General features: G+C 41.3%; 1 long non-coding RNA gene across 1 annotated transcript; it reads left to right on the forward strand.

Moving 5' to 3' along the window:
- Positions 1-9,615: 9,615 nt before the first annotated feature.
- LOC109248034 (uncharacterized) lies at positions 9,616-23,711 on the forward strand. Its single transcript, XR_002071918.2, has 3 exons — positions 9,616-9,682; positions 10,443-10,480; positions 23,258-23,711. It is a non-coding gene; the product is annotated as an uncharacterized LOC109248034 (long non-coding RNA).
- The last annotated feature ends 48,378 nt before the right edge of the window (positions 23,712-72,089 follow it).

Here is a 72,089-nt window from a genome sequence, read left to right on the forward strand (position 1 = left end):
AATGTTGGACACATGCTCCACTGTTCACTTTCCCCTTGAGGGAGAGGCCGCCAGGCTGTCTTAGCCTGTGTCTGTTGTACCGCAGGTTCTCAGAAGCAGCAGCAGGCGGCCTGGCTCTCTTTTGTTCTCAGCGGGCCCCCAGCTATTTAAAGTATGCTGGGTCTTGTCAGCGCTCAGAGGCAGGCAAGACAGAAGCCAGTCCCTCAGGTAGTCCCCTTGAAAAGTCAGAATGTTGAATGTATAGTCCAGCCTTCTCTTTCCCTACCCAGGGAGATATACCAGGAGTCGGGACTAGGGTAAGAGGGTCACAAAATTTCCTAGCACTTTTGATGTAGCTGATTTCATGCTTGCCTGGGGTACAGAAGCCTTTTAACTGGTTTCTGGATTTCTCATAAAGAGAATTCATTCCTGTACTGCCGTTGGTGTCTCTGTGGGAGGAAGGATGGTCTGGGCATCCTATTCTGCCATTTTGCTTACATCACTCTGCATCAGCTTTTGGGACAAGGCCACTCCCTTTCTCAGTAGCTCCCAGACGATAACTGAGTATGGTGGCGGTATCAGGCTCTTACCACGACTGTGCAATGTGGAACTCCTATAATGGGTAACCTTTGCTTTGGAGCTCCCCCTTGTATTGGCTAAGACTGCCAGATCTGCACTGTAGTCTGAAGCTAGCTAGCCCTTTCTAACCTGCATTCTCCCCCTTTCATCTTTTTTTTTTTTTGGTAAAGTTTATTCATTTATTTTGAGAGAGAGAGAGAGGGAGGGAGGGAGAGGCAGACAGTGAAGGAGAGGGAGAGAATCTCCAGCAGGCTCCACACTGTCAGTACAGAGCCCGATTTGGGGTTTGAACTCATGAACCCGTGAGATCATGACCTGAGCTGAAATCAAGAGCGGAGGCTCAGCTGACTGAGCCACCCAGGTGTCCCTCTCAATGAAGCTTTAAATGGCTTAATTAGTAATGCTGTTCCAGAGGCATTGATATTGTAGACTATTTGTAGCTTGTCTAATCATCTTCCATCTGCCCCCAGATCCATGACATTTACCATGTAACCACTGCAGCATCTCCTTGTGCTGGCATAAGCAATATTTTACAGTATAAACTCTATAATAATGGCTGACAACATGCCAGAGTTTAACAAACAATCTAAACTTTACATGGAATGGCACCAGCATTCTTGTCTTTGTTTTGCCATCATTACTGTTGTTAGCTCAATTTAAAATTTCATTTTCTTTCAGGAGCCACGTTAAAAGAAGCTACACACTGGCAAACGTTTGGCCACTTTGAATTTTTTAAATTATTTTCCTTTTTATGTTGTCATACAAGTAAAATAAACTTTTTTCTTTGGTATATACGCCTATGAATTTTAAAGCATATATAGATTTGTGTAACTACCACAACAATCAGGATATTGAATAGTTCCATCAATCCCCAAACTCCCTCATGCTGCTGTTGATTTGTTTTCTGTCTCTATAATTTTGTATTTTTGAGAATGCCATATAGGTGAAATCATACATACAGTATGTAACTTTTTGGGACTGACTTCTTTCACTCAGCATAATGCCTTTGAGAGTCATCCAAATTGTTCTATGTAACCATAGTTTCTTCCTTGTTATTGCTAAGTAGAATTTCATTATTATGGATGATGTGTCACATGGAGTTAATCTATTCACCAACGGAAGGATATTTGGATTGCTTCCAGTTTGGGGCAAAAGGAATAGAGGGGATTATAAAAGTTAATGTACAAAAGTTTTCGTGTGAGCATAAGTTTTCATTTCTCTAGGGCAGAGGTTGGCAAACATTTTCTGTAAAGTGCCAGATACTAAATACCTTAGGTTTTGTGGGCCACTTATAGTCTCTGTAACATATTCTTAAAACAAACAAACAAACAACAAACAACTCTTTAAAATTATAAAAAGCATTCTCGGGGCGCCTGGGTAGCTCAGTTGGTTAAGCGTCTGACTCTTGGTTTTGGCTCAGGTCACGGTCTCACGGTTTTGCGGGTTCGAGCTCCACATCGGGCTCTGCGTTGGCAGCGTGGAGCCTGCTTGGGATTCTGTCTCCCCCTCTCTCTACCGCTCCCCTGCTTGTGCTGTCTCTGTCTCTCTCAAAATAAATAAATCAACTTAAAAAAGAAAAAAGAATTTAAAATTATAAGAAGCATTCTTAGCCTGCAGACAGGCAAAAGCAGATCACTGGCCTGATTTGACCTGCTTGCCTCAGTTTGGTGACCCCTGCTCTAGGGCAAATATTTAGAACTCGGATTGTTGGGATTTGTAGTAAGTATATGTTTAAATTTATAAGAAACTGTTTTCCAGAGTGACCATACTATTTTGCATTCCTACTCTGTGCATGAACGTTCCAAGTGCTCTACTTCCTTGGCAGCACCTGGTATTGTCAGTATTTGTTTTGTTTTGTGTTTTATTATTCTAATAGATGTATGGTAGTATCTCACTGGGATTTTGTTCTGCATTTCTTTAATAGTTAATGATGTGGAGTATCTTTTCATGGTGAAAGTTTATGTCTTTTCTCCTTTTGCCAACTTATTGTTTTGTTACCGTTAACCTTTGAGAGTTCTTTATGTATTCTAGATACAAATCCTTTGTCAGGTTCGTGGTTTGCAAATACTTCCCCCCCAGGCTATAGGTTTATTCTCTCAATAGGGTCTTTCACAGAGAAAAAGTTTTAATTTTGATGAGGCTCAATTTATCAATTTTTTTCTTTTATGGATCATGCTTACGTGTCAAGACTAAGAATTCTCTGCCTAGCCCTAGGTCCCAAAGGTTTTCTCCTACTTTTTTCTTAATGTTTTATAGTTATGATTTGCATTGAAGTCCTGTTTCATCTTGAGTTAGTTTTTGTGTAAGACGTGAGATGTAGATTGAGATTCTCCTTTTTCTCCCTGAGGATGTGCAATTGCTTCAGCTTCATGTTGAAAAGGTAACTTTCACTCTAGTGGATTGCTTTTGCATCTTTGTTGAAAATCAGTTGTACATATTTCTGTGAATATATTTCTGGATTCTCTATTCTGTTCCACTGATCTATGTGTTTATTTGTTTATTAAAAAATTTTTTAATGTTTATTTTTGAGAGAGACAGAGAGAGCACGAGCAGGTGAGGGGTATAGAGAGAGGGGCACAGAGAATCTGAAGCAGGCTCTGTGCTGACAGCAATGAGCCTGATGTGGGGCTCAAACTCACGACCATGAGATCATGACCTGAACTGAAGTCAGACACTCATCTGACTGAGCCACCCAGGTACCCCTGCTCTCATCTTTATAATTTCTTTCCTTCTGCTTGCTTTGTGTTTCTTTTGCTTTTTTTTCTAGGTTGTTTTGTTTTGTTTTTAGGGTGAAAAATTAGATTATTGATTTCAGTTCTTTCTTTTCTAATATCAACATTTGATACCACTAATATCCTTCTAGGTACTTCTTCAGTTGTATCCCACTAATTTTGAAGTGTTATAGTTCCATTTTTGTTCAGTTCAAAATATTGTCTAATTTTTTTGAGATCCATGAATTATTTAGGGATATATGTTTAATTTCCAATTGGAGACACAGAACATACTTTCTGATTTCAATTCTTTCCAATGTACTGAGGTTTTTTTATGACCCTGGATATGGTCTATCTGGATAAATGTTCCATGTGCACTTGAACATATTCTGCTCTTGTTTGGGGGGGTGTTATATAAATATTAGATGTAGTTGATTGATGGTGTTGTTCACTTTTATATCTTTGCTGATTTCTTCTAGTTCTATTGATTTCTGAGAGCAGAGTATTGAAATCTCCAAATATAATTGTGAGATTTTCCCTTTTTTGTTCTCTAAGTGTTTGCTTAATGTATTTTCAGACTTCGTTTTTTTTTTTTATTGGTGTGTGTAGACCATTTACATTTAGTGCTGTTATTGATATGCTTGCATTTATGTTTACTATTTTATTATCAGATGTTCGTTCTGTTTTTTTTTTGTTATTCTGTTTCTATTTCTTGCCTTCTTTTGCATTCTCTGAACATCTTTTTCACTTCATTTTAATTTATCCATTAGGTTTTTCAGCTATCTCTTTACATAGCTTGTGTTGGTTTGGTGGTTGCTCTTAGGATTACAATATACATACTTACCTTTTCACACTCTACTTTGAATTAATATTATACCGCTTCAAGTAGAATGTAGAAACCTTACCACCACATAGGTCCCTTTACCCTCATCCCCTTATGTTATACTTGTCTTATATCTACATACACTGAAAACCCGATCAAACAATTATACAGTTCTTGCTTTGAATCGTTAAACACATTTTAAATTATTTGAGAGAAGATTGGCCTATTTTGCTTACCCAGATATTTACTATTTCTATTGCTCTTCCTTCAGACCTGATGGTCCAAATTTCCTTCTCTTACTATTCCTCTTCTATCTGAAAAACTCTAATTCTTTTAGAGCAGGCATGCTGGCAACGATTTCTTTTAGTTTGTCTGAGAATGTCAGTTTCACCTTGATTCCTGAGGGATATTTTCACTGGATACAAAATTCTTCTTTTTAAAGTTTTATTTATTTAACTAATCTCTACACCCACGTGGGGCTCAAACTCATGACCCTGAGATCAAGAATCGTACCCTCTGACTCAGTCAGCCAGGTGCCCCTGGATATAAAAATCTGTGTTGACTTTTTTCAACACAAAATCTTTGTGCCACTTCCTTCTTCTCTCCATGGTTTCTGATAAGAAATCTGCAGTCATTCAAAGAGTTGTTCCCCTATAGCTAATACACTGTTTTACTCTGCTTTCAAGATCCTTTCTTCGTCTTTAGTTTTTAACAGTTTGGTTATGATGTATCTAGGTATGGATTTCTTTTTGTTTATCTTTCTTCAGATTCATCAATTAGTCTCCAGTCACTATTTCTTCAATTACTTTTTTTCAGTACCACACTTTTTCTCCTTTCCTTTTAGAACTCAGATGACATGAATGTTTGCCCTTTTATTACTGTCCCACATTTCTTGAGGCTCTGTTCATTTTTTTCAATTTTTGTTTTCTTGGCTGTTCAGTTTGAGCACATTTGATATACATTTAAATTAAATACTGATATACATTTAAGTTTAATAATACTTTCCTCTGTCATCATTGTTCTACTACTGAACTCATCTCGTGAGTTTTTTTTTTTTAATGTTTATTTATTTATCTTGAGAGAGAGAGAACATAAGCGAGGGCAGGGAAGAGAGAGAGGGAGAGAGAGAAAACCTAGATTATCTTATACCTTGAAGGGCTTTACACTGAACCAAGAAAATATTCTGCTGCTCAACATTGTCCTTTCTGCCTTCCACAAAGTGGTGGTCTAGGGAAATAAATCATCATTGAAATTTTATTAATAATAAAAAGGAAGCAATATAGGAACTGTACAAAAATATCCTCAAGAATATAGGAGCAAGACCAAGAGAAGACCAAAAGGCACACATCGGAGATAATTTGCCAGGGAAAAAAATGAAAATCATGACCAAAGATTTATATAGGAATACAAAAAACTACATAAAAGCACAATATGTGAATAAGGAACTTAAACACAGATAAACAGCTCAAGGAAAAAAAATAAGATAAAAGAAATAAGAAATAAGCTAGCAGGGCTCAGGAAAGAAATGGAGAAGATATATAAAGGAGAAATGAAGGTCATCTTATAAACATCAAAAAAAGAAAGAGATTATTGGGGGTAAAAGCCATGGGCATGAAAGGTAGACTTGAGAAAAGTGAACAAAATGAATGAGAATATAACAAGTAGTTTTAGAAGTTTAAAAGGATTAAAGAGAAGGGGCACCTGGGTGGCTCAGTTCGTTAAGCATCTAACTCTTGATTTCGACTCAGGTCATGATGTCATGGTTTATGGGACTGAGCTCCACATTGGGCTCTGCATTGAATGGGGAGCCTGCTTGGGATTCTCTCTCTCCCTCTCTCTCTGCCCCTTCCCCACTCTCTCCTTCTCTCTCAAAATAAATAAACTTAAAAAATTTTTAAATAAAAGGATTAAAGAGAAAATGACATATATAAAGAACAAAGACCTACCTCATGTATGATTGGTGTTTCTGAATAAGAGAATAGATTAAATGGAACAGTAATACCAACAAAAATGTTCAAATATAAAATTCAAGAGTGCTTCCAGAAATAAGACTTGAATTTTAGCTTGAAAGAATAAACCTATCCCAGGTAAAATTGAAATAAAATAGCTACCTTCAACACATATCCTGACAAAGTTAACGGATTTCAGAAATAAAGAGAGAATCCCACGAGAACCCTTGCAAATAAACCAAGTCACTCGTGAATGGGAAAAAATTCATCTGGCTTCCAGCCCCTCTATAATAGCATCCAACATTAGAGGATGGAGGAGTAATGCCTACCAAGTCTTCGGAGAAAGAGAATGTGTGGTGAGCAGACCGCCATCCAACTATAATGGCACAGATGGCTTTATATTTCTCAAGAGTCTTTCTTGAAGACAGAACTGTCTGATAAATTTCTACCAACAGATATAACAATAAAAATGACTAGGAGTGATCAATGGGTCCATTAAAGGCTAAAATGACTACAGAAAGAGAACAGCATATACATCTTATATACACTGAGATGATATAAATAGAAGTCATAATATAGCCAACCAAATTCTGGATATCCTAGAGGTGAGGAAACATGGAGGTAGTATAAGTATGCCAATTTCTTCATCTTTCAAGAATTATTTAAAGCCAATAATAGAGATATAAGTATTTTTCTCTGAAGGTGTAAATTCACTTTAAGAAACTCATGGATAGAGATTAATACATTTATTTATTTATAACATTTGTCTATTATTATTATTTTTTAATGTTTATTTACTTTTGAAGGAGAGAGAGACAGAGCGTGAGTGGGGGAGGGGCAGAGAGAGAGGGAGACACAGAATCTGAAGCGGGCTCCAGGCTCTGAGCTGTCAGCGCAGAGCCTGACACAGGGCTTGAACTCACAAGCCATGAGATCATGCCCAGAGTGGAAGTCAGATGCTCAACCAACTGAGCCATCTAGGCGCCCTTAACATTTAGTTTTTAAATAATTTTAGATTTCCAGAAGAGTAGCAGAGATAGTACAGAATATTCCTGTATACTCTTCACTCAGTTTCTCTAATGTTAATATCTTATATAACCATTGCTATGGTACCAATGTTTGTGTCCCCTCAAAATTTATATGTTGAAATCCTAATCCCCAAAGGTGATGGTATTTGGAGGTGGAGACTTTGGGAGGTGTTTAAGTCATGACAGTGGAGCTCTCATGAATGGGATTAGTGCCATATAAAAGAGGTTCCAGAGAGATCCCTATCCCCCTCCAGCATGTGAGGACATAATGAGAAGACACCAACTATGACCTTGGAAGAGGGCCTTCATTTGACCATGCTGGCACCTTGATCTTGGATTTCCAGCCTCCAGAACTGCGGGACATAAATTTCTGTTGCTTGTAAGCCACCTAGTCTGGTATTTTGTTATAGGAGCCCAAATGGGCTAAGACGACATTGGTACATTTATCAAAAGTAAGAAATGAACACTGGTACAATACTTTCAACTACACTCCAGACATTATTTGGATTTCCCTTTTTCTCTTTCAAGATCTGATTCAGGTGATACCATCTTGCATTTAGTCATTATGTCTCTTTAGTCTACACTCTGTGACTTTTTCTTGGTTTTTCCTTGTCTTTTAAGGAGATCAAGAGTCGCAGGCTCTACCTACTGAGCCATCCAGGTTCCCCTAAAAACCTTTTATTATCGAAAATTTTAAACATACACAAAAGTAGAAATGATCATATAATGAACACCCTTGTACTCATCACTAAGCTTCAACAGTTTTCAATATTTTGCCAATCTTTTTCTATTTAACCACCTTCAAAGTCCCTCAATTCTCCCAAAGATATCAGATATCATTTTCAGTTAGTTTGTTCACACTGGGATCCAAGCAAGCTTTATATATTCTTTTGGTTATTGTAGATCGTAAGTTTCTTTTATTCTCTAACAGCTCCACTCCCTTTTCTCCCACACCATTGATTTATTGGACAAACTGGATCATTTATCCTGTAGGATATATTATATTCTGGATTTGGTTCATTGCTTCTGCAGGGTGTCATTGAACTCAATCTCTGTTCCCTGTGTTTTCTGTTCGGTATTTATATAGAGCAATTTGATTAGATTAGTGGGGGTTTTTTGTAGGCAGAATATGTAACAGGTGAGACTACATACCTCCCCTCACAACATATCAAGGGGCAGATAATATGTGTTGTCTCTTAATTAGTAAGATCAGGTGACGTCAGCCTGATTCATCCATTTTAAAGTTTCCTATCAATCTTTCCCCTAATGGTTTTTAGCAGCCATTGATGATCATCACTAAGATCCATCATTTTATTAAGACCTGAAAAATGGTAATATCTTGTTTTATCATTATTCTGCATATTATCTGGGATTCTCCTAAAAAGAAGAAGATTCTTCATCAACTATCTGGTTATGGAAAAATTCAATTAATGTACAGGAAAGGCAGATACGTGTTTGATTCTTTCTCTTATTTTAAAAACCACTTTTTCAAAACAATGAATTGGTGCTCTAGCTCCAATGATGACAAATAAGCTTTCTGGGTTTTTGTTTCATTTTTTCCTACCATTGTGAACTCATAAATTTAAGAAATTGATGCTTATCAATCAATGCAATGTTTATTCATTTTGATACCCAAATTATCTCATCTTAAACCAGAGGGAGTGCCTTCAAGTTGGTTCCTGTGTCCTTTTGACAAACCCCAGTAGTCACTGATAGTTCCTTTGCTTACTTCATACGCTTCTAACTCTAAGTGGAATCTGCCATCTCTCTAAGGAGCCCTATTTCTTTTAGGTGAAAATGGTATTTAGAGGCCACCATTTTGGTACTAGTGTGCTCATGCTCCTGAGTCATCATTGTATCTAAGTCTCTGTCAGTGTACAAAGCTAAGAGATACAATTAAAAAAAAAAAAATCCTAGGGGCGCCTGGGTGGCTCAGTCCATTAAGCATCCAACTTCGGCTCAGGTCATGATCTCACAGTATGTGGGTTCAAGCCCCACGTCGGGCTCTGTGCTGACAGCTCAGAGCCTGGAGCCTGCTTCGGATTCTGGGTCTCCCTCTCTCTCTTTCCCTCCCCTGCTCGCACTCTGTCTCTCTCTTTCAAAAATAAGTAAAACAATACAAAAAGAATAAAAAATAAAATAACCTAAGTCATGAGTTTATATTGATATTTCCAATATGAATTTATGATTAAACTGTATAATTTATTTGATTTTATACTAGCATCTCTCTTTTATCTTCGGTGGAAAAATCCTTATTTTTAACAACATTATCATAATTATTAGGCTTCTCCTGTGTGTGTGAGAGAAAATAGTAATACTAATATCACTAAGACTACTAAAAGCAGTTTAAGATTTTTTTAAGAGCACTTTGCCCTAAGGGTATATTCCACTGGGTTTGTGTCATTAAAACACTGTATTTTAAAGCAATTTGAATAAATTATTTCTCACTGTGAGAGAATGCCACCATCTGATGCATGAGTGCTTCTAATTGGTATAACCCAAATTACATCCAAAACCCCGGCAGCAAAGGAGCCTTTTATCTTTCCAGACGGTGCACACTGAAATGGGTGTTGAACAAGTCAGTCTGACACATCTGCCTTTATAAGGCTATAGGTAAGTGCTTCAAAGTTATGTGCTAAAAGGTTAGTGGGGTAGAGGTTAGTTGGGTAGAGGATCAGGAAGTGTAGTGATCATTTAGAATACCTGCTTGGGGGAGGTGAGGGGAAATGCACTCAAAGAAGCATAGATTTCCAATCAGTGTTCAGGACCCGTCTGAGACAAGAGTCTGCATTCCTAATGGCCTTGTGTGCGTGATGGCATCTGGCAGCCCAGGTAAGAGCTTGAGAGGAGAGTGGGCTTTGCAGTGGTGGGAGGATAAAAGAACAGGGGGCTCAGGATGCTAAGGTGCTGGCAACAGAGAAACTGATGTGATACACCATGAAGCTCTAGAAAAGAGAGGATGTTAAAAGAGACAGAAAAATAATGATAAGCGCTTGCAATAAGCCAGGCACTGTCCTAAGCACTTTACATATGCTAATTCACTGAAACCTTACAACATGTTAAGGCAAGTATTGTTATTATCATCCCCATTTTACAGGTAAGGAAACTGAGACCCTGAGAAGTTAATTTGAACAAGGTACACATATAGTAAATGGCAGAATTAGAATTTAAACCTAGAAGACTGGCTCCACAGAAGGGAGCAGTAAGACGTGCTTAACCTGGCAAAAATTATAAAAGCTGTAATACCTATAACTGGTGGGGATATAGATTAAAAAGTGCTCTTGCACATTGCTGGTGGACATTGGAGTATTACAGTCATTTTAGAAACGAATCTGGTAACAACTGTTAATATTAATATATTTCATTTCCCCAGCAACTCTGCTCCCGGGAATCTATTCCATAGGAATGAAGGTACTAGTAAGTAAGGACATGTGTAAAAGGATGTTTTATCGCAGCATTGCTCATAGTTGCAAAACAAAACAAAACAAAACAAAACTGGACGCCAAGTGAAAGCCTGCCAATAGGAGAATGGCTGAATGAATGATAATATGTCCATACCACAAAAGTTATGCAGCCATTAAGAAGGTTCCATTGGGGCTATACCAGGTGACATGGGTGAGTTCCATGAAGTATTGTGAATTGAAAAAAAAAAAAAAATCAAAAGCCAAAATTGCTAACACAAGAACTGGAATAAATTTGAATATGATCATTTTGCAATCTCTAATAAGTTAATCTAAGCATCAATCATCATGGCTACTAACATCACAAAAATTGTCAATGAGGTTTTTGTGCTTCCTGAGGGAAGAATATATCATTATCTGTCTATGAAGTAGTAATAAAAGTTGGACTTGAATTTGACTAAGCCTCTGGAGCCAACTATAAGCTTATAGCAAATAGAAGAGGGCACATTAAATTAGACTATGGGAATACAATCACTGAAATCATGACTGTGGGATATGCTACAGGACAAATGTCCCGTTTTCTTCAAGAAATAAAGAAAAAGTGATGGAATGGGAAGCTATAGATCTAAAAGGGAATCAAAAGACATCAAACAAATTGTTTTTTAAAAAGTCATGTATGATGTTTACTGGACAATTGGAAGTCTGACACTGATTGGATATTAGGATTTTATTTATTACTTTTGTTAATGGTTTTGTGGCTTAAAAGAATTCTTATCTTGGGGTGCCTGGGTGGCTCAGTTGGTTCACTTAGCTGACTCTTGATTTTGGCTTATGTCATGATCTTGCAAAGCCTGCTTGGGATTCTCTCTCTCCCTCTCTTTATACCCCTCCCCTGTTCACACTCTTTGTCTCTCAAAATAAATAAATAAACTTAATAATAATAATAATAAAAGAACCCTTATATTTTAGAGATGCATTTGAATTATTGACATGAAATGATATGATGTCTGGAATTTGCTTAAAAAGAATAAGAGGGCAGGGGTGCCTGGGTGGCTCAGTTGGTTAAGCGTCTGACTTCGACTCAGGTCATGATCCCGTGGTTGGGGAGTTTGAGCCCCACGTCCGTCTGGCTCTGTGATGACAGCTCGCAGCCTGGAGACTGCTTCGGATTCTGTGTCTTCCTCTCTCTCTGCCCCTCCCCACTCAGGCTCTCTTTCTCTCTGTCTCAAAAATAAATAAACATAAAAAAATAAAAGGAATAAGAGGGCAGAGTGAGTGGGGATATCGATAAAATGAGATTGGCTCTATGTTGATAATTGTTGAAACTGGGTAATCGCTACATGGTGTTCATTATACTATTCTCTTTACTTTTTTTATATATGTTTAAAATTTTCCCATGATAATTTTTCTAAAATGTTATGGGAGGGGTGGTAGATATATTCCATTTGTCCCTCCAGATCTCCTCCCACCCTTCCCCCCATACTCTCTGCCTGGGAAGCTGACCTCTATGGATAGAATCAATGGGCTCCTGTGCCCTGTGTTAGGTTTGTAAAATGGGATACCCATAGGAGATGGAAGGAAGGAGAGTGAGGTTGGGGTTTTTCATTTCCCAGGCTCCCTCCCTGATGAGTCACAGTGAGCTGGCTGCCTCCTTTAATGAACCACAAGTCTCAGCTCCTGCCAGGGTGCTCTCCACCCATCCCTTTTTGCTGCTCATCCCTCTTCTTGCCCTATCCCTAGTGGTTTCCCTAGACCCTGCCCATGCTTTTATAAATAATCTCTTATTAAACTCTTCTCCAATTACCCATTTTGAGCATGCCATCTGTTTCTTGATGGGCGCCTGTCTGATACCAGAAGGTAATCGGCAGCAATAAGTAGAATCAGGGGAAGAAGCCCAGAGTAGTGGGGAGGAGGCAGCACAGGGGATTGAAATGAGAGGAGAAGTAGCTGAGGGCAGAGGTTAGCCAAAATATACAACAACCCGTAGACTACAGACACTGAACAAGCTAGTACTGATACATCCCGGCTCATTCTCAGCCCTGCCTGAGTTGGGTTCAGATCTGTAGGACAGGACTGGTTGGGTTATTTGAACTCAAGTTTTCCCAGATGGTTGGGGCCTGGTGGTTAGCAGGACCCTCAGATTCTCTTATCCCAGGGGAATCTCAGCTGCCAGCAGGGGCCCTGGTACAGCTGGAAAGCCTTAGTGGCCTCTGAGAAAACAGCCCTTAAGTTTTCCCCAGGGAGCTGGGGTGGGAAAGGTAAGTGGTGGCTCCAGTAAAAGATAGTGCTCAGGCTACAAAATCTAAACCTGGGGGCGGGGCATGCCTCCTCCCCATGCTGACAGCCTGGTCCCATGCAGCAAAGGAAACTGAGCCAGTGGGAAGTGGGGTGGGTAATGCTACAAAGATCATGTGGTTCCCTAACTCTGTTGAGCCGATGTATCTTTTTTTTAATGTTTGATTTTTGAGAAAGAGAGACAGAGAGACAGAGTGCGAGTGTGGGAGGGCAGAGATAGAGGGAGATGCAGAATCCGAAGCAGACTCCAGGCTCTGAGCTGTCAGCACAGAGCCCAGCGAGGGGCTCAAACTCACAGACCGAGAGACCATGACCACAGCCGAAGTCAGAGGCTTAATTGACTGAGCCACCCGGGCACCCCAAGCTGCAGTGTCTTTTAAAATGCTTTAATTTGAGGGCGCCTGGGTGGCTCAGTCAGTTAAGCATCCAGCTCTTGGTTTTGGCTCAGGTCATGATCTCATGGTTCATGAGTTCATGTCCTGCTTCAGGCTCTGCATTGAAAATATGGAGCCTGCTTGGGATTCTCTCTCTCCCTCTCTCTCTGCCCCTCTCCTGCTTGCACGCTCTCTCTGTCTCAAAATAAATAAATAAACATTAAAAAATAAAATATTTTAATTTTAAAATACATACATTTAACGTTCTATATAGTTCAAAATGGCTCAGAAATAAAAGCTATAACCAGATACACAATTAAAGCTCTCCCTCTAATGCCTGCCCCATCTGCCCAGTCCCCTTCCTCCCCAATTAAACAGCCACTGTAACCTTTCAGAGGTTAAAAATAAATTTTTTTTTAGTGTTTATTTTTGAGAGAGAGAGAGAGAGAGAGAGAGAGACAGAGTGCAAGTGGGGTAGGGGCAGAGAGAGAGGGAGACACAGAATCTGAAGGAGGCCCCAGGCTCTGAGCTGTCAGCACAGAGCCCAATGTGGGGCTCAAACTTGTGAACTTCCAGATCATGACCTGAGCCTAAGTTGGACACTCAACCGACTGAGCCACCCAGGCACCCCATAATGTTTATTTATTTATTTATTTATTTTAAAATGTTTTTATTTATTTTTGAGACAGAGAGAGACAGAGCATGAGCAGGGGAGGGGCAGAGAGGGAGACACAGAATCCGAAGCAGGCTCCAGGCTCTGAGCTGTCAGCACAGAGCCTGACATGGGGCTTGAACTCACGGACTGTGAGATCATGACCCGGGCCGCAGTCGGACGCTTAACCGACTGAGCCAACCAGGCGCCCCCCCCCCCCCATTATGTTTATTTTTGAGAGACAGAGAGAGAGAGACAGAGCGCAAATGGGAGAAGGGCAGAGAGAGAGGGAGACATAGAATCTGAGGCAGTCTCCATGCTCTGAGCTGTCAGTACAGAGCCTGACATGGGGCTCGAATTCACGAACTGTGAAATCATGACCTGAGCCAAAGTTGGACACTTAACCGACTGAGCCATCCAGGCACACTCTATTCCAGACATTTTTTAATGTATATGGATATACATCCTTACTTTTCTCCTTTTAACATGATGTATGCTCTCTTCTGCTTCTTCTCTTAAAAACATGTTAGAGCTCTTTCCATACTGATACACATAGAGCTTCCTGGTTCTTTTGTTCCAGCCATGTGGTATTCCACTGTATGGTAATGTACTTAATTATCACTGGTGATAGAAATTTAGGTTGTTTCCAATCTTATGCTATTTTTTAAAATTTTTTAAATGTTTATTTATTTTTGACAGAGAGAGAGAGAGAGAAGGAGAGAGAGAGCACGCATGAGCGAGGGAGGGGCAGAGAGAGAGGGAGACACAGAATCCAAAGCAGGCTCCAGGCTCCCAGCTGTCAGCACAGAGCCTGACGCGGGGCTCGAACCCACAGACCGCGAGATCATGACCTGAGCTGAAGTTGGACACTCAACCGACTGAGCCACCCAGGCACCCCTCCAATCTTATGCTATTAACAATACACATATTGTATGAATGAGTGAGCAAATGGATAACTTTGTACATGGATCATTTTCCATGTCTACTAATGTATGTGGGGTCAATTCCTAGAAGTAAAATTACTGGGTCAAAGATCATACACTCTTATGATTTTGACAGATACTGCTAAATTGACTTTCAGCAAGGTTGTGGCAGTTAACACAGGACGGTTGTGCCAAGGACCCTTAAAGACAGCAATGGCAGGGGTAGGATGTCCTCTGTGGTTGCTTCAATTGAAGTTAGTGCCCCATGGGGTCCATCTACCCAGCCGGGCACTGTCACCAAAACCTCTTTGATCCTGACATTCCTAAATCCAGGCCGACCTTCTATATTAGTTTTCTATGGCTGTGTAGCAAATTATCACAAACTTAGTGGCTTAAAACAACATGAATTTATAACTCACAGTTTCATGGGTGAGGAATCCTGGCCCAGGTTAGCTGGGTCCTCTGCTCACGGTCTCATTGGGCTGAAATCAAGGTGTCAGCCAGATGGGGCTATGATCTCATGTGAGGCTCAGAGTCTCTTCCAAACTCTATTAGGTTGCTGGCAGAATTGATTTTCTTTCTTTCTTTCTTTCTTTCTTTCTTTCTTTCTTTCTTTCTTTCTTTCTTTCTTTCTTTCATTTATCTATCTATCTATCATCTATCTATCATCTATCTGTTTATGTTAAGTAATTTCTACATCCAACGCGGGGCTCAATTTCATGATCCAGAGATCAAGAGTCCCATGCTCCCCTGACTGAGGCAGCCAGGTGCCCCCAGGATTGATTTTCTTAAAGTCGTGGATTAAGATCCCAATTCTCTTTCTGGCTTTTGGTAGGGGGATCGCTCAACATCGACAGACTGCCCTCAGGGCCTAGCCATGTGGCTTTCTAACATGGTAGCCATATTGGCAAAACTGGCAGGAGAACTTCCCTCTAGTCTGCTATGGCAGGATCTGGTGTGACATAACCTAATCAACGGAATGATTATCCCACCATATTCACAGATCCTGCCCACACTCAAGGGGAGGGGATGAATCAAAGTATGTATGCCAGGGACTGAGAATCTTAGGGGCTATCTTAGAATGTTGTTACCACACCTGCAATTGTTCCTGAGCCCAGCTTTGCTCAGCTCTTAGCGTCAGCCTGAATTCTGGGGCTCCATGTAACCCCCTCTCCATCCTTGTGTCCACCAGGGCCCCTCCTGCTGAGACCATGCCTCAGTTCCCTGGTTTCTGGCTGCATATCAGTATTTTTTGGAAAACAAAATTGTCTTGCCAGGTGGCTCTCAGCTGCCTACCTCCAGCACTACTTGTCCCTGCCTCAGCCAACCCTTGAAGTTTGGTTAGCCCTTCTGGGGTAGGATTCAGAACCCAGAGGCAGCACAGACCAAACACTAAGCCATGCCAGTCACCTCCTCACCTCTCCTCCCTTTCTTCTTCCTCTAAATATTCAATCTTGAAGGGGGTCCACACCGATTTATTAATGCCAGTATCTTCATGGTCATGTATTTAAAATGTATTTCTGTGGGGCACCTGGGTGGCTCAGTTGGTTAAGTGTCCGAGTATTGATTTTGGCTCGGGTCATGATCCCAGGGTTGTGGGACTGAGCCCTGAGTGGGACTCCACGCTGAGTGTGGAGCCTGCTTAGGATTCTCTCCCTCCCTCCCTCTCTTCGTCCCTGTTCCGAGCCTGCACTCTCTCTGTCTCTCTCTAAAGTAAAAATTTTAAAGAAATGTATTTCTCCCGGATATTTTGGTTCTCACACAGTCCTCTTTAGAATCTGAATGCTTCAATTATCAGTACAATTCCTTTTCATCTTAAGACATTATTTCCTAAAGTTCTTAGATGTACCAAAAAGAGATATTAGTTACAAGAGTCTCTCTTCAAGAGTCTCTTCTTCCATCCCCACCTCTCCAGCCCCCACTTTTCTACCAACCTCCCCAATGGAGCACCACAACAGGAGTTACACAGCATGACCAAAGGAAACCTCCTGACTTGACAACGTTTGTTTTGTTTTAGTTTCTGCAACCCTATTTGTAGTGCTAGAGGTATTTTTCCCCCCAAAGAAATATTTTATGAGTCATCAGGAGACCATTATTCTGTAGCCACATCAGAGACCATGGGTAGTTTCTCTCAGAAAATTTCGATATTTTGAAAATTTACCTAGATAGCACTGATGTGTTTTCAGCTGCAAATTCATCTATGGTGCAGATTCAAACTGTTAATCTTTTATATGTAAATCACTATAGTTAAATTACTTAAACACATAGAGCACCAACTAAGATTTTTAAGTCTTTTATGTCTGGGGCTAAGAATAGCAGACACAGATTCTTGTCTTGCCTTTATTGATGACTGCAAATCTTACAAAGGGTAATTTATAAATTACCTTCTTCATAATACATGAAGACTTGCCCTTCAATCATCTGAATGTAAATACAGACATACCCTGCTTTATTGTGCCTCACAGATACTGAGGTTTTTTGTTTGTTTGTTTGTTTGTTTTTTACAAATTGAATGTTTGTGGCAACCCTGCATGAAGAAAGTGTATTAGCACCATTTTCCCAATAACATTTGCTCACTTTGTGTCTCTGTATCACATTTTGGTAATTCTTGCAGTATTTCAAAGTTTTTCATTATTATAACATTTGTTATGGTGATCTGTGGTCAGTGATCTTTGATGTTACTATTGTAATTGTTTGGGGGCACCATAAACATATACGTATACAACAATAATGAAATTAGGCCAATTAATAATGCTACAAGGGGCCTCTAAATATTTAAGTCCCACATCTCTTACTTTTTTTTACTTTGTTTTTGAGCAGGGGGCAAAGCGAGAGGGGGACGGAGGATCCAAAGTGGGCTCCACGTTGACAGCAGTGAGCCCGGTGCAGAGCTCGAACTCATGAACCGTGATACCATGACCTGAGCCGAAGTTGGACGCTCAACCAACTGAACCACCCAGACGCCCCCAACATCTGTCACTTTAAATCAAAGGCTAGGGGCTCCTGGTTGGCTCAGTCAGTGGATCATGCACCTCCTGATCTTAGGGTCGTGAGTTCAAGCCTTGCGTTGGGTGTAGAGCTTACTTAAAAAAAAAAAAGTTTTAAAAAAATCACTAAAAAACTTAACTAAGGGCTAGAAATGGTTAAACTTAGCGAGGACAGTATATCAAAAGGTGAGATAGGCTGAAAACTAGGCCTCTTGTGGTGGCAAACAAGTTAGCCATGCTGTGAATGCAAAGGAAAAGTTCTTGAAAGAAACTGGAAGTGCAACTCCAGTGAACACATGAATGATAAGAAAGCAAAACAACGTCATTGCTGATAAGGAGTAAGTTTTAGTGGTCTGGACAGAAGATCAAACCAGCCATAACATTCCCTTAAACCAAAGCCTAATCCAGAGCAAAGCCCTAACTCTGCAAAATTCTATGAAGGCTTAGAGAGGTGAGGAAGCTGCAGAAGAAAAGCTGGCAAATTTTGTTTCCAGAGGTTTGCTGCAGAGCTTGGTTCATGAAGTTTAAGGAAAGAAGCCTTCTCTATAACATAAAAGTGCACGGCGAAGCAGCAAATGCTGATGTAGAAGCTGCAGCAACTTACCCAGAAGATCTAGCTAAGGTAGTTAATGAAGATGGCTACACTAAGCAACAGATCTTCAGTGTAGGTGAAATAGCCTTCTATTGGAAGAAGATGACATCTAGGACTTTCAGAGGCAGAGAGAAGTCGATACCTGGCTTCAAAGCTTCAAATGCAGCTGGTGACTTTAAATTGAAGCCAATGCTCATGTACTATTCTGAAAATCCTATGGCCATTAGGAATTATGTTAAATCTACTCTGCCTATGCTCTCTAAATGGAGCAACAAAGCCTGGATGATAGCACATCTGTTTACAACTTGCTTTACAAATTTTCTAAGCCCACTGTCGAGACCTAGTGTTCAGAAAAAAAAAGATGCTTTTCAAAATATTACTTCTCATTGACAATGCATCTGGTCACCCAAAAGCTCAGATGGAGATGGACAGTGAAATTAATGTTGTTTTCATGCCTGCTAACACAGCATCCATAGGTCAGCTCATGGATCAAGGAGTCATTTTAACTTTCAAGTCTTATCACTTAAGATATGCATTTCATAAGACCACAGCCGCCACTGATAGTGATTCCGCTGATGGGTCTGGGGAAAGTAAACTGCACATCTTCTGGAAAGGATTTACCATTCTACGTGCCATTAACAACACGCGAGTCGTGGGAAGAGGCCAAAATATCAACACTACCAGGAGTTTGGAAGAAGTGGATTCCAACCCTCATGGATAGTGGAGGGGTTCAAGACTTCAGTGGAGGAAGTAACTGCAGATGTGGTGGAAACAGCAAGAGAACTGGAATTAGAAGTGAAGCCTGAAGAGGAGACTGAATTGCTGCGATCTCATGATAAAACGTTAATGGATGAGGAGTTGCTTCTTATTTTTTTTTTATTTTTTAAAAAGGTTTAATTATTTTTGAGAGAGACAGAGACAGAGACAGAGACAGAGAGGCAGAGAATGAATCCCATGCAGGCTCCACACTATCAGTGTGAAGCCCGATGCTGGGCTTGAACTCACAAACTGTGAGATCATGACCTGAACTGAAACAAGAGTTGGACACTTAACCAACTGAGACACCCAGGGGCCCCAGCCATAAAGTAGTTTTCAATTAATGTATGTACATTGTTTTTTTAGACAATGCTATTATTGCATACTTAATAGACTACAGTATAGTGTCAACAAAACTTTTATATGCACTGGGAAACCAAAAACTTCATTTGACTCACTTTATTGTGATATTTATTGTGATACTGTGATTTATTACAGTGGTCTGAAACCAAACCCGCAATATCTCTGAGGTATGTCTGTAGTAATATCTCTCTCTCTTAGGTGCAAGGAGTGACTTTAGTGAAGGTGGCAAGGGGCACCTGGGTGGCTCAGTCAGTTAAGGATCCGACTCTTGATTTCAGCTCAGGTCATGATCTCACAGTTTGTGGGATCGAGCCCCATGACGGGCTCTGCGCTGACAGAGCTGAGCCTGCTTGGGATTCTCTCTCTCCCTCTCTCTTTGCTCCTCCCCTGCTCGCACACACACACACACACACACACACACACACACACACACACTCTCTCTCTCTCTCTGTCTCTCTCTCTCTCTCTCTCAAAATAAATAAATAAAATAAACATTAAAAATAGCGAAGGTGGCAAAAGGTGCATCTATCTCCCTCTTCTACTGACTTGACACCATGCCTGAAATCATACTATGAGATGTTTTTTCTCTCAGTCCTATAGGCTTTCTGCTTTTTAGGGGTCCCTTTTACTTCATTTAAAAAAAGTAAACATTTTATTCTGAGATCATTATAAAGTTAAACACAGTTGTAAGAAAATAATACAGAGATTCCTGGTATCCTTTACTCACTTTCCCGCAATGCTCACATCTTACAAAACTATAGTACAATATCACAACCAAATACTGACACTGACACAGCCAAGGTATAGAACAGCTGCATCATCACAAGGATCCCTCATGTTGCCCTTTTATGGCCTCACCCATTTCCTTCCCATCCCACTCCTCCTTGATCCCTGGCAACCACTAATCTGTTTTCCATTTCTATGATTTTGTCGAGAAAGCTATATAAAGGTAGTCAGACAGGTAGGCTTTTGAAATTAGCTTGATTCACTCACCACCATTCCCTGGTGATCCATCCAGGTTGTTGCGCATGTCAATACCATATTCCTTTTTACTATTGAGTGTTATTTCATGGTATGGATGTATCACAGTTTATTCATCTTCTGAAGGACATCTGGATTGTTCCAGTGTGGGGCAATTACGAATGAAGCTGCTATAAACATTTATGTACAGGTTTTTGTACGAACATATGTTTTCATTTCACTCATATAAATGCCCAGAAGTACAGGTGGTAGGTCATATGGTAAGTATATATTTAGTTTTTCAGGAAACTGCCAAATTGTTTTCTATGGCGGCTGTATCATTTTACACACCCTCCTCTAAGCAAGATATGAGTGATCTAGTTTCTCTGCATCTCTGCCAGCATGTGATGATGTCACTATTTTTAAATTTCAGCTATTCTGATGAGTTTGCATTTCCCTAAAGGTTAATTTTTTTGTGTGTGTTTATCTGCCATCTGTATATCCTCTTCAGTAAAATGTCTCTTCATGTTTTTAATCCATTTACTAAGTGGATTATTGCTTTATTTTGTTTTTTAAGTACTGAGTTTTGAGAGTTCTTTACGTATCCCTGAGGTTCTGTTTGTTTATTCAGTCTATTTTCTGTTGTTCAGACCGGGTAATTTCTGTTGCTCTACCTTCCAGTTCACTGATTCTTTCTTTTGTCTCTTCTATTCTGCAGTTGAGCCTATCCATTGAGTTTTTAAATTTTGGTTATTTCATCTTTCAGTCTGAAATTTCCATTTGGTTTTTCTTTATGTCTTCTATTTCTTTACTGAGACTTTTTTTTTTCATTTGTGTCAAGTGTATTTGTGATTGCTCATTATTATTTTTATGATGGTTGCCTTAAAAACTTTGTCAGAAAATTTTAATATGTGTTTCATCTCAGTTTTGGCATCTTTTCTTATTTAGCTTGAGATCTTCCTCATTCCTAGTATCATAAGTGATTTTTGATTAAAACCTGGGTGTTTTGGGTATTATGTTATGACTCTATATCTTATCTAAACCTGTTTTAGCTGTTTTTAAAAAATTTTTTTTAATATTTATTTATTTTTGACAGAGAGAGAGAGAGACAGAGCATTAGCAGGGTAGGGGCAGAGAGAGAGGGAGACGCAGAATCTGAAGTAGGCTCCAGGCTCCGAGCTGTCAGCACAGAGCCCGACCCGGGGCTCGAACTCACAGACCACGAGATCATGACCTGAGCCAAAGTCGGATGCTCAACCGACTGTGCCACCCAGGAGCCCCTGTTTTTTTTTAATACAACTCCAACAGGAGAAGAAGGGATCCCCATTACTACCAGGTCAGCATAGAAGTCCTCTCGGTCTCTGTTGGACTGGGAGAGGAAGTGGGGAGGAGTATCTGTTGGAGGGGGCTCCTTATTACTGCTGAGTGGGTGGCAGTTTAGGCTCCCCACTAGGTCTCCACTGACACCCCAAGGAGAGGGTGGCCTCAGTATCACTGAGCAATGGTCAGTGTCCTGAGTCTCCACTAGGGTTCTTCTGATGCTACTTCAGCAGAAAGGATGCAGGGTGGAAGTTCAGGTTCCTCATTACTACCCAGCAGGGAAGAAAGAGCTGGCTCCACAGGTTGCGTTTTCTGATATCATCCCAATGGGTAGGTTGAGGTACCTTGTTCTACCCTGGCAAGGGTGGAATTCTAGGTTTCCCACTTGGCCTTTGCTAGTTATGAGTGGGAGTGGGGCTATAGCTTTCTGTGTGGGTTTAGCTGGAGTAGAGCAGTTGCTGTTGAAAAGTTTTCTCTTCCTATGCTGCTCTTTCTCAATCTTTTGGCTTAGAAAGAGCAGCTTTTGTTGGGCTTTTTTTTTTTTTCTGCACTTGTTTGCATTTCTGGATGTCAGCTTCTAGAGCTACAAATCTGGGATATATGAGTCAAAAAGAAAATCCAGAGAATTCACTACCATGTTGTTCCTGGAGTACTGAGGTCCTTAGCAGGTCCTCCCTCTTCTCTCCATTTTGGGTCTTCTTATGTTTGTTCCATATATAATGTCCAGAGTTTTCAGTTGTACTTATGGGCAGAGTTAAGAAAAGTATGTCTATTCCATCTTCTTGAAAATAGAAGTCCTCAAGTTCTTAAAACTTGTTATTGAAGTATAACATACATACAGAAAAGAGCACATATCTTAAGCATATGGGCCAACGAATTTTCACTAATATACCATGTAAATAGAACGCAGGTCAAGAAACAGAATACAATCAACCCCCCCTTAGAAGCCCCTTCATGCCCCCTCTGAGCACTAGCCTCAGCTGCAAAGTGAACCACTATCCTAACTTCTGACAGTATAGACTGCTGCAGCTTATTTTTGTACTTTATATAATGGATTCCTTTAAAAAAAAAAAGGGGGGGGGTGTCTGGGTGGCGCAGTCAGTTGAGAGTCCAGCTCTTGATTTCGGCTTGAGTCATGATGCCAGGGTCATGGTATTGAGCCCCTCGTTGGGCTCTGTGCTGGATATAGAGCCTGCTTGAGATTCTCTCTCTCTCTCTGTCTCTCTCTCCCTCTGCCCCTCTCCCCCACTCACACACACACACACTCTCTCTCTCTCTCTCTGTCTAAAATTAAAAAAAAAAAAAGGAAATACCCTTGAAAGACTTAATGCCATATGATGACATTGACTAATATCTTATCATGGGTTAGTTTATCATATAATTTTCCTTATGTTTAATAACAAATTCATTAAAAAATAATTGATATTATAATATACTTTAAAGTTTATAACCTTATATCATCTGTTCCTCACATATTCTTATGAGGTAGATTATATTATTATCCTCATTTAATGTGAGAAAATTGAGTCTCAGAGAAGTTAAATAATTTGTCTAATGTCACCCAGATAATAGGCAGAAAGACTGAAAAGCTTCGGGAGAAAGAGACCTTCTTTACTGCCCGGGCCATATATCAATTTTAGAGAAGCTTCTGATTGGCTCTGCTTTGGCCATGTGACCACCAAATGCCTGTCAAGGAGGAAACAGGGCACCATGATTGACCTGCCCACCAGGATCATGTGGAATTGAGGAAAGGATCTTCAAAGTGACCCAGAGAAAGAAATGGGAAACCATGCTAGACAAACAGAACTTCAGTTACCATAGTCCCAATGAGGACAAAACCAATGCTACCTATTTCTTGATTTTTATGGAAATGTTAAAATAACCAAAATCTCACTCTCTCTTCCTATATCCATATTTTTATGACTCATTTTAACATTCTGTAATCACATTCAGAATCACATTCTGTAAAATTTGGAATGGACTATAGAAAAGTTATCTCATCATATAGATGAGGAAAAGGAGGCTAAAAAGAAAAAGCTTGGTCTAATTTCATATAGATACTTGCTTTGTGGTTTTTCGTCCATTTTTATTTATTATAAGAATAATTTTATGAGCTTAACCATTTTCGGATAAAAAACTATGCCAAATGCAAGATGAGTAAGTTCTAGAAAACTACTGTAACAACATAGCACCTAAAATTAAATTTGTTAAGAGGATAGATCTCCTGTTAAGTATTCTCACCAGAAAAAACCACCCAAACCAGAAAACATCACAAAAGAACACAGGGAAATTTTTGAAGGTGGTGGATATGTTTAGTATTGGTTACGGTGATGGTACTATAGGTATATGCATATATTCAACGCCATCATGACGTATATGCTAAATGTATGAAATTTTTGTACATCAGCTATAATTCAATAAAGCCAAAAAAGGGAAAATGATTCTATAACCTTAATATTTTCATGCGTATTCCAATCTTTATCAAGACATACCATATCGACAGCTGTGATCATGTTGTACACTGGCTTTCAAACAAATGATAAAAGGCCACATATACATTATCTTCTAGCAACGATTAGAATATTTCTATGTTGCAAAGCGTGCAGGTAAGTGGCCTAAACCTGCCACCTGGTAAGAGATGGAAAGCCCCCTGCACAGTGGTGAGAGCTCTTGCTTCTCTTCTTTTCTTAAGCTGGATCAGCACCTCCCCCTGGCCCAGAATTTTGGCCTTGAACAAAGTTGCAGAATGGGAGAGGAGGCCTGTGGAGCCCTCCGTTTCTCCCTATTGGGGCATCTTCTTCCTCCAGTGCTTTTCCAGATTCTCATTCGCTCAGCCCCTTCCTGGGGCCTGTTCTCCTATGAGTGTTGGCATCTAATTTCTGCTCAAGGATTCACTGATTGTTTTGATCTTAGCAGAAAATCATTCAAAGTGCAACCTCTTAGGGACATCATCATTTGAGAAGGGGACCCTTCCGACACAGAAAAGTATTCCTGAACTGAAGGAACGGAGGAAACCTGTTTTTAGAGGGTCCCCTACTAAAGGACAGGCCCTGCCCTAATATTGGGGCTGCAAAGACACTAAGATACCGTCCGTGCCTCCGAAGAGTTCAAGTTCCTGGCTTCATTCCAGGTGTCTGTAGTAACCTCCAGCTACCTGCAGGCTGCCCCACCTCTGCCTGGAGCAATAAGGAGTCCTTGGACTCTCCCTCAATAGGCCCTGTCAGACAAGCCATCTGCATCATTCCAGGCCCAGGCAGGAAACAGATGGCACCCTCAGATTGGGTAAATTGAGACGAGTTTAATAGACTATTTACAAAGGCATATCAGGGTGTAGGGAAACCACAGGACAGAAGGAGCAGAAGGAGGGAGCAGTTACTGGAACCTCACAAGAGAATTCTGTGAAGAGGGCCTCTTGACAGGGGTGATGGCTTTTGGCTCAGGGATGAAACCAGGTAGCCCTCAGGGACCCAGAAAGAAGGCATTCGAGGGAAACAAATACCCTGATCTCTCTCCTCCCAGCCTCCCATCTCTCAGTGGTGGCCAAAGGCAACTGGAAGACAGAGGACGTAGGAGCCCATTGGTGGAGTCCATGGACTTCGGCTTGCAGGGGCACAGAGTAGGTGGAAAAGGGTGGAGTGGATCTGGAAGGGCAAAAGGAAGCCATCTGACACACCGTCTGACTTCGGAAATAGTCTGCTGCAGTTTTGTCCAAGGTGGTTTCCACCAGTACTCCTGAGAGTAGGGGTGAAAGTTGGGGGGTCGTGTCCGTCTTCCTCCCTGAGGAGTGGGGCAGCCTGAATTGTCCTAGTCTGCCTGGGGCTCTTGAGTCTTCTCCCTGTTTTTCCTCCAGCGTCCACACAAGGCAGTGTTGTCAAGTAAGGAAGTGACCTGCTCCAGGCCCCAGCCTCACTAGCTTCCTGCACCCATCCGGCCAGCCCTGTTTCTTGTCCCTCATGTCCCGAACAACTAGCTGCCTCTGCAATGGGCTGCTAGACCCTCCACTCCTCCCGCTACTGGTGGCCAGTGCACAGGGTCATACCCTCCTGATTCCCTCAGGTTCCCCATGGCTGCCAGAAGTCAGGACGCACTTCCCCCATATTTGTGAGGACTTCATTTAGCCTGTCAGCCTCCCTGGTGTCCTCACTTGAGCTCTCTCCACACCCCATACCCGTCTGACCTCAGCTCTCTTTCCTCTAGCCAGCTCAGTCCTTCTTTATCCCTAGCCTGCAGTGTAGGATCTGCTGAAGTAGAATGCTTTTCCTCTCTATGAAATTTAACCAATTTGCAATTTAATAAATCAGGGCACTCATTTATAAGGAGAAATCTAAGAAGACTGGATTCTTGGTTCATTTGCAGGAAGTTTCTCTCCATGCAAGTAACAAATGAAAAAAGGTAAGGGGAGATTGGAGGGGCTGGGGGGCACAAGAAAGAATGACAGACTTTGGTTTTTTTTAAGTTTATTTATTTTGAGAGAGAAAGAGAACACATGTGAGCAAGCAGGAGAGGGGCAGAGAGACAGGGAGAGAGAGAATCCCAAGCAGGCTCCACGCTGTCACTGCAGAGCCCGACACGGGGCTCAATCTTATGAACTGTGAGATCATGACCCAAGCCGAGATTAGGAGTCAGATGCTTCATCAACTGAGCCGCTGAAGTGCCTTGACGAGAGACTTTCTAAATCCATTTTCTCTATATATTTACATTTTGTAAAGTTTATTTATTTTGAGAGAGAGAGAAAGAGAGAGAGAGAGAGAGAGAATCCCAAGTAGCCTCTGCCGTGCTGTCAGTGCCAGGAGCCCGAAGCGGGGCTTGAGCTCAAGAACCATGAGACCATGACTTGAGGCAAGACCAAGAGTCGGATGCTTAAACTCACCAAGCCACCCAGGCGCCCCTCTGTATTTCCATTTTTATGCCCTTTGTACATTTTTACTATTTACTATATGTGCTTTGTACATATTTACTATAAAAACTAAGTTCATGGATTACATTTACAATTTTATAACACGATTTCAAAAAACATTGGAGGCTAATTATGACCAGTGACTTTGAGTGATACGGATAATAGAAGCATGGAACAAGTTGCAGACACGTGGCACAGAAATGACAGCTAGAGCTAGGGCGAGGCCACCAAGATTTTTAGATTTCTGCCCAGGGTAGGCCTCACTTCAGGGGGAGTGGGACTGGGTACGTTTCCTTAGTTATGTCAGGAATTTGTGTGGAGACCTGAGTTAAGTTGGAGACCTGAGACCTGGCACGGTGGTTTGATTTATTTCCATGGTGGTCTGGCATCCTGCAGAAGTAGGCACTTGGGGATGCCGGCTAGTCGGCACAAACCTACCTGGCTTTCAGCGTGCCTTCATCGCTTGCTGAGATCCCATCGCCATGTGGGAGCTTCCACATGTTTCATTTAATAAGCGATACTGTGGAATGACAAGTAGAGGAGTTATTTATATTTGGGGGTCGTTTAAAGTTTTATTTTTTTTTAATTTTTTAAAAATTTATTTTGCAAGAGAGAGAGAGAGCGAGCAAGCAGGGGAGAGGCAGAGAGAGAAGAAGACAGAATCCCAAGCAGGCTCTGCACCATCAGCACAGAGTCTGATGCGGGGCTTGAACTCACAAACGCGAGATCATGACCTGAGCAGAAATCAAGAGTCGGACGCTTAACCGACTGAGCCATCCAGGCGCCCCTATTTTGGGATCATTTAAATATTTGTTAAGAAGAAGGCCATTCCCAACTGAGAGTCTGAAGCAGGTAATTTGTTTCTGCCGCTCTGCCGCTTTCCTTTACTACCCCATCTACCTGACAGGTCCATCCTGAGGACAGTGGGGGACAATTATGAGTGATCTTAGGTCTACACTGAGGGCTTCTGAAGAGACTTGCTTCTTCCTCCATCTCCGCTCCATCCTCCCAGCTAATTGCTGAAGCTCTGGGTACGGACCTCCCAAGGGGAACTTGAACCCAACTAGCTTCATGAGCTGAGAGAAATATTAAGATGTGTAAGTGATTTAACTGTTAATGAGGGGTGTCTGTATATTTCTGTGAAGAACAATAGCTCAGCAATTCTGTGATCACTGCTAATAAAACTTTGAGAAACAAGACCAGTAATACCCCACTGGTGTCTTGCCCTAATGGATATTAAAACTTGCTATAAAGCAAGTGTAATCAAAAGAGTAGAGAATTGGCACGGGAATAGACAAATAGATCAATGCAATGGAATAGAGAAGAAAGACATAGATTTTATGGGAACTTAATACAGTGTATAATAAAGGTGGCACTTCAATTCACTGACGGATTATTTAATAAGTGGTAGAATAATTGCTTCTTACAGGGAAAATATGAAGTTAGGCCCCCTATTTCTTTAATTACAGATGGATTAAAGATGCAAAGGTAAAATAATAAAAACATTCTAGGAGTAAATTTAGGAGGATATTTATATGATATTCAGGTAGGGAGACCTTAAATAATACAAGAAACTCAGAAGACATAAAGGAAATGAAACAAATTTGATAAAAGACACAATTAAAATTTTCCAGGGGTAGAAGACACCATATAAAGTCAAAGGATAAAAGCTATGAGAAAATCATTGCAACAAATTGCAGACAAAGGATTCATATACATAATATTCAGTTTAAACTACATGAAATTGCTCATCATCAACTGTTTATGGTCAAAAAAAAAAAAAAAAAGAAAGAAAGAAAGAAAGAAAGAATGGCAATTTCAGATTTCAACCCAACACAGGGCTTCCAGAATACATACATTTTAGGGCTTCTATATGTTGATCAAAAAAAGACAAACAGGGGCGCCTGGGTTGCTCAGTCAGTTAAGTGTCTGACTTCGGCTCAGGTCATGATTTCACGGTTCGTGAGTTGGAGCCCCGTGTCGGGCTCTGTGCTGACAGCTCAGAGCCTGGAGCCTGCTCTGGATTCTGTGTCTCCCTTTTTCTGCCCCTCCCCTCCCCCCTCTCAAAAATAAACATTAAAAAAAATAAGAAAAAAAAAAGACAAACAACCCAACCGAAAAAAAGGTGAAGATTATAAACCACAAAGAGGAGAGGCGCCTGGGTGGCTCAGTCGGTTGAGCATCCAACTTCAGCTCAGGTCATGATCTCACCATTTGTGGGTTCGAGCCCTGCGTTGGGCTCTGTGCTGACAGCTCAGAGCCTGGAGCTTGCTTGGGATTCTGTGTCTCCCTCTTTCTCTGCCCCTCCCCAGCTTGCACTCTGTCTCTGTCTCTCTCTCTCAAAAAAAAATAATAATAATAATAAGTTAAAAAAAAAATAAATAAATTACTAAGAGGAAATTCATAGAAAAGAAAGTGTAAATATATAAATACATAATTATAAATATCTAAGTAAATATATATGTTTATATATAAAAGTAAAAGTTAAAGCTGGAGGAGGACAGTGGCTACTACCAAAGGAACAGAAAAGAACAAGTGTTGGTGAGGATGTGGAAGATTCAGAACTCTCCTGCACTGCTGGTGGGAATGTAAATTAGTGCAGCCACCGTGGAAAACAGTATCGAAGTTCCTCAAAAAGTTAAACATAGAACTACCCTACGATCCAGCATTTCACTTCTGGGGATATACCCAAAAGAACTGAAAGCAGGGTTTCAAAGAGATAGCTGCACACCTATGTTCATGGCATCATTCTTCAAAATAGCTAAAAGATGGAAGCAGCCCAAGTGTCCATAGACAGACGAATGAAGTGTGGTAGATAAATGCAACGGAATATTATTCAGCCTTAAAAAGGAGGGGAATTCTGAGCCATTCTACAATATGGAAGAATCTTCAAGACATTATGTTGAAGTGAAATAAGCCAGTCACAAAAAAAGGCAAATACTGCATGATTCCACCTGCACAAGGCATCTAGATTAGTCAAATTCATAGAGACAGAAAATGAAACGGTTGCCAGGGGCTGGGGGGAGGGAGTCATGGTGAATAAATGTTTAATGGCCACAGGGTTTCAGATTTGCAGGTGAAAACAGTTCTGGAGTTTGACTGCACAACAATACACTTACAAATGCTTAAGATGGTAAATATTATGTGATATATATTATTATTAGATATGTTGTATATATTGTTACAATATATATATATTTTACCACAGTCACATTTTTTAGAAAGTTTATTTCATTTATTTTGAGCAAGTGCAAGTGGGGAAGGGGCAGAGAGAGAGAGGGAGAGAGAGTATCTGAAGTAGGCTTCATGCTGTCAGCACAGCCTGACATGGGGCTCGATCTCATGAACGGAACTGGGAGACCATGACCTGAGCCAACATCAAGAGTCGGACACTTAACCGACTGAGCCACCCGGGCACCCCTATCACAATTAGAGATTTTAAGCACACACACACACACAATAATAACAGGATACCATTTTTCACCCGTCAGGCCAAATTTAGAACTAATTTTGACAATGATGTATGGAAATGTGTACTTGCTTTAATTACTGGCTAGAGGGAGAATTGGTATAGCATATTATGAAAGTAATTTAGTAGGATCTATTAAAATCAAAGATGCGCCTATTCTTTGGCACAGCCACACAATTTTGGGATTATAGCCTCCAGAAATAAATGTACCAATATATAAGTATGCATGTGTAAAGATGTTTTTTGCCGTGGTCATAACTGGAAACGATCCCCTCAAAAGGACAGATGGTTGAATAGTATGCAACTTTTTAAAGTAATAAGATCTACAATGATTGATCTGATAAGTATGAGATATTATTATTTTATTAATAATGATATGATATATTATTGTAAGATAATAAGCAAGTTGCACAGAAAATTATGATTCCACTTGGGTGAAAAGTGAATAAAAAAATCCCTATAATCTTTTTATATGCTGTGATGGTTAATTTGATGGGTCAATTTGGCTAGGCTATGGTATCTTGTTGTTCAGTCAAACTAGTCTAGATGTTACTGTGAAGATACTTTTTTAGATGTGATTAATATTTAAGTCAGTAGACACTGAGTGAAACAGATTACCCTCCACAATCTGGGTGGGCCTCATTCAATGAGTTGAAGGCTTTAAGAGAAAAGACTTCCTCTGAAGAAGGGGAAATTCTCGCAACTGCAACATAGAAACCCTGCCTGGCCTGCCCTGTGGAATTTGGACTCAAGATTGCAACATCAACTCTTACCTGAATTTCCAGCCCGGTAGCAGATTCTAAACTTGCCAGCCCCCACAGCTGGGTGACCAATTTCTTAAAATAAACCACCTCTGTGTGTGTGTATGTATCTGATACATATGTATTTATATACATACAGACAAATACTGCATGATTCCACCTATGCAAGGCATCTAGATTAGTCAAATTTATAGAGACCTTAAATGGAATGGTTGCCAGGGGCTGGGGGGAGGGAGTCATGGTGAATAAATGTTTAATGGCTACAGGGTTTCAGATTTGCAGGTGAAAACAGTTCTGGAGTTTGCACAACAATACACTTACAAATGCTTAAGATGGTAAATTTTATGTGATATATATTATTAGTACATATGTTATATATATTGTTACAATATATTGTATATATATCCTACATCCTGGAAGGCAACATTGTATTGGGTTAGGGGCCCTAAGTTCTCAGATACCAGCAAAAAAATTTTTAAGTATCTACTGCATGTCAAGGATTGAACAAGACTGGAAATACAAATGTCAAGAAACCGTGGCCTCCTTGGAGAGCTCTGGAACTTGCAAGAACTGGTACGATCAAAACGTCTGCATCTGTGGATTCTTACTGTGCACTAAGTGAATTAAATCTTCTTTGCTCTAACTGGTCTCCGAAACTGTCATCCAGCATCCTGGGTGATCCTGAAAGGCCAGCTGGGAACTGTGCCAACATACATACAGAAATGCCTAGAACAATAGGGGTACAAATTATGCTTTGATGGAAGTTAGTGGCATTTCTCCTAGTTAAGTAAGCACAGTTTTATCACTCAGATGGAAGGATTGAGTTTGGGGGTCTGATGAGTTTTCTCTTTGAGGATCTCTTTTGAATTCATTTCCTAATGTGAGCACTGTAGAGGGAGATTAGAGAACTGTACAAAAAAGCCATGAAGTAAATCACAAGTGTGGGACTAGAATGCAGGCCTGTGATGACCAGCTATAAAGGTTTGTTGGTGCATTTTCAGTCTGGGTTTGTAAGATTAGCCCTCAGGATGGGCTGTGGTTATTTCTGCTGCATGGTTACACTTTAGAATCATCAGAGGCCTTTTAAAAATAAAATTCCCAGGACCCTTCCCTGGAGATTCGGATTGAGTATGTCCTCTCTCCTCACCTTCCTCATGAGAATTCACCTCTCAGATCTCTCTCCGACCGCGGAAGTGTAACCGACCATGGGCATTGGCTGCAGCCTCTGAAATCTGTCACCACGTTGGTACAGAGGCCATGCTTCCCACAGGCCACGCTTCCCACCGGCTGCTCCCAGCGAGTGACTAAGGCACGCCTGTTCCTGAGAGACATGGGAACCCCTCTGACAGATACTTTGGCTCAAGGACTCCCCTTTGGCATTGTCAAACCCTCCTTAGATTGAACTGCAGTCTAAGATGCTTCTACCTGAACTTCCTTCTTTTCTCCTTTCTCCTTCACTGGTCAGGCCTGCAGTGAAATGCTAGGCTTCCCAGTCTTTTCTTTTCTTTTTTTAATGCTTATTTATTTATTTTGAGAGGGAGAACACGAGTGGGGAAGGGGCAGAGAGAGACAGAGGGAGAGAGAAAATCCCAAGCAGGATCCATGCTGTCGGCGCAGAGCCCAACGCAAGGCTCGATCCCACAAACTGTGAGATCACGACCTGAGACGAAACCAAAAGTCAGATGCTTAACTGACTGAGCCACCCAGGCCCCCCCTCCCCCCATGTCTCTTCTATCTCCTGCATGCATTTTCTCTCACGGGTGTTTTCATTAATAAATTTCTTGTATGTTTTATCCCGTATTTGTGCCTGCTTCTAGGTAGATGGAAACCATTACAGTCCCTTCTCTTTCTTCCTCCCTCCTTCTCTTGCTTCCTTCTGTCTGTACTCTGGGCCAGCCACACTGGAGGTGCATAGATTAATACTGTATGGTCCCTACTGTCAAGGTTCACACAATCTATTAAAGGAGGCAGACCCAAATAAATAATTATGGCACAGTTGAGACAAGGACAATGCATATGCACAAGGATATACATAAGGCATTAGCAGGATCCAGAGAAGTGGTATCTAACCCACCATGGAGCTAAAATGGAGAAAACCATTGAATAAGAGTCAGCAGGAAAAAGGAGCTGAACAGAGGGAGGGGTAAAAAGACATTCCTGGTTGTTGTGCTGCAGGGGTGGATGTTTTCAGGCAAAGTGGCTTTGCATGACACTTTAGACTAGATGGACATATAACAAGCCCTTATTTTGTGGCTTGACCATGATGCCTTCCCATTACATGGCATTACACAGAGCTGGTGTCTGGGGAGACGTGGAAACCAGTCTTCCCAGGGGCTAAGGAACTGCACTAGGAGCAAAGGGATAAGTGTGCTGCCCTTCTGTGTCAGGTCTTATTCCCCAGAAGTAGACCCTGAGATGTCAATTCTTGTGCAAGTCATTTATTAAAAGTGCTCCCAAGAGAAACTGGCAAAGGAGTGGGAGAGGCTAAAGAGATTATGGGGAGAAACCAGCCTCAGCCTAAACACACAGGGGAGTCTGAAATGTACAGTGGATTCTCATTCTCTCTATAAAGTCACCATGAACACTGAGTTAGCGAACACTGAATCATTGTTCCCAGGTGAAATACGAGGTTTAGGTTCCTGTAAGTCTCTGGTCACATGTTGGCAACTGTTCAACCCACAACCTTGTTTTATGTGTTTAAAGACCTTGTTTAATGTATGCCATCAATCATTAATTGATTCATTAACATTGAACTCATGGCACTATAGTTCATGCCTGAACAAAGCTTCTGTAACACTCATCTTTTCTCCATAAGGCACATCACAGCCTTTTTGTGCTTAGAAAGAGTAGACGGCACTTTAGCACTATGCTTAGGGGTCATTTTTTTAACGTCTATTTAATTTTGAGAGAGAGAGAGTGCAAGCAGAGAAGGGACAGAGATAGAGGGAGGCACAGAATCAGAAGTAGGCTCCAGGCTCTGAGCTTCAGCACAGAGCCCGATGTGGGGCTTGAACTCACAAACCATGAGATCATGATCCGAGCTGAAGTTGGATGCTTAACCAACTGAGCCACCCAAGCACCCCTACAGGGGTCATTTTAAGCAGCAAAATCACCAACAAAATCACAAAAGTGAGAAAAACATAGTACTAAATAGACTGTGAGAAGAACACTTGTTTACAGTATGAAAGTTGAAAAAAGAGGCAGAGTGTTGCCTCATTCTGTGCATGTCCATGAATGAATGTGGAACTACCATACGTGTGGACTTGGGGGTTACAAATAAATTTTAGTGCATCAGAAAATTTGCAAATATGGGATGTATGAATTAGAGAATCGACTGTAAATACTCCTTCAAGCTTATCCCTCCTCTGGACTATTATACCCCTGTACCATCATTCATCCCACCGTGGCTAGGCCTATGGGGGAGTGGGGGTAGGGGGCAGGAGTAAAGTCCTGGGCCCTTCTGGCCCTCTGCACCTGTATCTGGGAAAAGTGGCTCCAGTAGCAAATGCTGCAGATGGGCTCACAGACAGGGTAAGAGATCCAAAGGCATCTGGGAAGAGCAGACAGTCTCCACAGTATGCTCTGGTTCAGGTCACAGGAATACCACTGATGGGCAGAGATAATCCCCATGGGGGAAGAGCAAATCTGTACTGTTGACTGGGCTCTACACCAAGCCTGGGATAGCAAGTAACCCTGGACCAGGCTGCATTGCTGTTGCCATGATGAGCACATTGCTCGTCTCCTTGGCTATAACATCTGTTATGACAAGAAGGGACCCTGTTTTGTTCCCACTGACCTTGCCAGGGCATTGCCAGTACCTGATATTCCATAAATATCTGAGTAAGTGATAAAGACAGCAAATGTCATCCATAATCCCACCATCTAAGTGGAACTGTATTCATCCCTGGGTCTTTCCTTTGTACATGGGTAGGGCTAGGAGCCCTGACCACAAACTTCATCTGGCCTAAGGTGAGGGGATCACTTCAAGGGTTGTGAGGAGGCCAATGACTCTGGAGGGAACCCCAATTCTTATGCACAGGTCACCACTATTGTGATCAGGGGACTCTAAGCAGATAATTGGGTGGTAAGAACATTTTTTCTTTTTTTAAACACGGATTTGTAACTTTACTTTCTAAGAGTTATTGTGCATATATATATATATATATATATATACACACGTATATAATAATATTGGATCAAGTCATTCATATATAAACAATAACTCTTAGGAAGTAAAGTTATATATATATATATACACAATATTGTTATATATATATAACAATATATAATAAAGTTATATATATATATACATATATATATATATATACATATGTATATATATATGTGTCCCCCTCAAATTCATGTGTTGAAGCCCTAACCCCTAGTATCTCAAAATGTAACCTTATTTGGAGATAGACTCTTTTTTTTTAAACTGCTTATTTATTTTTGAGAGAGAGACAGAGTTAAAGTGGGGGGAGGAGCAGAGAGGGAGACACAGAATCTGAAGTAGTTCCAGGCTCCAAGCTGTCACCACAGAGCCTGACATGGGGCCAAACCCACGAACCATAAGATCATGACCTGAGCCGAAGTCAGATGCTTAACCAACTGAGTCGCCCAGGTGCCCCTGGAGATAGACTCTTTAAAGAAATAATTAAATTAAAATTAGTTCATTAGGGTGGGTGCAAATGCAATATGACTGGTGTCTTTATAAAAATTAAAAGAAATTTAGACAACAGACATGTACACAGGGAAGATGATATGAACAGACACAGGACAAGATGGCCACATACAAGTCAAGGAGAGAGGCTTAGAAGAAATCCTTTCTGTGTTGGTCCACAGACGGAATCAACCCTATCAACACCTTGATCTCAGACTTCCAGCCTCTGAGAACTATGAGAAAATAAATTTCTGTTGTCTAAGCCAAAAATAAAAATAAAGTGCAGACAGAGAAAGAGAAGTCCTCAAACAACAAGAAAGGATGGTTCATGACATATTAAAAGGAAAAAAAAAAGAAAGTAAATGTTATCAAAACAACTGAACTAACCTTGAATCCTTACTCTCCGATAGGCATTATTCTAAATTCTTTATATGCAACAGGGTGCCTGGGTGGCTCAGTCAGTTAAGCGTCCAACTATGGCTCAGGTCATGATCTCATGGGTTCGTGAGTTCAAGCCCCGCACAGGGCTCTGCACTGGTGGTGCAGAGCCTGCTTGGGATTCTCTCTCTCTCCCTCATTCTCTGCCCCTTTCCCACTTTCACTTTGTCTCTCTCAAAATAATAAATGAACTTTAAAAACCAACTAAATATGAATAAATTCTTTATATGCAACAATTCATTCACCACAGAGATGCTCTGTGTACAAGATGCTCTTGGTGCTCTACCCTACACCCTCAGGCCCCCACTTCCGTGTACTCCAACTACCTGAATCTGCCAAGGGTTTGGTCCACAGTATGGCAGCCTGGAAGTGCCAAAGTGCCAAGGATTTTGACAGTCTCTTGAGCAACCCTCAACCAAAGGCTATGGCTTGTTAGTGTATAAATACCCCGGCTCCCTCACTCCCAATGTCGGAAGACTCTGAGGGTCATGTTCTATACCTTTTCCCAGAGTTCCACAATGGGATTAGGCCCCAGTGGTCCAGAGTTGTTTCTTGCTGGATAATCCACCATTTTATGACCTCCCTTCATGGACTAACTCCCCTACCAATGTTTTCCTTTATCTCCCAAACAAACTATTTGCTCTTAAACCCTTGCCCCACACCCAGCTTCTGGAGAATCCAAACTAAGATATAAAAAAAAGAACATAGAATATCTGAGAACTAACATTTAGGAGAATATAAACATATAAATGCAACTGAAAAACAATCACTAATATGTAATTGTTGCCAGTCACCAACTCTCCAGGCTTGACAAGAATGTGTATTTAAACTCACATTAAATCTTTTAAAAGGCAAAACTCTTCCAAGATAATAAACACCACTCAGAGATTTCTTACTCTACCAGGCATCAAAGCCTTTTTTCCTCTTTTAATTTAAAGGGAAAAAACAAACCCTCCAAATGTCTACCCGGAAATATTAGCTTGAAAAGAGCCCAACTTTGCTTTTCTAAATCCTCTGTAGTTAAAATTAGATACATCTGTTACCTGATTTTAGCGGGATCCTAACTCCTTCCATTCACAAATCTGAGCTCACTAGAAAATAATATTTTATAAATCATGTTTTAAGAGACCACAACAAAGACAAAAATATATTAAAATAGTGTCTCCATGCACAGTCTCTCAACTTACTAAGCTGCTGTTGTAAACACTGGAGAGTAGAAATCCTACTGATATGTTCTATGTTTTGTATTGATCATGCTAATCACAGTTTAATGAAATTTTTGCTATGTTGCAATTTTTTAAATGTGTCAGAATATACCAGCAATCAACAAAAATAATGTTAAATATAAAGTCTTGTACTGAATTTTTAAAACAATAACACTACAGTAGGATAAGAATAGGGGAGAAAAATAATGAAATGATTGAGATTTTGTTCATAGTCCCTGATTATTTCCATCAGTGGCCATTAATTTGTTTAAAAGGGCTTTTGTGACTCACAGTTAGGATAAAATTTCATAAGTCTTCCATTTTGTACAAGGCAACCTGGTTCAGTCAACATTTCCAATTACCAGCCACATTGTGGGCTCTATTAAACAAATAAAAACTCTTGGGAATATATAAACAGAAATATAAGTTAAATATCTGCTTGTAGATTCCACTTGATTAGGGTAAAATGTGCAGTCCACGATATTTGGGACAGCTTCCTATTTAACTGATAAATGTTGCTAATAAAGCTGTTCCTACTGTCCTGCATGAAAATGCGTATGTTGAAAAAATTATGAAAGAAGGTATTTTTAGCCCAGGAGATAGACTCTACATATTGAGGTCTGTAAAAGCCTTTCATATGGAGAAGAATTCTTGCCATTGTTATTTGAGACATTATGACACACAAAAAATATCACTTAATATATTTGAGGCCATAACTTTGGGCTTTTATTTTCCTTTCATTCAGTTCAATAAACTTTAATGTTTAAATCTCTGCTTTTGTAGATATGCCCTGGTAAACTCATTTCATACAGTTTTAAAATCCCCTTTAATATGGTTTGGCTCATAGATACCATATATATATGTATATATAAAAGAAAACATATATATATATATATATATATATATATATATATATATATATATAAAATGTTTATTTTGAGAGAGACAGAGAGAGAGTGTGTGTGAATTGGGAGGGGCAGAAAGAGAGGGAGAATCTCAAGCAGGCTCTGCACTGTCAGCACAGAGCCCAGGTGGGGCTCGAACTCATGAAACCATGAGATCATGATCTGAGCCGAGATCAAGAGTCAGACGCTTAACCAACTGAGCCACCGAGGTGCCCCAGATACTATATTTTCATTAAAAAATTAGATAAAATAGCACGGAAACTGTAATAACAACCATTACAAAAGCAACAAAGGCTAACATTTGTTCAATGCTTACTGTATGCAACATATTCTTTATATACACTAGCTCATTTCAAGCTTATAACGACTCTACGAGGTATTATTATTATTATCCCTATTTTAGAGATGAGAAAAATAGGCACAGAGAGCCGAAGAGCTTGCCCAAGGTCACACCACTGGGGATGGCAGACTCCATCCCAGCATCTTAGACAAACCCTTGGTGCTAGCTTGTAGTTAGCCATAGCTGAGCCAGCAAAAATCAGTTGTCTAAAGTCAGTACTGAACAAATATGAGACACCGAACCTTGGTTTGTGTCTATACTTCTCAAGAGATGATGTTCTGAACGACCTTTGTTTTACTTTCCAAACGGTTTTACTTGTACTGCCTTTGAAGCCAACTTCATGTCAAAGGGATTAATCACACTAAAGAACTAAGTCTACAGGCAGGGTTCATTTGGTTTTGCCAAACTCTGAGGATGCTAAAGGTTGGCTGAGGGGATTTAGGAAAGGAGCTGACAACATAATAATTTTTTAGCTTCTTTAAAAAAATTAATCAAAGTACAGTTGGCATACAATATTAGGTTCAGATGTATAACATGATGGTTTGACAATTATATACATTACAGCAAGTCTAGTTGTCATCTGTTACCATACAAAACTGTTACAATCTTGATTACATTGCCTATGCTGTACTTTTCATCTCCATGACTTATTTATTTTATAACCAGAAGTTTGTACCTTTTAGTCCCCTGCATTTATTTTCCAACCCCCTACCTCTCTCCCCTCTAACAACCACCAGTTTGTTCTCTGTATTTACGAGGCTGTCTCTGTTTTTTTGTTTATTTGTTTGTTTCCTTGTTTGTTTTGTTTTTTAGATTCCCATATGAGTGAAATCATATGGTATTTGTCTTTCTCTGTCTGCCTTATTTCGTTAGCATATTATGGACCCACTAGGTCCACCCATGCTATTGCAAATGGCAAGATCTCATCCTTTTTCATGGCTGAGTAATATTCGGTGTGTGTGTGTGTGTGTGTGTGTGTGTGTGTGCATGTGTGTGTCCACATCTTCTTAATCCATTTATCTATGGTGGACACTTAGGTTGCTTCCATATCTTGGCTATTGTAAATGATGCTGCAATACACATATAGGCATATATCTTTTCAAATTAGTGTTTTCATTTTCTTTGGATAAATACCCAGAAGTGGAATTGCTGGATCATAAGGTAGTTCTATTTTTTTTCGTATTTATTTATTAATATTTAGAGAGAGTGAGCACAAGCAGGGTAGGGGCAGAGAGAGAGGGAGAGAGATAATCCCAAGCAGGCTCTGTGCTATCAGCGCAGAGTCCAACACGGGGCTTGATCTCATGAACTTGAGATCATGACCCAAGCTGAAATCAAAAGTTGGATGCCCAACTGATTGAGCCACCCAGGCGCCCCAAGGTAGCTCTATTTTTAATTTTTTGAGAAACCTTTATACTGTTTTCCATAGTGGCTGCACTAATTTACATTCCTAAGAATAGTGCACTTAATTTATTAACCCCTGTCTTGCCTGATTCTTCTAGTCCTATCTTCTACAGCTCTCAACTACCACTATAGTAACCTGGATAATCTTCTCCAAAGATATCAGGTCCTAATCCCCAGAACTTGTGAATGTTACCTTATTTTGAAAAAGGGTCTTTACAGCTGTGATTAAGTTAAGGATCTTGAGATGAAGAGACTGTCCTAAATTAGGTAGGTGGGCCCTAAATGCAATTGCATTTATCCTTATAAGAGGGAGGGGCAGAGGGAGATTCTACACACATAGAAGGTAATGTGAAAACAGAGGTAGAAATTGTAGTGATGTGGCCACAAGCCAAGGAAGAAACGCCAGCAGCCACAGACGCTGGAGGAGACAGGAAAGGATTCTTCCCCTAGAGCCTCTGGAGAGAGCATGGCCCTGCCCACATCTTGACTTTGGCCCACTAATGCTGATTTCAGACCAAAACCGTGAGAGAATAAATGTGTGTTGTTTTAAGCCATCAAGTCTGTGGTCATTTGTTACAACAGCCACAGGAAACTAATACAGCCGATGATCCTCGCTGAGACCTTATGTTCCAGCTTTGAAGAAGAAACCGAAGTCCTGTTTTAGTGTGTGGTTTTATCAGGAAAATAAGCATCTGAACCGTGATCCAGGATTTTCCTCAGTGACTGACGTCAGCACAGAACATCACTGGTGTGGTGCGTGTGTCGGGGGGCACTTCCTAAGCCACGTGTCCCTTTTTAGCTCCTGCTGCCTGCTGCCATCGCTGCTGCCTTGGGTTATCCCACCCGCACAACCATCCTATGACCTTGGAAGATCAAGAAGAGAGTCACTGGGTCCCAACGGATGGGAAATGCCTGATTTCAAATGTCACTGAGGTGGTGTGTAGAGAGGTCAACAACATGGACCTAGGAACAATGTGTGACGTCCTGCCTCAGGCTCATTTAACAAACGAACACTTTTCCATGCTGTTTGGCTGCCTGGTGCCTCTGCCCACCCTCCCTGTGTTAGGATGATTTTGTACATCCTGCCTCCCAAGGCAGAAGGCAAACACTTAGTTTCTCAGATATACTTGCAGCTATGGTGTGGGTATGCAATGATGCTCCCATGAGCGTTTGCTTTGGAAGACAGTGAAGGCGGAGGGATGGCACAGAATCCATTCTAGTGAGGGCAGCAGAGCCTGAAGAAGAGACTTCCAGCCTCCAGGGCAGTGGTGGCAGAGATCCTAGGGGGAGCATCCCATGCCCAGCACCAGCCCTGTAAGCTACAGAGCTCTCGCCCAGCAGTGGAAGCAGTCTGACAGCACAGTTCAGGCTTACAGGCCTGATTCTCTCACCACCCTAGTGATTCTGTGAGCCCCCTCTTACTACCCCTCAATATATTCCTTTTTGTTTAACCTATCAGGATGGATGTTGTTTGCGACAAAGAACCTGCGTGATGCGTCTGCCTTGTGTGGTTGTGTATTCCCACCATCACTGTGTGGGTGCTTCAGACACAAGATAGGCCTGGTGGGGACTGTGAGACTTGGTTTTCCTGATCCCTACTTCTCGTAACCCAGCCTTCCATAGCTTATCAGGAGATAAGTGGTAGCTCAAGACAGGCAGGAATTTGGGATTTTGAGATCCTGAACACATCAGCTCTTAAGGCTGGTGGGATTTGGCAATGAGTACAAAAGTGCACGTCGGCCCTTGTGTTCATTTGGTGAGGCCTTTCCCAATGCGCTATAGGAATGAGAGCCTCGCCCTATTCCACAGCCCCTCAAAGGTGGCAGGACTGCCCCAAACATGTTACACAATGGTGCCAGGGACACAGATCTTTCTAGCTGAACTTATTTCTCTCTCTCTCTCTCTCTGTTTAAAATGTTTATTTCTTTATTTTGACAGAGAGAGACTTAGAGAGTGAGCAGGGGAGGGGCAGGGAGAGAGGGAGACAGAGAATCCCAAGCAGGCTCTGCACTGCCATTGCAGAGCCTGACACGGGGCTCAATCTCACGAACCGTGCGATCGTGATCTGAGTCAAAATCAAGAGTCGGACACTTAACCCACCGAGCCACTGAGGCGCCCCTGAACTTATTTCTTAATACACACAATTAATGTCCTTATCAGATGCCACCTGACATCATGGTCTGGTTGTTTCACTGATACCTAACAAGACTGAAAACTCCTTGAGAGTGGAGCCCCATCTCCTCCTTCTCTTGGCTCTTTGTGGTGCCTGGCTGGGAGGTGAGCACACAGGCATGGTGCAGCACCACTGGATGTGAGAGCATGAGAGGCAGAGAAGCAGCCTTCACGTCAGTCAACCCTTTCTGTTCATATTGCCCTCTGAAGAAAAAGGATGTGATGACATTGGTGAGCACAACTTCCTTGCTGCTTCTGAATTCTCAAGAGGAGTGGCAACATTTTCCTGAGACCAGAGCTCTGGGGACAACCCCTCAGACTCCCTTTCACCCTCACACTGTCACGAGACCTGAATATCCCATTGTGTAAGGGCCAACTTCTTTTTTTTTTTTTAATTTAAAATCAAGTTAAATAACTCTACAGTCTTCAGGAGTAGAACCCAGTGATGCATCTCTTACAAAGGATACCCAGTGCTCATCCCGAAGAGCGCCCTCCTTAATGCCTATCACCCATTGAACCCATCCCCCTACCCATCTGCCCTCCAGCAACCCTCAGTCTGTTCTCTGTATTTAAGAGTCTCTGATGGTTTGCCTCCCTCTCTGTTTTTATCTTATTTTTCCTTCCCTTCCCAAGGGCCAACTTTTAATTGATGATCCATTCACAAGTAGTTGTTACAATCAAAAATATACTTTAAGGGTTTATTCTCATGATTAAAAACTGTTGCACTTGTCATTTGTGTTTAGAATTCTGAAGGCTTCATGGGAATTATTGGTTTTTCACTGGCACCTGTCATTCACTTTATGCAAGTTGGTGGGAAAACTGTGGTTTAGTTCCTCACCTTCCTTTCAGTGTAGATAGTCATATAACTACATAATTCATAGAATAAATATAGTTGGAATTCCAGAACTATATAGAGTTCCAACTGTATATGATAAAATGGTATCTTCATGCAAATTTGAAAATAGCACACTTTTTCAATTTATTTCACCAGTCTGAACCTCATGCCTATGAGATGGTGTTTTTGGTTTTACATTCTAGGAATTCTGTTAGCTTAAGCCCGGAATCACCTGGCTTGTAGTTTAAGTATTGGTTCATTGGAAACAAGTCGGGTGTCCATCCTATTTCCTACTGTATTGTAATTTTTATTCTTGCTTCTTAACCTTATTATGGTGCCCCTCCCCCATCCTGAACAATTACATATCTTTTTTGTCGGTAGAGGCTTCCATGATAAAGCAATATATCATCCCACCAGAGAGGTTCTGGATTTATTTCTTTATTAGCTGCTGAGCCAAGAACATTATAATGCACAGGGCGAATATAATAAGAGCTACATGTGGGACTGTTAACCTGGCAGGGCCTCACACAAAGGCAGTGAATTATTATTCCTGTCAGCCATTTGAAATGTGACTGCATCCACAGGGAATAACATGACCCTTTAACTCCACTTGGTTAAGATATTTACTTCTCTGCCCTGTCTTCAGCCACCAATCCATCTTTTAGAATAGTGACTTTCAAGCTTTTCTGAGCTCAAACCACAATAAGAAATACATTTGATATTGTGCACGTGCACACACACACACACACAGGAATATACACACACACGCATGCACAGGAATATAAAACCAAGCCATTTAACAAAATAACATTTACTCTCACTACTTGTGATAAACGTTGGTAATTTCTACTCTCTTCTAATAAGATAATTGACTGATACCAAATCAATTTCAAAGACCTACTAATGAGTCTTGAACCACAGCCCAAAAAACACAGTTTTAGAATCTATTCCTTAGGTAGTCAAATTACAAATCAGAAGTATCTTTATTTCCTCGACTCCGTTTTGTTATTTCCTCTGGGACTTACTTCCATATTTCTAAGTAACAATATATTCTTTATATATATTTATATTATATATATTTTATATATATTATACATATTTATATGTATTTTTGTATATCTATATATATTATATATCTATTTTATTCTTATGGAAAATGAGGACTTAGCTCCCTTTTGTGTACCTTCTTCAAATATTCACATATTTCCCCTCCTTACCTCCCAACATATCATGAGTTTCTGATTAAGTCAACATTCATTATTTATATTATCATGGTTGTATGTATCAGTCAGGGTCCCAGCAAGAAATAGATGGCACACTCGAATAGGGTAATTGGAGAAGAATTTAATAAGGGACCATTTGTAAAAGTGTGGGCAGGGTACAGGAAAACCACAGGAATAGGGCTGCTAGAACTGTAGGGGCTCCGTTACCACACCTGGGCGCAAAGGACCTGGAGATCTAGAAGTGTATAGAGAGAGCCACCTGATAGCAAATGTAAACATTTTGAGGGCATGCGGCCAGCCCTAGCATGAGACAATCATGCTAGGAAGACAGACAGGGAACCACATACCCTCCACTCAATCTCCTTCCTCCCTCTGATCTCCTGCTGAAGCTTCCCAGGGGAAGAACTCACCTGGAAGCCAGAGGGCATGGGGGCCTGTTGGTGGAGTCCATAGAGCTCTGCTTCCAGGGCACAGGGCAGGTAGAGAAGGTTGGATGAATCTGGAAGGCAAATTATGTAACTAGTATTCACGGCTGAGCACATTTAGTGTTTTTTATTTTCTTAAATAACTTGTATTTGCCTTGGAGTTAGTGGTTGGCTCTTTTTATGAAAAACATTTGTTTGGTTTTTATGTCTTAAATATATTTTTAATTTTTACTAAAGTTATCCAAACTCCTAGACACTCAATCAGTTCTACAAGGCTAATAATGAAAAAAAAGAACAGTCTTCCACACCCCATCACCTCCATTTTCCATTCCCCAAAGGCAACCATTTGCTTCCTTTTTAGCTGTTTCTTTTGGTATTTCCCTTCACACCACTAAATAACACACTTATAATGATAACTCTTGCTTTGTGTGGTATAGGCATTATCTACCTATGTCTCAATTTGAAAAATGAAGGTTTTTTGCTCTTGCATGGATTCCCCCTCCTTGGTCACCACATATAGCCACACTTTCCATTTCCCAAGCTTCCCAATAGAGATATATCATCATTGGGCTAAACCAATATTCATTCTTTATATTATTATGATTATGTAAATGTAATTCCTGGCTAAGCTATGTAGTACTCCACAATTACTTTTTTTCTTTTTTTTTTGAGAGAGAGAGTGCATGAAGGTGCACATGAGCACAAGTGGGGGAGGGGCACAGGGAAAGAGAAAGAGAGAGAGAATCTTTTTTTTTTTTGGAAAAGGATACTTTATTTAAAAAATTTTTTTTTCAATATATGAAATTTATTGTCAAATTGGTTTCCATACAACACCCAGTGCTCATCCCAAAATGTGCCCTCCTCAATACCCATCACCCACCCTCCCCTCCCTCGCACCTCCCATCAACCCTCAGTTTGTTCTCAGTTTTTTTTTTTTAATTTTTTTAAGTTTATTTATTTTTGACAGAGACAGAGTGCGAGCACGAGCTGGGGAGGTGCAGAGAGAGAGAGGGAGACATAGAATCGGAAGCAGGCTCCAAGCTGTCAGCACAGAGCCTGATGCGGGGCTTGAACTCACGAACTGTGAGATCATGACCTGGGCCGAAGTCGGACGCTTAACCGACTGAGCCACCCAGGCACCCTGTTCTCAGTTTTTAAGAGTCTCTTATGCTTTGGCTCTCTCCCACTCTAACCTCTTTTTTTTTTTTTTTTCCTTCCCCTCCCCCATGGGTTTCTGTTAAGTTTCTCAGGATCCACATAAGAGTGAAAACACATGGTATCTGTCTTTGAGAGAGAGAGAATCTTAAGCAGGCTCCATGCTCAGCACAGAGCCCGACATGGGGCTCGATCCCATGACCCTGGGACATGACCTGAAATCAAGAGTTGGACACTCAAGTGACTGAGCCACCCAGGTGCCCCAGCCCATTGATTACTTTTCTTTGCTTGCTCAACTTTTTCATTTTCCTGTAATTAATAGCTGTCTGTTTTTCTCACTTGTGTTGTTCCCTATCCACTTATAATGAATTCATTCCCCAATCTTCCCTCATTGTCTAAATCTCCTTTCAATATGCTGAAATTCATCAAGTACTCCGTCAATTTCATCTTCTTGAAGAACTCTTTCCTGGATAGATCTGATCTACTCCACTCTATATTGGTTGCTTTTTACTCCTGGGGCTCAGCTGCTGCCTTGAAGTTTCCTTTTACTATCATCTTTGATAATCCTGTCCCTCTCTCTCTTGTTACATTCTTGGTTCCCATAGGTTTCTCTTTCTTGGTTCTTTTTCTTTTCTTTCTTTCTTTCTTTCTTTCTTTCTTTCTTTCTTTCTTTCTTTCTTTCAGAGAGAGAGAGAAAGAGAGAAAGCATCAGTGGGGGAGATGGGCAGAGGGAGAGAGAGAGAATTGTAAGCAAGCTCCATGCTTAGCACAGAGCCCGATGTAGGGCTCAACCCCATAAAGGTGAGATCATGATCTGAGCCAAAATCTAGAGTTGGACGCTCAACTGACTGAGACACCCAGTCACCCCTCTCTTTCTTGGTTCTATCCATTGTTTTTATGGAGCAGCTCCAGTAGCTTCTGAGAATGGGGTGCATGGGAAGTAATTTATTGAGACTTTGCATATCTGAAAATATCTTTACCCTCACATTCACTGATTGTTTTTCAGGTATAGAATTGTAGGTCAGAAATTATTTTCTTTGGCATTCTGAGGGCATTGCTCATTCCATTGCCTTCTAGGTGCCAAGTGCTGCTGTTGCGAAGTTCAGACCCATTCTGGCACATGACCCTATGTAACTAATTTTTTTTCCTGAAATAATAAGAAAAATTTATTATCTCATGTAACAAGAAGTCCAAAAGGAGAGAAGTTTCATGATTGGTTAGCTCATCAATGGCCTACATTCTTTCCATCTTTATGTTCTTCCAGCCTCAGCTTGGAGGCCTTCCTAGGCTGTCTCCTCTCATGGTCATAAGGTGGCTGCCATAGGTTCAGGCATCATATCCAAACACTACAATACACAGCAGCAGAAGAGAGTCATCTTTTTCTTTTATGTGTTTTTTTAAAAAAATGTTTCCTTATTTTTGAGAAAGGGGGGTGGAGAGGGAGAGAGAGAGAGAGTGAGTGGGGGAGGGGCAGAGAGAGAGGGAGACACAGAATCCGAAACAGGCTCCAGGCTCTGAGCTGTCAGCACAGAGCCTGACACGGGGCTCAAACCCACGGACTGCGAGATCATGACCTGAGCTGAAGTCACATGCTTAAATGACTGACCCACCCAGGTGCCCCTCTTTTGTGTCTTTCTTAAAATGAAAAAACATTTCACAGAAATTTCTCACTGACTTCCCTTCCCATATCTTTGGCCAGAGCTGGCTCAGAAAACTGCCTTTAATTCAATCACCAACAAAGGGGAATAAGATCATCTTGATTGGCTTGGACCATCATGCTGGAGATGTGTTCCCTTTTCCTGAGGAACAGATATCTGAACAAAGTTGGGATTCTGTTAGCAGGTAAGGGATGTGGCTGCTGATAGGCCACCAATTTACAGCATGGAGTCTGGCACATAGTAAGCATTTAATATATGTTAAGCTATTATTGTTATTAACTCTTTTTAAAAAATGTTTATTTTTGTGAGAGAGCGTGAGCAGGGGAGGGGCAGATGTGGTGGTGGTGGTGGGGTGGGGTGGGGAACAGAGGATCCAAAGCAGGTTCTGCGCTGACAGCAGTGAGCCTGATGCAGGGCTCAAACTCATGAACCTTGAGATGATGACCTGAGCTGAAGTCAGATGCTCAACTGACTGAACCACCCAAGTGCCCCTGTTATTAACTCTTAATAGTTGTGTTAAACTTATCCAAATCACATACCTTCTAGAGCTCCAATTTCCTCATCTGTAAAACTGGGATAGGATCATCTGATTTGTTGGATCTTTATAAAATTAAGAGAGATTGCATGTGTAAAGTGCTTGATAAATGATAGCTATTTATTTTAGTTGCCTATGATTATTGCCAGAGTACTTGGGCAGCACATTGAGGCTCCAACAAAGATTCCTGAGGTCGGCTCCAGCCTGGTTTAGCAAATTTTTTCCTGCAGCTTATAGGATCTTTTCTTTGACCCTTGTATTCTAAAATTTCATGACCACGTGCCTTGATATAGTTGTGTTTTTTACTTAGCCTTTGTGCTCAACACACAGTGAGCCCTTTCAGTCTGGAAACTGATATCCTTTAAGTCGGAGAAATTTTCTTGAATAATTTCTTCAATGATTTCTGCCTTTCCATTTTCCATGTGTTCTTATTCTGGAACTCATTCACATGTTGACCTTCTTGACCGACGCGGTGCTCTTATTATCTTTTATCTCCTATTTTCCATCTCTTTGTCTTTTTGCTTCACATGCTAGGAGATTTCCTCAACTTTAGCTTCCAGTCCTCCTATTGAGTTTTTCATTTCTGCTACCTTATTTTTAATTACCAAGAGTTCTTTCCTATTCTCTAAATGTTTCCTTTAGATTGGTTTCCTTTTTATTTGGCTGTAGTATCTTATTTTTCAGAAAATATTAAATATCAAAAATGATATCTCTCAGCATAGTCTCTGTTTCCTCCAGGTTCTTTTTCCCCCTCAATGTTTGGCCTCTGTCTTGTACCTTAGAGAGTTTCCCAAGATGTGTGGTAGTCCCAGGATATCTTGCTCACATTTAAGATTATAACTGAGGGGCGCCTGAGTGGCTCAGTTGGTTAAGTGTCCAACTTTGGCTCAGGTCATGATCTCGTGGTTCATGAGTTTAAGCCCCGCACTGGGCTCTGTGCTGACAGCACGGAGCCTGCTTGGATCTTCTGTCTCCCTCTCTCTCTGCCCCTCCCATTCTCTCTCTCAAAAATAAATAAATATTTAAAAGAAAGAAAGAAAATCCTTTAAAAAATAAGATTATAACTGAAAAGCCTGATTGGAAGAGAGCTTGGTGGGGGCCACTGATTATAAATTTCACTATCATCTAGCTAGACCCTTATACTGATACCAGGATATTCATGTCTTTTGTCTTGGGCTGTCAAATTCTCAGAGAAGCTTCCAATCCCGTCTGGAGAATATATATCTAACTTTTAGTGAAGGTCATTTGGGAGAAGAGGGCTGAGGTCCAGAGGTTCAGTAAGCCTTTGTTTAATCCCTATTTTCAATACAGGATCCCACCTTCAACAGTGCTTAATGTCCCCCAGTCCAGAGACCCTCTACTCTCCAGAGAATACACCTTAGTATTCAGCTAGAGTTGGGGGGAGCAGCAGTTGCTTTGCTGAGGATAGAGATCTGGGTTTAACTTTGCTTCTACTACCAACATTGCCTGTTATTATGTCATTGTCTCTCAACTCTAAACCCAACCTTTCCGTACTCAGCTTTGCATCACTGGTGTTGAGACTCTTCAAACCATAGTAATTCGGCCAGCTATCCCTTGTTAGACTCTACCCACGGAGGGCAATAGAGGGAACCCGGAAGGTTGGGGAAAGAAGGATCACATTGCTTATTATCTTCCTACTGCTTATTAGCAGCCTCCCAGCAATGCTTCTTCGCTCCAGCAGGGGTTCCTTCCTGCAGCAACAGTTTAAGTCAGTTTGCAGTTTTTCTGACACTCAGAACCAGCTTCATGGTGCCCCCTGCACCAGAGACACCAGCACTGGCTGAACAGGAATCGCTCCTCAGGGGTCTGGGTCCCAGCCCCATGGGCTCCTCCTCCAAGCTTGTAGGTTCTAATAATTCCATCCTTCCCCCACCCCCTGCAGTCTGGGAATGGTAGCTGCTTCCTGTAGTTACTGTCTCCATGATACCTTAGAGTCCAACTTTATGTCTAATTAACAATTCTTTATATTAAATTCTTTCTGTTCAAATAATTGGTAGGGTTTTTCTGGCTCCTGACCAGATCCTGACCATTACACCTACTTTCAATGAAACCTCTTGTTTTCCAGCCCCACTTACACCCCACTTCCAGAGGTATGGGTTGCCTCCAAATCCTGAGCTCTTCTGGCGTTTCACACCAGAAATTATCTTGCTTCTTGGTCTCCCTAACCCCCATGAGAAACTTGGGAGTTAGCCTCTTGTGATCTGTTGGATCAACAATGACTTGTCCATCTGCTTTCTTGCATCTGAGATTTTGTTGTTTTCTCTCCCAATCTCTTTGTCCCTGTAGGGTTTTGCTTTTTTAAACATCTTATTTATTGTCATAATAGAATATGGGAAAGGAAACTCATTGCTTTTTTAAAAATAAGAACAGAAGACTCATTTTTTAAAGGGATGGCAATGAACCGGGAAAAAATATTGCCACAAATCAGAATGGTCAGCTCCTCTGGGTGGGGGAGGGGGGAACAGAATGAAGTGGGTTCCAGGAGGAGGTAGATTTGATCATATTCAAATCCTACATATGAATTTCAACCATTCTGTGCATGATAAATTTCATAAATTTTGAAAAGGTAGACTTCAGTGTACAACTATATGAATTAGCGTGTATTCAACTGCATAGAATAGGAAATTGACCACAGAGGTTTAACCAACAAGAGTATATTTTTCTTTCATAATGTAGAAGTTTAGGGGAAGGCAGCCCAGAGTTAGTATAATGTCTCCATAGCACCATGGGCAACCAGGCTCCTCCTTGCTTTGGGCGCAATCATGCTTGGCTTTTGTCTTTCTGCTTCTTAGATGGCTGCTTTACCTCTGATTATTGCATCCACGTTCCAGGAAGAATGGCAAAGGACAAGGGGCAAAAGGCCAAAGAGACAAGCAAGCTCCGTTAGCTCTCCATTAAAAGGCTTTCCTTGTATACTTGAAACTAACATAATGTTGTGTCAATTTTTAAAAATAAAGTTTTCATTTTTCAAAATGAAGTTTTTAAAAAAGGGAAACCAGGCCATTGTGTGTTTAAAACATGCTTAAAATCAATTTGTGATAAAATAAAAAGTAAGAACTAGGGGCATCTGGCTGGCTCAGTTGGTAGAGCATGTGACTCTTGATCTTGGGGTCGTGAGTTTGAGCCCCACGTTGGGTGTAGAGATTACTTAAAAATAAAATCTTAAAAAAAATCTTAAAAAAAACAAAACTAAAATCTAGGGGAAATTGTATGAAAAAAATGAGACCATGCTGTGCTTAAATTTACATTTATGGATACCTAAAATGGCATACCAGTCCCCTGGCACTACTTTCAAAATGTTCTTGCTCTCAGTTTACTTACTGTGAAGTGTCCACATTACAAAATGAAATGTGTGTAACTTTCACGAAGTATGCTTGGCCCCATGAGCCTTGGCTCTGTGATGTAAGTACAGAAGAGCAAAGGCACTGTGTTCACCAATATTAAGTCACTTGTGGGTACAATTTGATCTTACCTATTTACTGTCAGATTTAAAAATCATGTCATAAACCTTGGAAAATTTGCATACATGTCCGCATATATGCATGCCCATGAAAACTGTGTAATGGAGTCCCAAACAGTCCAATTTTTCTCATAAACCCAGATCTCCGTAGTGCATACCCTCTCTATGAATGTCACCAGGGAGCAAATACAAGCTACATACATATTTTTGTGCTCTTTTAAAATGTTTAAAAAAGGGGCGCCCGGGTGACTCAGTCAGTTAAGCATCCAACTCTTGATTTCGGCTCAGGTCATGATCTCACGGTTCGTGAGATCAAGCCCCGCATCAGGTTCTGGGCTGACAGAACAGAGCTGCTTGGGATTCTCTCTCCCTCTCCCTCTGCCCCTTCCCCGCTCATGCTTGCTCTCTCTCTCTCTCTCACACACACTCTCTCTCTCTCTCAAAATAAATATTTTAAAAACATAATAAAATGTTAAAAAAAAAAAAAAGTTTCCTGAGCACCCCAAGCAGCAATTTTGCCTATTTCTCATTGTCTAAGACTGTATCACCAGCTCCCCGAAAGAAGTCGGGAAAGGTCATGGTTTTACTTGGAAATGTTGTCACCCTGAACAAAACCAGAGCCACATGAGGAAGGACGATTTGGGAAGAGAGTTCTCTGTAGAGGGCTATTGCCATGCTGAGTAACCCCTCTTCTACCGGGGGCTGGGCGGGGGGTGGTGCTGCTGTCTGGTGCAAGCATTGTGAGAGGGGCAAGGAAGAAGGACAAAATGGATACTACACAGGCAACTGACAGTATCTCCCACAGTTGCCATAAAGATTAAAATAGAAAATATTTTATAGAGTCCCTGGCACGATGTCTGGTACGGTGTTATCACCCAGTAAGTCTCAACCTCTTAAATACTATTTATCCCCAGTTATCTGGCCCATTAAAGAGAAAAAAAATGGAAAGAACCAAATAGATAATTTCAGTAATGCTAACTATAAGAAACATTGTCCAGTGCTCTTTAATAGTTTTTTTTTTTTTTTTCCAGTTTGAGGATGTACATTGAAACAGTACAACTCCTTCTGTGGGGAAGCCTAATCCATAAACTGTACAATCAGCTTGGTATGAGGGGAAATGTATTGTGTGTAGTTTAGCTTAGCTTTAGCTACTTATGGCTTTCTTTTAGCTCAGTCTCCAACCTGGTGAAGTGGATTCCATCCTTTTTTGGCCACCTATTCACTCTATTTCTAGTGCCTTATTTGTCTCCTCCTACACTAGAACCCTGTGTTCTCTCTCCTCTGATTGGTATCCGTGTGGCTACACCATCATCATCACATTTGGATCATTTATGTCCAAATATTCATTAATACAAATGAGTATTAATAACGTTATAAAGGACAATATGGTACTAAAATGTTGCTGTTTTCGGTTAGAATGGTTTTGGTTGCAGGGAGAAAATACGTGGCTAAAACTGGCTTTAAAATAATGGCATTTATTAATTCATATAGTATGTTTGGAGGTAGGCGGTCCCAGAGTTGTCAATTTAGTGGCAGAATATCATCAAGGATTTGGTGTTTGTTTGTTTTTCTTACTGTTGCCCTGTCTTTAGGATGCTGGGTTTTTAAAAAGTTTTTATTTGAATTCAAGTTAACATACAGCGTTATATTAGTTTTGGGTGTACAACATAGCAATTCAACACTCGCATACAACACCCAGTGCTCATCACAACAAGTGCATCCTTAATCCCCGTCCCCTAATTCACCCATCCCCCCACCCACCTCCCCTCTGGTAACTATCAGTTTGTTCTCTATAGCTAAGACTCTGTTTCTTGGCTTCTCTCTCTCTCTCTCTCTCTTTTTCCTTTCCTCATTTGTTGTTTCTTAAATTCCACGCATGAGTGGAATCATATGGTATTTGTCTTTCTCTGACTGACTTATTTCGCTTAGCATTATACTCTCTAGTTTCTTCCACATTGTTGCAAATGGCAAGATTTCATTCTTTTTATGGCTGAGTAATATTCCATTGTATATACAAACCACTTCTTCTTTATGGGATGGTGGGTTTTACCTTCACGTTTGTGCCTCATGATCAGAAGATGGTTGCAGCAGCTTCAAGTATTGCACCCTCACAAAATAGCATTGAGACAGGGAACAAAAAAAGGCGACTGGGGGAGGGGAATGCTTCCTGTCTTGTGTTCTTTTTTTTTTTTTTTTAAGTTTTATTTACTTATTTTTGAGACAGAGAGAGAGAGAGAGCAAGCACAAGCAGGGGAGAGGCAGAGAGAGAGAGAGAGAGAGAGAGAGAGAGAATCCAAAGCAGGCTCCAGGCTCTGAGCTGTCAGCACAGAGCCCAATGTGGGGCTCAAACTCACAAACCGTGAGATCATGACCTCAGCCGAAGTCAGATGCTTAACCGATTGAGCCACCCAGGTGCCCCTTGTGTTCCTTTCTAAGAGTGAGCAAAACTTCCCCAAATTCTCCTCAGCAGACGTCCCCTCAGATTTCATCGGCCAAATCTGGATCATATGTCTGTGCCTAAATCCCTCACAAAAGGAATGAAATCACCCTGTCTGGGAGTGGGAGGGAATGAGCACATGGCCATAGGAAGATGATTCTAGAAGGAGAAATGGGTTTGGGTAGGTAACCAACAGTGTTTCCTATATTTGGTAATTCTGAATTACTGCAGAATAAATCTGGAGTCAGAATACCTGGCCTGGGGTTCTGGCATCCTCATGTAGTACCTATGTGACTTCAGGCAGGGCAGGTCACTTCACCAAATTAAGGAAATAGATCTGAATTCTCTTTATAAACTCCAAGCGCTATGTGAATATGATAAGTCATCACGTAGATGGATTTCTTATTTACCTACGTACCAAGATATTAAAGTGGGGCCTTCCTGATGCTGTTTTGTACCAACACAAGAGATACTATGTTCCAAAACTAGTATGGACAGGTGCACAGAGGCAGACTTTACAAGAAACTCTATGACTCTCAAATACCCTCAACAATTTTGATTATAAGGGCATCAAAAGAGGGGAGAGGGCAAGAGGATTTGTGAGGAGGATTCTTTGGAGAAGTCTATTGTATCCTTCCTTCATCCTGCCCCTGGGATGAGTCCCGGGAAGGGGCGAGATGCCCTCTAACCTCCAGCCTCATGAGAGAGGGCACTAAGGGGACCCCTTAAAGAGGTTGCTGTATGTTCCCCGTAGTTGGGGAAGCAGGACTGGAGCCTAAGTTAAGACAGCCTGTGGCAGTGGGAGAGAGTGGCTACACTGGAATCAGCCAGCACTCCCATGAGTGGGAGCCAGGGAGGTGGGGGAGTCTGGCTGGAGCTTTTGTTAACCTTTTTTGAAATATATGATACACATTAAAATGTGCAAAAAGGGGCGCCTGGGTGGCTCAGTCAGTTAAGCATCCGACTCTTGGTTTTGGATCAGGTCATGATTTCACAGTTTCGTGAGTTCGAGCCCTGCATCTGGCTCTGCGCTGGCAGTGCGGAGCCTGCTTAGGATCTCTCTCTCTCCTCTCTCTCTGCTCCTCCCCCGCTTGTGCTGTTTCTGTCTCTCTCAAAACAAAACTCAACCCACCCCTTAAAATGTGCAAAAACAACAGGCTTACAGATTGATGAGTTTTCACAAACTGATCATCCCCATGAAATGAAAACATTGCTTACCAGCATCCTCTAATTTCCCTTTGTACCTTTTCAGTCACTACTACCCCCCCAGGGATAATCACTGTCCTGACCTCTGGTAGCCTAGATTACTTTTGCCTCTTTTTGTTCTTCATATAAATGGAATCATACAGTGTGTACCCTTGAATGCCTGGCTTCTTTTGTTCCACATCATATTTATGAGATTCATCATATTGTTACATGTAGCTGTAGACAGTTTATTCTCACTGCTGTATAGCATCCTGTTGTGTAAATATTCCACAGTTTATTTATCCCGTCTACAGCTGATAGGCATTTTAGTCATTTCCAACTTGGGGCTATTATGAATAGCTATGGATGTTTGAGTGCACGTCTGTTAGTAAACATATGTACACATCTCTCTTGTGGATATACGTAGGAGTGGAGTTTCAGGGACACAGGGGTGGTATTTGTCAAATCTGGAGCAGTTTGAAGTCTCGCCTAAGAAGACTTCTTGGAGAGAATGTGGATTCAACAATGAAAGTCTGGGTAGAGCGCCCCTGCCCCTACCCTTCACCTCAGTCCCAGAACCAGGGGGCTAAAACGGGATGGCAGTTGGAAAAACAGTATATGGTCCCCAATATAAGAGCTGCACTCAGAGGGACCCAGCAAAGGAGCCTCCCATGAGCCCCATGTAGGAAGCCATGTACCCAGGAACACAGCCTGGCCTCCAGAAACTTCAAAATTAAGCACAGCATTGGGCCTGTCTCAACATGGGTGTTGTAAAGGGCTGGTGCTGAAGAGGCTAGCTATCAGGCTCCAGTTGTGGACACCTGGTTTTCATCAGAACAATTCCATTATGTAGCTCTGTAACCTTGGGAAGGTCGTCTTCCCCTCTCTAGGCCTCACTTTTTTCATCTTTCTGATGTGTGGCTCCTTTCTGCTCTGAACGTCCAAGAACTGCCTGTGTTCTAAATGCCTTGAGAACAGGGCCCATATCTTCTCTTTCTTCTGTATTCCTAGAGAGCGCTCAAAGCTAGAGCTCTATACACCAAGATCACTGGAGAAAAAATGGCTTGCAATTTCATTTTTTCCAAAGAAAAAAAAATCTGCTTTTATGAGTCCAGTGATGCATCTAACAAGGATTAAATTGGGGCATTAAAATTAACAACATGGCAGGTGTACCTGTCCAAATATAGGTGTTACATTGTGCGCCAACTTTGTGGAAAAATCCATTACCATTCTTGTCACACAACTGATATTCTCTAAAAGAACAGAGCAAAGACTGCCTGGTGCATTGTAAATTTATTGACTCACTATTTTATCCAAGGACATTGGGTAATTAGTAGATTCCAACATAGACCTAACGAATTCTTCTCTTCATCTCGGAACATGTTTTATCACTTGCTACTGCCTTATTTCTAATGCTTAGCATTTAAAGGTTATATTAAAAAAAAAAGCCTCCAGACATTATGTAGTCACTGTCTGGAACGGCATTATATTTCAACAGGATATTATCATTCAGGCAAGGAGGAATCATTTTTACTGGGTAGGAAATTATTCCATTGTGCGGTATTATTCGAGCAATTAGAATTCACATTGTGTGGCAAATTGTCAGATCTTCTCACTGGAGTCTGTTAATATAATGTTCATATTTAATATGTGGGGCTGCAGAGGGAAAAAGGCTTCCAGTAGAAGCACTGGGCACTCTAAAGGATTCAGGCAGCTGGGCAGGTGAGCCACAATATAATTTTGTTCCCAGGAAATTCTTTTGGGGTTCCCCTGAAGTTCCCTGTCTTACTTCACCAATCAGCAACCTTGCTTCCTTGGATTCATCCCCTTTAGCCAAGGAAAACTTAGTTTTGCCCCTTAGGGCTTTATAGGGAACTGACAACTTAAAATTTGGTGTTGTTCCAAAAGTTTGTTGGAAAATCTGTCTTAGAATTCAGAACAGCTTTTCCTTAGTTCGTTAGGAATGACTTTGGTTCCCAAGCAGGCCCCTGGGAGCCATGTCACCCCTAATGAAGTGGGACTCTGGTATTAATGATGATCAGGAAACCAACTGTTGGATAGAGGGCTATTTCCCAGTGAGAATCCACTCTAAGATCCGACTTGGGAGAACAGAAACACAGCTTGCCTTCTCTACTCCCAGCTCCACTCTGCAGTCAGAAGAGGGGGTTCCTACAGCTTGGGGGATTGGAGCGTACCGGGCAGGAAAAGGAGTTGGCAGATGTCCAGAACGCTGTGAGCAGAGGCACAGGCTTCCCAGCAGTGACAGAAAGAAGAAGGGAAAAGGAGCGGGGGTGGGCCCGGCAGTGATGCAGCAGCAGAGGTGGGAGTATTTATAGTTTTGGCTGCAATTGAGAGGAAAGTCCCTGGCCACAGGGATGATTTTGCTCATGGGATATTGGTAACTTGGGTGGTCGTAACTAAGAGACTGTCCCAATCAATGTACAAGTCCATGGTTTGACTTTATACTCAAGCCTCCTAAAACCTAACATTTCTTTCTGAGTTTACAAAATCATCATGGAATATTTCAGAGACACAAAAGGTATACAGAACAATATAACAAACACCCAGCTTAAGGTATAAAACATTTCAGATATAGTTGGAGCCCTCTGTGCACCCCCTTCTCAGTCTCATTCCCTCTACCCTCGAGACAACCACAAATTTGATGTTATCATTTTTATGTGTATTTTTGTATTTTTATTACATGCATATCACACATATATATACATATTATAAATCCTACATAAGTTATATCATATTATAAATCATTAGGGATGTACATTTAAACTAAATGATTTACAACATTTTTGCATATTTTAACATTTTATAAATAGTAGCATACCCTATGTATCCTGCAACTTGCTGTTTCCTTCCAACATTATGGGTTTTTTTGAATGTTTAGTTATTTATTTTTGAGAGAGAGAGAGAGAGAGCGCGCGTGCACAAGACTGAGCAAGTGGGGGAGGGGTAGAGAGGGAGGGGGACACTGAATCTCAAGCACGTTCCACACTATCAGTGCAGAGCCTGACACAGGGCTCAAACTCACAAACCAAGAGATCATGACCTAAGCTGGAGCCGGATGCTTAACCGACTTAGCCACTCAGATGCCCCCAACATTATGATTTAAAAATTAGTATATGTTGGGCTCCTGGGTGGCTCAGTCAGTTAAGCATCCAACTTCAGCTCAGGTCATGATCTCACGGTTTGTGGGTTGGAGCCCCGTGTCAGGCTCTGTGCTGACAGCTCAGAGCCTGGAGCTTGCTTTGGATTCTATGTCTCCTTCTCTCTCTCGCTCTGCCATTCCCCCATTCGTGCTCTGTCTCTATCTCTCAAAAATAAATAAACATTTAAAAAATTAAAAAAAAAAATTATTCCACATTGATAGTGAGGCTCTGGGTCATCCATTTTAATTGTTGTATAGTATTCCATCTTACAAACAGATGCATCTTTCTTAACAGCCAGACGCAGAACCCAGCCATGAACTCACTCCTCTTTCCTGCCTCACAAAGGATGTTAGATTCTTAATTCACAACCACAGCAAGACCTCTTTCTAAGGGCCAAATTGTCCAGGTCCCTCATCTAAGCCCTCCTTCCCTGGCCTCAGGAGAAGCTTTGTTGGAAATGGCAGGCTGCCTATTGAGTATGGACTCAGAACATCATCTGACCTTGAGAGAAGGAGTTTGCCTTTGCCACAGGATATGGATTTGAACAACTGCCTCTACCTCTGGTGGCAGAATGACTCATGTACTTGGAATTCCCTACCTCTTTCCCCTGGGTGATATCCAAGCCATGCTGTCAAAATGTAACTAGTTTACTCTTTAAAAGGCAAAAGGAATCCTCAGAATTAAAAATAACAGAATTATACAATGCAAGAACTAGAAGAGTAACTTATCTCTCCCTCCTTCCTCAACACCTCAGTATGGGTCAAAAGATATTTAGGCACCTGCCAAGCCCACCATCTAAGGAGGTTTCGAGACAGCAGTTACTTGAGGTCTTTCTAAAAGGGGCAGGGTGGATGAACACTTGATAAAAAGCAGCAGAGTGCCAGAGTGGATCAGCATCACTCTTGGTCATTAATCAGTGGTATTTAGAGCCATCTCTGTCTCTCAGCTCAGCTCCACAAGTCAGGAAACCTCCTGGCAAAAGATTCTGTCCCAAGATTTCTGGCACTTGGTTCTCTGGCACTTGTGTAAAAGCATTCCTTGAGAATGGTCTGGCCAGTCAAGTGCTGGCACATACCACATTGTTCTTAGCAGGATCTTTGGAGAAGGAAGAAGGCTTCTTCAAATTCTAACCAATGGCTTTGACTGCGTGGAGGCTGCTAATTCACCCCAGTTGGCTGCTTTCCCTATCACTCTTCTATCCTACGGGCAGAACCTGGAAAGGAAGCCCAGAAGGTTGGAGCTGACACGAACTCTAGAGACATTCCAGCTCAACACCTGATTTACCAAGTTATTAAGTTAATAAATAGGTGCCAAATGCCTAGGGTATGCCAGACTCTGAGGTGATTCCACGATGACCAAAACCAGACACAGCTTCTGCCCTCTTAAAGGTCACGTTACAGTGGGTAGGGGCAGGGGGGATGGCCAGTATTAATCAAGCAATCACACAAATGTAAAATACCCCATGCTGTGAGCCAGACTTAGGGAGCTGAGACAGAGCCTCCTTAAAGAGGTGATGCTTGGGTGAGATGTGAAGCATGAGTAAGTGTTAATAAGGCAAAGAAAGGAGAAAGAGCTTTGCAGGGAGAGGGAACAGCAAGGGGTAAGGTGGTGCATAGCAAATAAAGAAGGCCATATGGCCTTTTATAGCAAATAAAGTGAACAGAGAGGAGAAAGAAAAGCAGGGGAGCAGGGGCCATACCACACGGAGCCTTGAGACCTATGTTAAATATTCTGGTCTTCATCCTAAAAGCAATGGGAAGCCACTGGCGGGGGTGGGGGGAGGGCTTCAACTGGGGCATGGACAAAATTGAAATAGAATTTTCAAAATTTTCTTTTTGACTGCTATATGGAAAACCAACTGAAGAGGAGCCAATTAGGAGATTATTTTAGGTAAGAAATATTGTTGGCTTAGGCTGGGATGGTGCTGCGGGTGGTGGTAAAGAAAAGGGAACAGATTTGAGAGATATTTAGGAGGTTAAATCAACATGACATGGTGACGGTTTAAATACAGGGATGACAGAGAGGTGGGTGTCAAGGAGAGTTCACAGGTGTCTTCAGTGGGTGGTGCTGTTGAGTGAGACAGAAAGGCCCCTGAAAGAGCACCAGGTTTGTGACAGAAGATTAAGTGTTGAGTTTCAGGTGCTTTCGTGATATCCAAGAAGAGCTATCCAGCAGACCACTGACTATATATGGGTGTGGGACTGAGAGGAGAGGTATGAACTGGAGATTTATATATCCTTGAGTCATCTGCAGAAAGGCAGTGATTCAGTCAGGGCTCCAAAAGGAAACAGATGGCACGACCAAATCAGGAGAACTCAGTGAGAATTAATAAAGGGACTATGTTAGGTTTCTGCTGCATAACAAACAGCACCATAGCCTCAGGGGCTCAATAGAGCCAATGTTTCATTTCTTGCTCACAGGGATGCAGATTGGTTACCGTTCAGCTAATTTAGGCTAGGTTCAGCTGGGCCAGGCTGACTCCAGACTTCAAGTCCTATTGATGTCTGCTCCACAAGCCTGGACACCTCAGGGAATGGTACCATATCAAAGTCTCAGAGTTGGCCTCTGCTGTTGGCCGGTCAGGTGTCCACCAGTGGGCTTAATGAGAGAAGTTTGTGTCGTGGATGCTATGACACTGAGTTCACAAGATCACTGAAGGAGCACCTCCTCCGGAGGAAGAGGCTGACTGACAACCAGGGCTTGGTTATCTGGTCCACCTAATTATTGAGAGCCTCCTCTGCAATATATGCTCTCTGGTGGGCATTTATGTGGGCACGATAACTTGCATATTTTGGGCTTCATCCCACAGGCCTATCCACATACCTGCCGTCAAGACATCCTGTCACCAATTTTTCAATCTTGCTCTTTCCAAGTCCCTGACCAATTGGATAACCCAACTTTCATTGCCCATGAGGCAGTGTGAATCCAGTCCTCTGGCCATCTTGGTCCCAACAAAGTAAACAACCAAATGTTCTGCCTCTTGGAAGGATTTTAGCAACATTTTTAGGGCTACTTCTGAATGGGACTGGAGTGTAACAGTTATCCAGCTTTTGGCTGGTGCCAACATACCATGTAGACCCCTTAGGGAAGTGGGCCCAAGCTTTTTCCTTCACTGACAACAGGTCAAAGGGAATGGAGGCCATGAGGCCACTGGTATAACTGAATGTGAGGCAGAGTAGCAGTAACAGTAGGTACCATAAGAATCTGAGCCACCTACTTGGGCAGTTTTCTCCTGCTTTCCTGACATGCTTGGGGCTGTTTTCATATATTCTACTTCTGTTTTATAATGAAAAAGTGCTGGGCCCTGGATGGCTCAGTTGGTAGAGCATCCGACTCTTGATCCCAGGGTTGTAAGTTCAAGCCCCATGTTGGGTGCGGAGCCCATGTAAAAAAAAAAATTATAATGGAAAATTGCTACGCATGTCCACGTTTATGGTTTGGTAGATCAGGTAACACCCAGATCATAGTAGGCATTAAAAACATTAAGAGTACCTATAGAGTTTTATTGAATGCTATTACATGACCTACAAAAATAGACATGCAAATTTTTTTGCTGTTAATATCATGTATCGAAGTAATAAATTCCTGTACACTGAACCACCATTCTTAGTATAAACCCCATCTGGTGGCAGTAATTTATTCTTTTAATAGGATGCTGAACTTTGCCAATATTTTATTTCAGATTTTTACATTGATATTCATGGATGAGATTGGTCTACAGTTTTGTGTGCTATTTTTTTAAGTTTATTTATTTTGAAGGAGAGAGAGAAAGAGAGAGAGATCTCACCAACTGTGAGATCATGCTCCAAGCCAAAATCAAAAGTCGGATGCTTAACCAACTGAGCCACCTGGCGCCCCTTGTGTGTTATTTTTGCTAGGTTTGATTTCCATGTTATTTTGGCTTAATAGAATTATATTTCCTTCTTTTATATGTTCTGGAACTCTAAAAGCATTAGAATGATCTGTTCCTTAGAGATTTGCTAGAATTCACTTCTGAAACCATCTGGATCTCCTGTTTTGTGAAACTTTACCATTACCTACCAGCTCTGCTGAGTCTCTTTGAGTTAGCTCATCCCCCTGGTCAGGAAAGTTTTCTTTAACAGTCCAAACTACTGGCAGACAAGCCACTTAGTTCAGTGTTTCTCAGTGTGTAGCCTGGAATCACCTTTGACCTTTTGAATTAGAATTTCTGAGGGGAGGGGCTGAGTTTGCACTTTGAGCTCTTTAGGTAATTCTGTACATTCTAGTTTGAATTTCCCACATTAGCAGGAAGCTTCCAGTTTCTCCACGTTAAATTAAAGACTATTCTGTCTCCAGGGCTCCCTGCCCCCCTTTCTGGATAGGTGCCTGTGAGCCAGGCAAAGCCAGAGCATTTATTTTCCTTCCCTTGCTCCTGTATCTATTGCTGGGCTCGGACAGGAGTATGTGCTCAGCAATTCCCTTCCCTTTCCCAGGAGCATCTTCTGAGGTCTTGTTCACCCCCATTTCATTAATGGTGCCTATTCTGGTTGGAAAAGCTTCCTAACTGTGGCCAGAATTTCACTGGCCTGAAGGTCAGGGATGGGTAGACTGACTAAGCATCTCGATTTGCCTACAACTTTCTTATGTTAGCACTGAAAACCCCAGGTCCTCAGAAACCCCTGAGACCCAGGCAAATTAGGTCAGTGGGTCACCCTATATCCTGCATCAGAATTGGCATTATCACGTAGCCATCAACATTTCATCACACTTAGCTTCTCCACAGATTATTTCTGGGAAATCTGGCTGGATGAGTTGGAAAGAATAGTCTTGCCACCACCATCACCACCACCCTAAACTACACTTAACTCCCAAAATTCTGGACTCCACTTTAGACTTAAACAAGATTCAATTACACATTCACTTTTGAGAAGCACCACTCCAGAGCACATGTTCTCAAACCTGGCTGCACAGTGGAATCACCTGGGAGTTTTTAAAAATACTGATACGGGGAGAGGGGGGGAGGCAGGCCTGGGTGGCTCAGTTGGTTAAGCATCTGACTTTGGCTCAGGTCATGATTGTGTGGTTTGTAAGTTTGCGCCCCACGTCAGGCTCTGTGCTGACAGCTCAGAGCCTGGAACCTGCTTTGGATTCTGTGTCTCCCTCTCTCTCTGCCTCTCCCCTCCTCCCCCGCTCATGTGCTCACATGTTCATGTGCTCTCTCTCTCTCTCTCAAAAATAAATAAACATTAAAACATGTTAAAAATACTGATACCTTGGTTTCCCCTCCAGTGATTCTGGTTTACTTGGTTTGGGTGTGGCCTGGGTATCTGTTTTTTTTTTTTTTTTTCAGCTTTATTGAGATTTGATAATAACATTGAGAAGTTTAAGGTGTACAATGTTATGATTTGATATGTGTACATACTGTGCAATGATTACTATGTTAAGATTAACATAGTAATCCTTCACCTCATAAGATTTAAGCAAATTTTTAGCAAATTTCAAGTACACAATTCAGCATTATTAACTATAGTTACCATGCTGTACCCAGGAACTTATTCATTTTATAACTGAAAATTTGACAAACATTTCCCCATTTCCCCCACACCCCAACCCCTATTTACCACAAATCTACTCTGTTTGTAGGAGTTCAACTTTTTTAGGTTCCACATATAAGTGAGATCATGTAGAATTTGTCTTTTTCTATCTGGCTTATTTCACTTAGTGTAATATCCTCAGGTTTCACCCATGCTATTGTAAACGGCAGTGTTGCCTTCTTTTTTATGGCCAAATAATATTCCCCTGTATATATGGTATCTGGATTGAAAGCTCCCCAACTGATTCTAATGTGCAGCCAAGGTTGAGAATCACTATTCTAGACAAAATAATAGAGTATGTTCAGCCTACACTAGGGTAGGCTTGGATGACTATCCAAATCTAACATCTTACGCTACATTGATTTTCTCTCCCTCCATTGGCCCTCTTAACAAACTTCTAACAGGATAAAGGCTAGCACTGCACTGGGCACAGCCTTCTTCCCTTCTTATAGAATATTCCTGGGGCGCCTGGGTGGCTCAGTTAGTTAAGCATCCGACTTCAGCTCAGGTCACGATCTCGCGGTCTGTGAGTTTGAGCCCTGCGTCGGGCTCTGGGCTGATGGCTCAGAGCCTGGAGCCTGCTTCCGATTCTGTGTCTCCCTCTCTCTCTGCCCCTCCCCTGTTCATGCTCTGTCTCTCTCTGTCCCAAAAATAAATAAATGTTAAAAAAAAAAATTAAAAAAAAAAAAAAAGAATATTCCTGATGGTATACTATACTATAACTACACTATACTACTATAGTTTACCAGCCACAGACACTCCCTTCTTGATGTTTCTTTATAATTTACAACAGTGATCATGGCCTGTCCAACTTCCATTACCTCCGTTAATTTCTACCCATGTCCTGCTCCTCTGGATTTCTACTGCATTTATAATCAGTAGAATGCAGTTCAACACTTTATATATGTTGGCTTTTCTTCTCTAATTATTTGGTCTTTATTTTACTAATCAATGCTCTTTGGGGGCAAGTGACAGAAGCCTAACTCAGCCCGGCTTCAATGAAAAGCCAGTACACTGGTTCATATAAGAGATAAGCGCAGGCATACTGACTTCATTCAGGTATGGCTGGATGCAGGTACTCAGATGATGCCATCAGAAAGATACCTTTCTCTCCTTCCCTTAACTCTGATTTCTACTGGGTAGGCTTCATTCTGAGGCAGGGCCTCCTCACTTTGGTAGTTAAAGTGGCCATTCTAAGGTTGAGGGCTTTTAATTCTCATAACGTTTGGAAATCCCCATCAGATAATTTTGTTTCACATTATGCCTGGGACCCTCGTCAGCCTACTCAGACACATTTTACAGAAATTCAGCCCCATGAAGAGCAAATACATAACAGAGAACACAGGCCCTGGGAACAAAAAAGATAAGAATTAAAAACCTCATTCCGATCTTTTCTTAATTCCAGATACCAGGCCAAGATGGACTGTTGCAAGTCCAAAAGCATTTCACTCATATATTGAACATTTGCTCACCACCTATATGTCAAGTATAGTGCTGGGGACTTGGATGAGTAAGATTTGATCCTTGTATTGATGGTCTCAGAGGTTACCAGACAAGACAGACATACTAGCAACCATAATGCAACATGGCAAAGGCTACTGTGCAGGTGGGGACTGGGCAGGTATTTGCAGAAGACAGAACCCTCTGGAAGCATGTGCTGCCAATCCCGCAGGTACAATATTTAAGAAGAATTGTGTTAAATGTTTTCTAAATTCTCCCTCAGCTTGAATTTCCTGCTCTTTATTTCTCTCTCTCTGAAGTCCTCTTTCCATTATAACAGAAGCATTTATCTTAGTGGGAATGTGGGTGGATTCCAGCTAAATGCACTTGCAAATCACCTTAGGGGTTCTTTTTTCTAATGGTAAAAGTAGTTTCCAGGGCCAATGTTTAAAATTATTTATGTATGCTCTAGAGGACAATCACTTAGAACGACAGAAGCAAAGGGTCATGACTTGTAGGGAGAATGGAGAGTGGGTGTGTTCAATGAGGATGCTAAAAAATCTATAGACATTGGTCAACCTAAGGGAAAAGGACAAAGAACTACTGCACAAGAATTGCTTTTGAATAACCCATATCAAAAATTTACAGTGCAAATAGACGCTAAGACAAAGAAAGGGCTTTAATTTTGTTTTTCTGGCCTTCAAGTGGAAACCCAAATGTGGACTAGAGGTTTTGTGCCAAGCCTCAGGTACTGCTAGACATTAAAATTTGAAGTAACTCTTTCTCTTAATTCTTTGTATGTTACCTTTTCTGTTCTTCCTATTAGCTCCTAGAGGGCTGTCAGGCCTTTATCGAGGAGGTCTGTGCATAATAATGGCCACCAACTATGGAGTGCTTAACATATGCTACACTGTGCTTTTCATCCTTGTCATATTTTTCATACTTTCCTCATTTAATTGTCATCCTCAGAGTGGTAGGCAGGTACTGCCATTATCCCTATTCTACAGGTGTAAAATGAAGATCTCAGAGAAGCTGAGATAATTTGCCCAAGGTCGCAGAGCTAGTAAGAGGGAGGCACAGAGGAAAGACTCAAATACAGATATTTCTGACTCCAGAGCTCATCTGATGATAGATAGGTAGATAGACAGACAGGTAGGTAGGTAGATATAGATAGACAGATGGTATTGATGAGGAATAAAGTCCCTACTTTTAGCTCAGGGTGTTAACTAGCGTCACAGACTTATTTAGAAGGGACTTAGGGAGGTAGTCAAGTTGGTTGCAAATCGAAATCTGGAATATTCACATGGCTGCTCTGGCTCCCAGGGCACAGAGTCACCATGGAGAAGTCCAGGGGTTAGCACGGCCATAAGACAGTCTTTGAGTCCCCACTTCTCAGAGGAATGTCTAGGCCTCTTAAGGCAACAGTACATGAATCATTCAAATGGAGCAATTTTTAAAATGGAGTCACATGTTGAAATGATAATGTTTTACATGTCCTGGGTCAAAATATATGATTAAAATGTATTTCACCTGCTCCTTTTTATTGTTTAAATGTTTATTTATTTATTTCAAGAGAGGGATGGAAAGCACAAGTGGGGGAGGGACACACACACACAGAGACAGAGACAGAGAATCCCAAGCAGGCTCCACGAGGTCACTGCAGAGCCTGATACTAGGCTCGATCTCACCACCATGACCTGAGCCCAAGTCAAGAGTCAAATGCTTAACTGACCAAGCCACTCAGGTGCCTCTCACCTGTTTCTTTTTAAAATGTGGATGCTAGAAAATTAAAACTTACATATGTAGCTTGCATTATATTTTACAGACAGAGCTGCTCTAAAGAGTATGCCAACCGAGATGGTCAGTTCTGAAGAGACTAAAGGTAGAAAAAAGAGACTGGGCAGCAACTCTGTGTGGTTGCCCACACAGAGGCTGTTTTCTCCTTCCCTGCCTTCAACTCCCTCAAAGCAAAAAGGGCAGTTTGGTTTTCAGTGTTTCCTAGTACCCAAGGACAGGATACAGTGGGAGAGCAGTTGGTGCTAGAATGTCCTCTGTCCCTTGTTTCTGTCTTTTTCTTGGCATCTGCTTCATTTTCTTTCTCATGGCAAACCCACCATCCCTGTTTCCTAGTCCAAGTGGAAGAAAATGGCCAACATCAAGGGCCCCCAAGCTTAGATTTCTTTAGTTAGATAGAGCAGCCAAAGTGAGTTTCAGTGTTGAGGTCAAAATTCCCAGAAGAGATCGTGACTCACCCAGCTTGCATCTAGTCCCTTTCCTGGACTAATTAACTATGCCCAGGGTGCTATGGGCATATTGTACTAAGTCAGCAGTTCTGAGGGTAAGAGCCTCATTACCAGATTGAGAGAGACAGGGATGATTCCCAGAAAACCGGGGAGGTGGGGGGAAGAGGAACACACTAAGCAGGCAAGCACATAAACTACTTGGCATTCACTCATTGGGACTTCTGAAACCAGGCAGTGTTGGTACCTATGTTCACATATAATGCTGGCCATGACAGCTAGCATAGGTGGTCCAAGAAACCCGGAACAGGTAATCCAACACTCTGGGCCTTGTGTTTCTTAAAGAATGAATTGTATTGTTCCCTCAACAGTTCATATGTTGATGCTCTAACTCATAATCGGGCTGTATTTGGAGATAGAGCCTTTAGAGAGGTACTTAAGTTTAAATGAGGTCATTAGGGTGGAGACCTAATCTCATAGGACTGGTGTCCTTATGAGGAGGGGAAGCGACATCAAAGAGGTCTCTCTCCCAGCTCTCATGGATGAAAGAACATGTGAAAATACAGCAGGAAGGTGGCTGGTCTACAAGCCAGAAAGAAACATCAGAAACCAACACTGTCAGCACCTTGATCCTGAACTTCCAGCCTCCAGAACTGTGAGAAAATCAATTTCTGTTGTATAAGCTACCGAGTCTGCGGGATTTTGTTATGGCAGCCTGAGCACACTAATACAGTGCTCTGATTAAATTCTAACTTACTGCTTGTCTTCCATTAAGCTCCAGTGTGATTTCTCTGAAATTAGTAAAAGGCTTTTGTGGAGTGCACTTTTAGAAAAGAACATAAGAGAAGGTCTTTGGGATCTATGGCCAGGCAAAGGGTTCTTAGACTTGACACTAAAAGCATGAACTATAAAAGGAAATATTGATTAATTGAAGCTCATCAAAATTAAAAACTTTTGCTTTGTCTTGAAAACCTACGTGACAAAGATGAAAAGACAAGTCACAGCATGGAAGAAAATATTTGCAAACCACATATCTGACAAAAGAAAAGCACCTAGAATGTATCTAAAAAGAGCCTCTCGGAGCGCCTGGGTGGCTCAGTCAGTTAAGTGTCTGACTCTTGATTTCAGCTCAGGTCATGATCTCTTGGTTTGTGAGTTTCAGCCCCACATTGGGCTCCGCGCTGGCAATGAGGTGCCTGCTTGGGTGTCTCTCTCTCTCTCTCTCTCTCTCTCTCTCTCTCTCTCTCTCAAAATAAAGAAATAAACATTTAAAAAATGATCCAGTTTTCCAAAATATTACAATTGGTGGAAACTGGGCAAAGTGTACATGGTATCTCTGTATATTAATTTCTTACAACTGCCACTGTGATCTCAATCGAAACTGCAAGTAAAAATATGTATTATTGTGGGACAAGGCAAAGCGTTTGTAAACTACCTCAGTGCTCTGTAAAGAACTTAAAGTTCAATTCTCCACACAAAATTTTTACTGTGTGTTCCTCTAAGCTTCCAATACAATGCTTATCACATCATTTTATAATTATCTGTAGATGGTCTCCCTGACCACACTGAGCTAAAGTAGGGGCCATGATTTATGCTTTGTAACCTTAGTGCCAGCTTCATTTAAGCTTCAATGTGCTTTGAATTATTCAGCTCTATATACACCACGGTGATTTGCATTTAATAAATATTTAATAAATTTTGTTGATTTGAACTACGTTATAGTGTAGTGCATGAGATGTTTTTTGCCTTTGTTTCTCAGGAGAGATGGGGAAGGCTCCTGATACAAGGATCATTCTTCGACCCAGGACAAAGGTAATGACAGGGAGGGCATTTCTGTGGCACGTTTTCCTCCGTTCTAAGATGCCATGAGTCATTAGTTGACCATCAATTTAATAAGCACTTTTCAGGGTGGGGAAAGAATCGGGTAGTATATTTACTTTCAGAAATGTTAAAACCTGAGGCTGTTGTGCCCTTTTGGCTCAAAGAATGATGGGAATGAAAGAAAAGTGACCTTATAGTTTGAAAAAAGCTGCCTCTTTGTCCTAGGAGATGCTGGTTGGTGTCCTGAATTGGATACTGTATTGAAAGAAAGAAAAAAAAGAAAGAACAAAGGAAAGAAAGAAAAGAAGAAAAAAAGAAAATTTCCCAAGTGTAGGAGGTAACTATTGGATAAAGAGCTATGTCTGAAGTAAGTGAGTTATCCATACGAACATAAAAAATCTGGAGTGTTTTCTTAGTTAGTATTACCCACTAAAACCAAAGGGTGGAAGATTATGCGTTCCTGCTGGCTGATGCTGCCGACAGCATGCTGTTTGGACAGAATCCCAGGAACTGCTGGCAGAAGCATATTTTTTCCTTAACTCTTTAACTGCTAGTGTTTTCACTCTCCTCGTCTTTCCAAATTCAGGCCTCTTTACGGACTTTGTTCAAGACTTCAGGATAGCTCTTGTCGCCAGTTGTGACCAAAATAAAATCACTTCCTTCTATGGGATGCTTTGGTAGTTGCTCCCCCAAACAGTTTCTAACCCTTTCAAACAAAAGTTCACCCCATTGGCCAGCAACAGATGCTTGGAATTCCTCCTTGGCAAAAGGAATTTTCCTCTTCAGCCTTCACTTTTAAATGCAAATAATCTCAGAGTGGGAATACAATTTGCTGTAATATAAACCAGTTTGTCAGAGATTAGCAATGAATTCCTGCTCACACAAATACAATACAAAATGAAAAATGTATGAACAAAGGACTGTATTAGGGACCATGGGCTCTAGAGCCTACTGACAAAGAATAATTTCCTCTGGAAGCTCATTTTCTGACACTTTTTGAGCAAAGTTAAAGTGCAATAATTTTACGTTTGATTTTTTAAAAATTTTTAAAAGATTTTTTTAAAGTACTCCCTATATCCAACGTGAGGCTCAGACTCACAACCTCAAGATTAAGGGTTGCATGCTCTACCAACTGAGCCAGACAGGTGCCCCTTAAGTTCAATAATTTAAAGTTCAATTCAGCATCTACTGTGTTTCAGGTACTGAACTAGGTACTAGAGATAAGAGGAAATAGTTGGTGGGGGCACCTGGGTGGCTCAGTCAGGTGAGCGTCCAACTCTTGGTTTTGGCTCAGGTCATGAATCCAGGGTGGTGGGATGGAGCCTAATATCGGCCTCTATGCTGAGCTTGGAGCCTGCTTAGGATTCTCTCTCTCTCCCTCTCTCTCTCTCTTTCTCTCTAAGAAAAACTAGTAAAAACAAGATAAAAGGGGCCAGCCAGATGTCCGAAGCTGGATACTCCCCTTGCATACTTCTGGCTTCTGTAATCTTGTTTGCCTCCTGTGTCCACCAACTGCCAGGATAGCACCACTGCTAAGGGCCCCCTCCCGTTTTTCTTTTGTCTCTCAATCCCCTACCATCCCAGCCATTAAAGGAGGCCAATGCCAAGGTTCGGGTTCAGCCTTTGGAGGTGACTCCGCTGGGCCGGCAAGGGTGCACAATAAACAGTCTTTTCTGGTTCCCTGAGTGTGTGTGGCTTGTCTCTTCCTGGGTGCCAAGTATTTGCTTTAACACTCTCTCCCTCTGCCCGTCTGAACTGGGGCACCTGGGTGGCTCAGTTGGTTAAGCATCTGACTTCGGCTCAGGTCATGATCTTTCAGTTTGTGGGTTCAAGCCCCATGTTGGGCTCTATGCCGACAGCCTGGAACTTGCTTCAGATTCTGTGTCTCCCTCTCTCTCTGCCCTTCCCCTACACGTGCTCTGTCTCTGTCTCTGTCTCTCTCAAAAATAAACATAAAAAGAAATAAAATAAAATAAAAGACAAACCGCAGACTGAGAGAAAATATTCACAATATAACTGTCTAATGAAGTACTTGTATATTGAACATATGTAATAAATTCATACAACCCAATAGCAAAACATACGATCCAAGTAATAAATCAGCAAAAGATTTGAAAAAAGACTTCACAAAAAAGATACACAAAATAGACCTCAAACTAGTATGGAAGATTGAATCAGTAATTAAAAATCTCTCAATAAACAAAAGTCCTGGACCTCGTGGCTTCACTGGTGAATTCTACCAAACATTTACAGAAAAACTCACATGAATCCTTCTCAAACTTTTCCAAAAAGTGAAAAGGAAGGAACACTTCCTAGCTCATTCCATGAGGCCAGCATTACTCTGATACCAAAGTCCAACAAAGCACTAAAAGAAAACTAAAAACCAATACGGCTTATGAACACTGATGCTCGAATCCTCAACAAAATACTAGCAAACCTAATTCAGCAATATATTAAAAAGATTATACACCATGACCAAATGAGATTTATTTCTGGAATACAAGGATGGTCCTGTGTACAAAAATTGATCAATGTAATTATACCACATTAACAGAATGAAGACAACCCCACATGATCATCTCAATTGATGCAGAAAAAGCATTTGACAAAATCAACAAACTTTTATGATAAAAATACTCAACAAACTAGGAATAGAAGGAAACTATCTCAACAGAATAAGAGCCATATATGAAAAAAAAGAAAAAAAAAAAGCAAACATCAAAGTTAATGGTGAAAGACTGAAGCTTTTCCTCTAATACCAGGAACAAGGCAAGGATGCTTGCTTTCACCACTTCTATTCACCACAGTACTGGGAGTTCTAGCCAGAGCAATTAGGAAAAAAAAAAAAAAAAAAAAGCAACAAAATGAAACGGAAAAGTAAAATTATCTGCTTCCAGATGATATGATCATATGTTGAAAACTCTAAATAATCCACAAAAAGACTGTCAGAACTAATAAATGAATTCAGTAAAGCAGCAGGATAAAGAGTTAAGATAGT

The sequence above is a fragment of the Panthera pardus genome, unplaced genomic scaffold, assembly GCF_024362965.1.
Source record: "Panthera pardus isolate Hobbes unplaced genomic scaffold, ASM2436296v1 HiC_scaffold_27, whole genome shotgun sequence".
Classification (NCBI taxonomy): Eukaryota; Metazoa; Chordata; class Mammalia; order Carnivora; family Felidae; genus Panthera; species Panthera pardus.